The sequence below is a fragment of the Gastrolobium bilobum genome, unplaced genomic scaffold, assembly GCF_033153095.1.
Source record: "Gastrolobium bilobum isolate Gb01-03AN ecotype WA unplaced genomic scaffold, APGP_CSIRO_Gbil_v1 utg73902, whole genome shotgun sequence".
Lineage (NCBI taxonomy): Eukaryota > Viridiplantae > Streptophyta > Magnoliopsida > Fabales > Fabaceae > Gastrolobium > Gastrolobium bilobum.
In genome coordinates, this window is record NW_026899376.1 from 14529 (window position 1) to 80430 (window position 65902).

General features: G+C 36.6%; 3 protein-coding genes across 4 annotated transcripts; all 3 read right to left on the reverse strand.

Annotated features, from left to right (window-relative positions):
- Positions 1-3493: 3493 nt before the first annotated feature.
- LOC133290014 (probable isoprenylcysteine alpha-carbonyl methylesterase ICMEL1) lies at positions 3494-17132 on the reverse strand. 2 transcript variants are annotated; one of them, XM_061488057.1, is made up of 8 exons: positions 16546-17132; positions 15357-15433; positions 15155-15224; positions 14990-15070; positions 14376-14450; positions 4471-4572; positions 4216-4356; positions 3494-3633 (listed from the first exon to the last, which is right to left on the reverse strand). In XM_061488057.1, exons 1-8 carry the CDS (start codon positions 16959-16961, stop codon positions 3612-3614), a joined length of 984 nt encoding a protein of 327 aa, XP_061344041.1. In that variant the 5' UTR covers positions 16962-17132; the 3' UTR covers positions 3494-3611. The 2 variants fall into 2 exon arrangements, with proteins under 2 accessions (XP_061344041.1, XP_061344042.1); XM_061488058.1 differs by lacking the exon at positions 3494-3633 and having other exon boundaries at positions 4212-4356.
- Positions 17133-19869: 2737 nt separating this feature from the next.
- On the reverse strand, positions 19870-32771 carry LOC133290016 (vegetative cell wall protein gp1-like). Its single transcript, XM_061488061.1, has 4 exons — positions 31569-32771; positions 29576-29875; positions 20025-20089; positions 19870-19894 (listed from the first exon to the last, which is right to left on the reverse strand). Exons 1-4 carry the CDS (start codon positions 32769-32771, stop codon positions 19870-19872), a joined length of 1593 nt encoding a protein of 530 aa, XP_061344045.1.
- Positions 32772-45101: 12330 nt separating this feature from the next.
- Positions 45102-45992, reverse strand: LOC133290015 (probable calcium-binding protein CML16). The gene has a single exon (XM_061488060.1). The coding sequence runs from the start codon at positions 45766-45768 to the stop codon at positions 45286-45288; it is 483 nt and encodes a 160-aa protein (XP_061344044.1). The 5' UTR covers positions 45769-45992; the 3' UTR covers positions 45102-45285.
- Between the last annotated feature and the right edge of the window lie 19910 nt (positions 45993-65902).

Genomic DNA, 65902 nt, shown 5'->3' on the forward strand with positions numbered 1-65902 from the left:
ACATCCTTTACAGATCTCTTTTGAAAGTTCCTAGAGTGGTAAATCTTCCCTTGGAAACAGCCCTTTCAGATCTCTTAGTGGTAAAAACCTAAGAGAAATAGCCTTGTGTGGATCTCTCTTGGAAGTTCCATGGAATTTTTTAAAGAATGTGTGGTATTATGGACTTCCCTTGGAAACAGCCCTTGCGAATCTCCAAGTGGTAAGAACCTAAGAGAAACAACCCTTGCGGATCTCTCTTGGGAGTTCCATAGAGTATGAAATAATGTATGTTATGCTATACTATTATTATTATGTATGCATAGGAAGTGAACCTAAGGGTAGAGTAATCCTCCAAGGGCCCTTGGTTTACTGAGATTTTTATCTCACCCAATGTTTTGAGAATATCATTTCAAGTACTCTCACAGCAGGAGAGGGACCGTCCCAGAGACCAGTTTAGATGTCTTGATATAGCATATATCATTTGGACTACTTTTTGTGCACATGTAATTGTAATCCTATTTTGATAAGAACATGTATGAAGTAATAGGGGACTTAGGTCATGATCTTGTTATTTTGTACCATTCATGAGATATGATGATGTATAGAATCAAGATCATGATTATGTATAGCCTAAGTTCCAAGTTATGTAATAAATTGTAATCCTTTGAGAGATTGAGGATATGTACATGTACATGAACATCTTGCGGATTTTATAGCTTTGATGATGATGTTGATTCCAAGATGGACAATTGGTAAAGTAAAAGGCCTTTCATGCCTAGACATGGAAATGAAATCATGTAATGGACCATATGTTGAGATTACATTTTGATATATGATATGTATGATTATGTCTTTGGAAATAGTTCTAATGGATCATTGTATTATTCCTTGGAATTGGCTAGGATTCAAGTATGATAATATTGTTAAATGTCAATTAGGTGAAAGTAAAATAATTGGTTTGGGAATCAATCCAAATATAAGAATACCCTAGTCTTATGGTCCATTTTTCATATCCTATATGATAGATTTGGATCTCTTGGTCTTCATGGAAGTTATAGATCTTTTTCTTATCTTTCCAACGAGACCAAGACGGTATCAAGACAAGTATAACTCAATTTATAGCTGAAACACCAAAGTATATTTATGTCCCCTATTCGTGGCGCTCTAGGCGCCATAATGGCGATGTCAAGGCCACAAAACAGTGGCAGAATGAACCTTGGCACTGCTAGCGTCGTCGTGGCGCTCCTAGCGAACATTAGCAAATTCATCTCGTGGCACTCCTAGCGCTGGGTTGACGCTAGCAGCGCCAGCCCATGGTTGTTTTCAGCAACTTTTCGTAGAAATTTCATAACTTGAGCTAGCGAGCTTCAGATCGAGTGCGGTTTAGACCTACGCGAAGCTAACTTAAAAGATCTACAACATAGTAAAAGATTAGAATCATTGGGTAAGTAGATCAATCCCAGTTTAGATTTAAATCTGATGCTTTATTTCCAGAAGTTCGTTTGAAGCATTTACCATGCAAGTTTCATACCTGCAGTTATACTTAACCAAATTGTAAATTTTATACCTTTCCGGATAGCCCAAAAGGTCTAGTTTGACATACTAAAATATTGGGACTAGTAGTGGATTCAAAGAATATTAGTGTTGAGAATTGTATTGATTGTTCAGTGTTAAGTATGAATAAAGTGAGTTTTGTGTCATGTTAGTTTATGGGGACTATATAGTAATGAGTTATAAGTAGTTGTATGTTAATTTTATAAGTGTTGATAACATGCATACCCCTTTTTCGGGAGCGTAACTAAGGAAGACACGCTTAAGAGCTCGAGGGTCCAATTTACCCCTGTGCTGTTTATGAATATGGGCATAGGTAAAACACCCAAAGATCCAATATTCAAGGCTTTGTATAACTAGAATAGAGGGAAAGAAGGATGTTACGGGATGAACAAGACTTACATGACCAAGCACCCGCGAAGGTAAGTAGTTGATCAAATAGGCTGCAGCTTACATGGCTTCTCCCCAATAAGAGTTGGGAACAGATGTTTGAAAAAGTAATATCTTGGTTACTTCAATCATGCCCTTATCTGAAAAGAATTGTGACAAACGCTAGTTGATGTACTGCATACCATTATCAAATTTTACTCGATTAGTACTTTTACCAAAATGTGTCCCGATTATGTGATAAAATTGAATAAACAATTATAGTACTTCTAACTTGTCTTTCATCAAGAATATCCATGTTGCCTGAATATAATCATGAATATAAGAAAACAAAACACTTAGCACTAGAAACACTATGCACTATAAAAGAGCCCTAAACATCATAATAAATAAGGGTAAGGGGTTCAATATGTTTTATTACACTTGAAGGAAACGACACACGGTGGTGTTTTGCGAGCTCACAAAAATCACAATGGAATGAGTCAATGGACTGATGCAGAAACAAAGGAGGAGAAATTGACTTCGGTAGGCTACGGGTGCCCTAGGTGCTTGTGATAAAGGCAAATCAGAGATACTGGAGTAGACGGGTGACGACTATTCAATAATTCAATAATTGATTGTACAACCCACCTTGTTTCTAAGCAACTCCAATTGTCCTTCCCGTGGTGAGATCCTAAATAACACAATGAGTAGGAAAAAAAGGTGATAGAAAATTCAAGTCAATTATAACCTTATAAGTGGAGATAAGATTGGTGGAGATCTAAGGAACACCAAGAATATTATTTAGAAACAAGGAAAGTTGAATTTGAACGTTACTAGAACCCACAATTGATTTATGGGATTCATCAACTACAACTATAGTATGGATACCACTAGTAGGGTGATATGAAAGAAATAGTTCAGCAATACAAGTAATATGATCAATTGCACCAGAATCGATAATCTATGAATTTTTCAAATCAGTGCAAGAAGCAACGAGATGTAGGGTGTGTGTGATCTTACCAGACATAGCTAAAGAACAAGTACCAGAAAGCTTACTAAAAGTATTAGCAATGATCTTAAGTTGCGCCAACTCTCCTTGTTGAAAAGTCACATACGAGGATGCTTTATCAAACTTCTCTAGAACATGTCGCTTCCCAAGAAAGCGAAAGCACGTCTTTTGTGTGTCCAGACTGCTTACAGTGGGTGCACTAATGTCCTATGGATGAAAAAGGAAAGGGCAGCATAAAAAAATGGTGGGTGATTAACACGGAAGTCTATAAATATATCAAAAACGGTAAAAAATGTCAAATCTGAGCAAAGGAGGCTTGAATGAACCAAAAAGATCCAAATTTTATGGCTAGATCAAAGACCCACGGCCCAAATATTTGATCAAGGACGTGAGGATAGATCTGGACTCGAGACGGCGAAGAGACCACAACCACGGTGGTTCGAGGTTGAACTGCGACATCACACACCGGTGAGATGGCGACGTGTGAGTCCCATGTGCAAAGAAGCTTGGTCGCACGTGGACGCTCCGGCAGCGGTGGGCTTTTGGGGCACAATGGTTTTGGATGGTGCGACCCCTTCTGTGGGTGGGCGGAGGTGAAAATTTGTCAAAAAAAGCAATTAGCCGTAATCTCAACAATCATAAAAAACGTGTACACATGATTGGAGGCGCATGGGTCTTCTTCCGGTCATGAAATTGTTGTAGATCAATAGATCTTCTTGGTCCAACTAGAAAAGGAATCAGAAATATTATTGCTAATCTAATGTGATCATGTACAGAAGGGTACAATATATATAAATAGACTAATGGGCCTAAAGGAATCAACCCAAATCATAAAGATAAGGAAACACATAATTACAGAAAAGAAAAGAAATAATTACAAATTATTTCCATATTTACAACTTTCTACGTAAAACTCAAGATAATTCACAGTTTGGTGGACCATTCAAGGTAGACCTTTTGAACATCAATTGTTGATAAACTTCCATGTGACTCGTATGTTAGATTAGCAGAGTCCAAATGGCAGGACATCTTAACAATGGAATCAAAAAGGAAGTACACTAATAACTTCATATCATATTTTTATCCAAAACTTGAAGACATAAGGTCTATGGGGCTTTTCTACTTATATGATCCTTATTTGGCCCATTCTTTTCAAATGTTGGACTCATTTACTCATACTTGAATTTCCAACGTTATTGTCTCATCGACGGATGCATTTCCAATGATGTTGTAATTTTTCAGAAGTTCTAGTATTTTTTTAACACAAGAAATATCAAGGTTGGAAGGAACTATGTGCAAGTACTTACCCTCCAGATAAACCAAAATAAGCCTTGATTTGGGAGAGACTCCAAGAAGTACTCTCTCCTTCACCTGCCTCTTTGATGGCCTGCTCCACGATTGCGCAAGCAGCAATATGTGCCCCAGCCGACTGCCCCATTAGGTAAATCCTAAAAAGGCATCATCAGTCAGTGATCGTGAGAATCGACTAGCCCTTAGAGAAAGGACAAAAAAAAAAGGACCGGTAATGAGAAAACTTAAGCGTTGAGAGATCGATTATTTACCTATTTGGGTCACCTCCATATTCTTGAATATTGTTGCATACAAATGAGATGCCTTGAGAAGCATCAGTAACCATATCACTGATGGTACCCTGAGGAAAATTCCTGCAAGAAAAGATATGTCAAATAACACTACACCAGGAAGAATACACTCACAGCAGTCATGATGTTGTGGATATAGTGTTTGTGTTTATAAATCATGGTTTTAGATTGCAATTACCTTGCCCTTGCATTGTGATTGCCGAAATTGTAGAAATTTGCGGACAAATTGGTCATACCCTAACTCTCTCTTTTTAAAATAATATGCAACAAGCAGTAATTCACTTAAATGTCCTTTAAAATTTATATTTTCTTTTTATCCCTTACAATTTCTAGGAAATTTCATTGTGATAATCAAATGCTCACTATCCATTGATGTACATTGCATCAAATATCATTTGTTTACATGCTTACTTATATACGAAATACACATAAAAACTGAAACGCGTTCATTTAGTAAGGCAAAGTTACAACGTAAGGACTACTTCAATTTCCCTCTTTCCTACGTGACCATATATTAATCACAACAACAGTCTAGCTACTCGGTCTATCTCTGGAAACACCACACTCAAAGGGGTGAGAATTCTCATATTCTCGATAGGACAAGAAGCAATTAAAAAAAATACATAGAAAGCCATGGTGCTTGTCAAGCAACAGAAAACAATTCGAATCATGACTCTAGTTTATAAAATGGATTTAGTAGCAAAACAAATATAAATGAATTTTGTTCAAACAATAAAATAATAGAAGTCCAAAAAAATTTCATTCTATTTCAGACTATCAAAGTCAAACAGAGCCATAACCTAGTCAAGTTCATTCTAAACAATACAAATAACATCACCAAAAAATTTTCAAGTCGATTCAATAACCATAACACCCTTCAAGGTTTGAGCAGATACATCAATTACCAAATAAAATAGAAACAAATTTCCCAAAACCTCTCCTCTTGCCAAAAAGGACCAAGGAACTTTAATGCAACATGTTTGGATCTTTTAAACTAGAATCTTTCCCAAATCAGTTCACAATTGTGCAACTAGCATTAACAACATTATCAAACTCGAACCGGTCATCAATTCGGTCAAAGTATTAGGTCAATGGGGTCACCGATTCAACCAGTAGGTCATTGGTTCAACCGCATGAATAAAATATTTATAAATAAAATATAATAAATATAAAAATAGAAGTATTTTAGCTAATAATTAGAGTTAGTTTAGTGCTAAGCGTTGTAAGTTTTAATCTATATAGTCTTATGTTTGAATCTTATTAACAGTATTTTTCAAGCATTTTGTCCTAAATTTCACAAAACTAGTTTTTTATTAAAAAACCAATACCAGATGAACCTTGTTTAGGATCGGTTCTCAGGTTTCACATTAGGTCAAATGCATTACCGGTCCAATACCCAAACTGGACTGGTTGGTCATTCGGTCAAACAAACCGGGTTGGGTCGGTTATTATAACACTGAGAATTAATATCAAAATTAACTACAGGTAGATTTCCTACTTTCTTGGCTGAATCATGCCCCATATAAAACCAAGAGAAAATTTTATTCTTAATCAACCAAACCAAAGTTACTTTTTCCGAAATCCAAACATCAGCATAATCAGATCAGAGTGGACATGAATGGTAGTTTAGAATAACCATACCCTAAAATTGGAATAAATAATTGAATTGAAAGCCTATCGAAAAATCATGCAATTCATAGTGAAGAGTGATTAACCATAAATCCGTACCCCAAGACTTTTATTTATCATTTTATCTTTTCTAAGGGAGAACTGGAGAAGGGAAGCGTAGCCTTCAAAGTCCATTGTTAAAATGCATGGTTCTTTTTCTTTTCTTTTTTCTCGGTCTTACGAAGTTTCCTCTGACCATTTAGGTCTCGTATGTGTTCACATGCCTGAGCAAGGTCATGAATTCATTATCCAAGATAGTACCACTGTACCAATAATCTCATTGTATAAACAAAACTCCTTGCATAACATTTTACAGTTCAGCTAAATCGATATCTCACTCTATTCCTTTTTTATATAAGTATAAATATGTGTTGCATGGATCGTTGAGTTTTTAAATAACCTCTTAACCTGTCGGCTAACTGGAATCTATATTTGCCTATAATTTTGAAGGAAAGATGACCACATTAGCATAGTAGTTAATTGCGCCGCAATAGCCTCGCGAGCCGCGCCGTATAGGCGTTGCGGTGCCTTGCCGCAAGAAACTGCACCACGCCGCACCGGAACACAATAGCGACCATTGCGATCGCATTTGCGGCCATATTGCTGTCATAAGGCAAAATGTCAAATTTGTCCTAAATTTAAATATGTAACAGAAAAAATTTAAGTGTTTTTTAGTCTATCTGCGTCTCTCTATCACTTCTGCTATCTTTGCCTTTAAAAAATGTTTATTTCTGTCATATATCTATTTCGCTATTTCCGCAACCCGCTATAACGCTATAGCGTTTTTCGGGGTTGGGCGCGACATGCTGCAATCCACATTTGATAACTATGCACATTAGACAAAGTAGGTATTGCAACTTTTCCACTTGGAATTTCTAGAGTTGGGACAAGGGCAGAGAATCAAAGTGTATGCATAAAAAAAAATATTAAAGTAATTTTTCAAAAAAAATAAACAATTTTAAAGTGGAAGAGTTGAAGGGTTAGAACAGAGAAAGAAGATAAGTAAATGATAGAAGTGAAGAAAGTAGAGTGAAAAACATGGACAATTATCTAAAACATAATTTATATCTCTTATTAATTTACTTAGCTATTCCAATGAATATGGTGAAGTTTTCTTGCAATGAAATGATGTTATTATGGCATTGTTGTGCAAACATGACCCAATAAACTTACAGATTCAACAATTCTAGTCCTACTTATGATTTTGGATTCTCAAATTCTCAAGGGTTTTGAAATCAGAAAAGTTGATGAATAACCAGAATGTAGATGAGGAACTCTAATGATGATGAAAAATAAAAAACTTTAAATGATCAACTCTAACTTAGAAACATGAACAGTAGAAAAAGTCGATACACAAAGGAATTTCATATGCCAGGAACCTATGTTGCACCGACACCGACACAAAGGAATTTCTTCGTCTACTGGAGACAACCCTGCTATGCAAATTACCAATCACCGTTTAAACGGTAAGAATTATGTGCAATGGTTAACTAATTCCATGGAATCCAATATTAGTCAAACATACATGTTTCTTGATACAGCTAAGGAAATTTGGAATGTTGTTATAGAATATTACTCTGACTGTCACTAAATACTTCCTTTCTCTAAAAACTCTGCGGCAGGAGTTGGACCTTTATGATACAGCAGACCTTCTAGGTTTGGAAGCTGATGCAAGGTTTAAAAAATACTTAGAATAGAGACGTCTCTATGATTTTCTTGCTGGCCTTGATCGTGATCTTGATGATGTTCGTGGAAGAATATTGGGGCAAAACCCGTTACCTTCCCTTGCTGCTGCCTTTTCTGAGGTGCAACGGGAGGAGTTTCGTCGAAAGGTGATGTTGGGTGACAAGGACTCTAAGTCCTCTGATCTGCCATTGTAGCAAAAAATACTGCTCGTCCCTCAGGAGATTCAAAACGTACTGACCGTTGGTGCTCTTATTGCAATAAGGGTTCAAACTCGTGAAAAATGTTGGGAAATTCATGGAAAACCACCAAACAGGAAACAAAAGGGGCAGAACAAGAGTCGTTCTTATCAAGTCTCTTCTGAAGATAAGGATGAGGAGTCTCGTGTCTCTCCAAATTCTGACGGTGTTTTCATCTCTAAGGCTCAATACGAGCAATTTCAAAAGGTGATGTCTCAATCTGCTGAGGCAACTAGTCATGTTGCTCAACAAGGTATGGCATTCTATGTTGATTGTAGTAGTCATTGGATTCTTGATTCAGAGGCTTCTGATCATATGACAGGTAATGCAACCTTGTTTTGTTCTATACCCCTTATTATCACCCGTCACGAATAAGAACAGCTTATGGCAGTTTCTCTACTATTGCGGGAAAGGGATCCGTTAAAATTTCTGAACATATTACTTTGAACTCAGTCCTTCATGTTCCCTCTCTTACTTGTAACCTCATCTCTATTAGCAAACTTACCTCTGAGTTACATTGTGTTGCTAAGTTCTCTGCCAATGCTTGAGTTTTTGACGAACAGGACTCGGAAGTGATGATTGGCAGTACTAGATAGGAAGAAGGACTCTACATTTTGAAGAGGATCATTATGAAGAGAAAATTTTGCAAATCACTCTTTATGTTTGTCTGATGATTGTAATGATGTTTTGTTGTAGCATCGTCGGTTGGGACACCCGAATTTCTTCTATCTTCAGAAGTTGTTCCCAAACTTATTTATCAATAAAAAGACAAGTTCCTTTTTATGTGATATTTGCCAGTTTGCAAAACATTCTCGTGTTTCTTATTCCCCTAGAGGTTATCATGATTCTTCTCCATTTACCTTGATTCATAGTGATATATGGGGACCTGCTCGTGAAAAAAATCTTTAGTGCTCGTTGGTTTATTACTTTTATTGATGTTCATTCTTGGGTATGTTGGGTATATCTCTTAAAGGATAAGTCTAACGCAGCATCCACTTTTAAAAGATTTCATGTTATGGTTCAAACCCAATTTCAGACCTCTATTAAGATTCTGCAAACTGACAATGGTACTAAATATTTTAATTTTGTTCTTGGAGATTACCTAACCCAGAATGATATTATTCATCAAAGCTCTTGTCCTAACACCCCTCAACAAAATGGGGTGGCTGAAAGGAAAAATAGACCTCTCATTGAGGTTGCTCGATCGCTCTTGTTTACGATGCATGTCCCTAAATATTTGTGGGGGGAAGTTGTCTTCACTGCCTCCTATCTCATTAATCGAATGTCTTCTCATGTCATGAATTTTCATTCTCCTTTATCTGATCTTACCCACTCCTTTCCCTCTTTCCAGGCTCTCTTTTCCCTTCCTCCCAAGTTGTTTGGCTGTGTGATTTTTGTTCATATTTCTCCCCATCAAAGGTTTAAACTTGACCCTAAGTCTATTAGATGTGTCTTCATAGGATATCCTCCTAACCAAGAAGGTTACAAGTGTTACTTACCTTCTCTCTGTAAGGTTTTTGTTTCTATGGATGTCACCTTTTATGAGGCTCAATCCTTTTTTCCCTCGACTTCTCTTCAGGGGAAGCATATTGGTATGGACGGAGATAAGTCTTGGAAACCAAATGATTCTACTATCTTACCTTTGCCTTTGGAGACAGGGAAGTTATTGTGCAGGAAACAGGGGGAGCAACTGTACCTACGACTGGAGATTCTCTCGGTAAATGGGAAAAAATTTACAACAGACGTAAGTCACCTCGGGACCCTCTAGACTGCCAGGATTCTAACTCGAGTCCTTGAGGTGCCCATTGCTCTTCGAAAAGGTACTAGATCTTGCACTGCTCATCCTATTTCTCATTATATCTCTCATATGAAAAGTTATCTCCATGTTTTCATACTTTCAACACTATGTTAGACAGTACAATGATACCAAAAAAATCCAAGAAGCCCTTGATGACACAAAATGGAGGAATGTAGTCTTTGAAGAAATGGATGCACTTAAAAAAAATGGAACTTGGGAGTCCGTGGCATTACCCAAAGGAAAGAACATTGTAGGTTGCAAGTGGGTGTTCACAATAAAATTTAATGCAGATAATAGCATCAACTAGTATAAGGCCAAATTGGTTGCTAAAAGATTCACTCAGACTCATGGGATAGATTATCAGGAGATGTTTGCTCCTGTTACCAAGCTTAACATTATCCAAGTTCTACTATCTCTTACTGCCAACCTTGATTGTCCCTTGCAACAATTAGATGTAAAGAATGTCTTCTTAAATGGTGATTTACATGAGGAAGTTTACATGGATCCACCGCCTAGTTTTGAAAAAGGAGATGGTTCAGTATGCAAGTTGAAAAAGTCTCTATATGGGCTTAAACAATCTCCTGGAGAGTGGTTTGAAAAATTTACTCAAGCTATTAAGGGAAGAGGATTCGCCCAAACTCAAATTGATCACACTTTATTTTTAAACACTCTGACAAGGTAAAATTGCTATTCTCATTGTTTGTGTTGATGACATAATAGTCACAAGTAATGATTGTGAGGAGATAAGCTCTTTGAAAAAGTGTTTAGTTGACCAGTTCGAACTGAAGGATCTTGGATCTTTCAAATATTTCCTTGGCATAGAGGTTGCTCGTAATAAAGAAGAAATTTCTTTGACTCAAAAAAAATATATTCTAGACCTGTTACAAGAAACAGGTATGCTTGGGTGCAAGCCAGCAGAGACTCCATTGAACCCAATATTAAATTGGGAATTGGAGGCGAGGAAGATGTTGACAAGGAGCAGTACCAGAGGCTGGTGGGGAAGTTAATCTACTTATCTCACACTCGGCCTTATATTGCATTTGGTGTTAGCATGGTTAGCCAATTCATGCATTCTCCTAAGGAAAAACACCTGAGTGATATTTATAGAATTTTCAAGTACCTCAAAAACACCCCTGGTCGAGGAATATTCTTTAAAAGGGGACACAAGAGGATGATTGAAATCTATACAGATGCAGATTAGGCTGGCTCTACAATGGATCGAAGATCCACTTTAGGATATTGTACTTATGTCTATGGAAATCTTGTAACCTGGATAAGTAAGAAGCAAACTATTGTTGCCAGAAGCAGTGCAGAAGCAGAATTTTGGACTCTAGCCCATGGTATTTGTGAAGGAATTTGGTTAAGAAGACTTCTTGAGGAATTGATGATCTCTTATTCCTTACCTGTCAGAATGTATTGTGATAATAAGGTTGCTGTCAGTATTGCTCAAAATCATGTTCATCATGACAAAACAAAACATGTGGAGGTTGGTCGTTACTTTATCAAAGAAAAATTGGATGATGGTAGTGTATGTTTGTCATATATACCTACCAAGGAGCAGACGACGGATATTCTCACCAAAGGATTACACAAGCCCACCTTTGAGGATTTGATCAGCGAGTTGGGAATGATCAATATATATCTCCCAACTTGAGGGGGAGTGTAGAATATTATTAGTTTTTTTGTTAGCTACTAGCTGTTAGTCTCTTTGATTTATGTGAAGTCTCTTCGTTTACTGTGTTCTCTTTATTACTCTTAATTACTCTTTATTTCTGTAACCCTTGAACCACTTGTTGTATTCTATATATAAGGAACCCTTTGGGTCTTAATCAATATATGAGAAAATATTCAGAATTACTATTTCATCAAATTTCATACATTTTTCGCCTCTTATGGCATTCTCCACCAAACATCATGTTCCCATACACTCCAACAAAACGGAGTGGCTGAACGCAAAAATCACCACCGCAATGAAACTACTCGAGCCATTTTATTCCATGGCCATATCCATTTATACTTTTGCGGTGATGTTGCTCTTACTAGGTATTATCTTATTAAACACATGCCATCCTTTGTTCTTGATAATCAAGTACCCTGCTTGATTTTATTTCCCCACCATTTGTTACATTTGATGGCCCCTTGCATTTTAAGTGCTAGTTTTGTTCATGAACTCAACCATGGTTTTGATAAGTTATCTGCTAAGTCCCACAAATGTGTGTTCCTTGGTTATACTCAGTAACAAAAGGGTTATCATTGTTACTCTCCTAGTCTTCGTCGTTACTTTGTCTCAGCGGATGTTACCTTCTTTAAGTTTGTTCAATACTTTGACTTCGTCTCCTTTCTAAATGACTCTCTCTCCCCTCCATCACCTTTGTCTCCTGTCTCAGTTGAGTATATACCACCACTGCCACCATTATCCCTTCCTGCTCTAGATGTCTCAACCACTAACCAACCCTCGGGTTTTCGCCATCGGCCACGTCCACCTACTCGAGATTCAATTGTTGATGAGGTTCCCACGGTCTATTCTTCCAACACCATCTCTACTTCTTGTTCCCACGGACTCTCATAATCGCTCACCTCATTATGTTACGAGTTATCGTCACCTATCTCCATTGCATTTTGCTTGTCTATCTTCTTTGTCTTCTATGTTTATTCCTAAGACTACAAGTGAGGCTTTATCGCTTTCCAGATGGCGACCGGCTATGCTTGGCGAGATGTGTGCCCTTCAGAGCAATGATACTTAGGATTTGGTTCTTCCTCCCTTTGGGAAATCTATTATTGATTGCAAGTGGATCTATACTGTCAAGATTGGTCCTGAAGGTCAAGTGGACCATCCCAAGGCTAGACTAGTGACTAAAGGATACACTCAGGTGTTTGGCATAAATTATGGAAACACATTCTCCCTTATGGAAAAAACCACCTTCATTTGCCTTTTCCTCAGTATGGTCGTCATCCATCACTAGCCTCTTTATCAGCTGGATATTAAAAATGATTTCTTTCATGGCAATCTTGCGAAAGAAGTCTATATGAAGCAACCTTATGGGTTTGTTGCTCAGGGGGAGTCTGACTTAGTTTGTCGCCTCTGCATGTCTCTATATGGTTTTTGTTGAGATATATAGTCCCACATTGGTTGTATGAGCAATTAATGTGGAGTTTATAAGGCCTTGGGCACTCCCACCCTTTGAGCTAGCTTTTGGGGTGGTGTATCCCAAGGTTCTTAACATGGTATCAGAGCCTCGCCGCCCCCCCCCCCCACTTTCTCTTGTGGCGTTTCTTAGCACAGGTAGGCTGGGCCTGTTGCATTGTCCACTTTTCAAGCCCAGTGGGCTCTCGTGTGAGGGGGCGTGTTGAGATATATAATCCCACATTGGTTGTATGAGCAACTAATGTGGAGTTTATAAGGCCTTGGGCACTCCCACCCTTTGAGCTAGCTTTTGGGGTGGTGTATCCCAAGGTTCTTTACAGTTTCTACAGAAAATCTGAAGATTATTTCCACAAATATTAAGAGATTTTGCCAAATTCCTAATTGATGGGATTCAATCAATTAGGATCAGTTTTATTTCCGTTTTTATTTAGGATTGATTAGTTTCTTTTTTTCATTTTATTTCTTTTTCCAATCACACATGGTGTGTGTGCGTGTGTGTATATATATATATAACCTCTCCATATTGCAATAACAATTTTAATGAAACCTTTTTCTTAGTATTCTCACAGTCTCAACAAATCTTTACATGCTTGGCTTGGGAGATTTAGCACTGTTATTAAACAGTTTGTCTTGACTCAAAAGTGAAGCTAACCACTCAGTGTTTTATCGCCACTCAGTTTCAAGATTCATTTATTTGGTTGTGTATGTTGACAACATTTTCATTACAATTAATGATCATCATGGCATTAATCGTAAAACACCATTTCAGCCATCATTTTCAAACGAAGGATCTTGGTAAATTTCGATATTTCTTAGGGATAGAGGAGGCCCAGTCCAAGGATGATATTGTGATATCCTAGAAAAAGTATGCTATGTCACAAGCCTCCACCAGCTTAAACTTTTGAGATAGTTTGTCATTGACAAGGTATACTACAAGCAATGGTTGCCTAACGAATAAGACTTTCCTAATTATATAACACTACTTTATATTTCTCAACAGAATTCTTAAAACAAAAAAGAGAAGGTAGTAAACTATCATAGAGTTCTCCTCATTTTTATTTATTTTTTTAATAAAAAGAAGAAACCAATAAGAGAGATTACCAACTAAAAACAGGGTTTGGTGGATATGACTAAAGCACAAATGAAAATTTTGAAAAAGATTGAGAAATGATAATACAGGTAAAATAGAACCCATGAGCAGTAGGATCGAAGAGTTTTCTTTATTAGTAGTAAAGAAAAGGATTTGTCTCCACAACAACTTTAAATACTACCAGATTGCATTTATTGGCTAGAGCAAAATACAGTTGCAAGAATGGGAGAAGAAAAAGATCACCTGTAATCTATGCATGCCACAATGATATCTCTCTCTGATAACTGTTGACCTAAAAGAGAACCCCACGCTTTGTAACTGCACAAATACAAATACTTCAAAACTTGTAAAAACTGAATTGACATATGGTGATGGTGAATGTGTATGTGTGCATGTGCGTGTGTTTCAACATGCACACACAAACACGTGAATCCCTTCAAAAATGAAATTATAGAGCATCTGATTGCACAAAGTATGATAAATATCAAAAAAGAAAAACATGGTATATAATTATAAACTCCTACTCAGGTTTAATACTATCAACTTAATCAAACACTATACAGTTCAGCCAATTTCCTGAAGCTCCTCAATGAATTGAAAACTTCTTACCACCATCATGATGAGGTGGAACATCAACAACGTGTCATCTTTAACAAAGGTTAATGGTTAGCAACTTAGCATCAATCGAAATGAACTTCTCTTTTTGAAATGAGACTAAAATAAGAAATGAAGCTCATATATCAAGAGATAACTCCATGAATAAGGAATATCCTCTCAATCGAAAAACAAAATCAGTGCCTCCTAACACGTATTTCCATCAAATCACAAATTTGAAATGAAGCATGGACATCACATACCCGATAATCCAGGCTCCACCAGTGACAAAACCAACGACTGGTTTCAGGCCATTGTTACTTTTAGGTAAATACAAGTCAAGCCTGCAAGTAAAATAAGCAATTAATCAAAATTAAAGCAGCTGGAGGAACTTATAAATGCAGAGAAACAATATAATTAAAGCATACCTATTTCGTGGTTTATCTCCATAAACTATGCTTCTTCGTATCTGACTGGAGAAGAAATAGTAATATCCAACTAGAAAACAGAAGGAAAATACTTATGCTCTGATGATGACCATTGATGTGTGTTACTAACACATTCAAATCAGAATCTGGACAAATATGATTATATGCATGAGAATTATGCCATAGATCCCTGAATTCAGACCTTGAAGAAAGCCTGGTAAAAGCAGTACTGCATAACAACCAAGGGCAAGAAATCTTGTAATCCATTTATAGCCTACCCTGAAGAGAGATAAATGATCAGAAAGCATACAAAACTGGGATATGTGAAGATATTCATTAAAACAAACAAACATTACAAAACTGTTAGTTAATTAAACTTTCTGGTATCTTTAAACCATAATATTGTATCATTGAGCTTTTACATTAGATTGGCATAGAAAGACAAAGTGAAGCCATCAGTTGTTAACAGGTTAATTTGCACATTTGAAGACGATGTCTTGTATGCAAAATCTAAAACCGTGAGTTCTTAAGCTATCTCTAGAATACCTCAGGCTTTCTCAATGTTTCTACATTTCCTCTATTCCCTTCACTCTATATCATTTTTTGGATATAATTCATCAGTTCATCAATTACTCGATTAGTCAAAATTCGAGCCAGGTAGGATCACATAGACAGCAAAGCTCTCCCTACCAAGTTTTAACACAGCTGCGTTTCCTGGGACTTGAACTCGAGACCACTGGTTAAGCTGGAACAATACCTTACCAGTTGATCCACGTGTTTGGTGGAACAACCCCTCACTCTCTTTGAATCTCCTCTCACAAAAAGCATTTATGACTATTTATTCCCCGTATGATGCCTCAATGTCCTAGTTGCTCCTGTATCACATTTACTTTTCCAAACAATTAATTAAGAAGGGGACGAGACAATAACATAGCATGTAAATGCTAAAAATGTAAAGAGGCTAACTGATACTACGGTTCTGCTTTGCTACTACATATATTAAATGTGTCTCAAATGTTAAGTTCACTATAGTTTTACAATCCAAAATCCCATGACACCTACGTATACGAAATTGATAACAAATCAAAGCTTTCCATTTAGACCACCAACATAATTGCAAAGGAGAATCTCCTAGTAGACAAACACACAATTGCAAAATGCTTAAACAACTGGTCCAAGTTTTACTCCGATACAAATGAACCAGTTTGAAATCATGGACATGTAATATATAAATGTCATACCTGACAACACCAGAGAAATAACAAGATTGCCAGTATAGATGAATTGCATTAACAATTCGAATCAGAAGGATCAATTTTTAGTGATAAAATCTCAGACCCATTAAGGAAACAGCAAATATTAGATATAACAAAAAGATGACAGAATAATACCCAAGGTATGTTAACATCTTCAAGCCGAGGCGAGTCAAGAGAAAGGTCTCAGAAGCAACATGCCTAACATCATGGCCAAAGGAAGACCTGCGATCAGTGCCATTGGAGATGGAGGGCAAGGAATCTTCACTGGCAGCACGCCTGCGCCTCTTCTGGTAGAAATAAGGAGCACACATCGAGCTGTTGTTGTTGGTTGTAGTGAAGCTAGAGGCCCTTGAGAGGAGGGGCTTGATGGGCATGATCTTGTTGTCTTCGAAAGAGGAAGAGACAAGGAGGCTTTTTGATGGGTCGTCATCATCCTTCACTTTGAGCAACATTGTGGCATCACCAGAAGCAGAAGGAGGAGGACTGGGAATACCACCAGAAAGGGATGCATCCAATGCACGATTGCCTATGTGGAGGATGTGAGATGGCATTTTTTTTTATTTTTTTGTTTTTTGGGTAAAGGAAGCAAAAAGGGTGGGACAATTGGCACTCTGACAGGAAATCTGATCTTGATGCGGATTTGGTCTCAAGCTTTGTGGGTTTTTTTTTTTTTTTTTTTTTTTTGAGGAGGGGTTTGTTGAGGCGTATACAAGCGTGGAAGATAGCTGAACAGCGCATGAAAGAGAGAGAGAGTAAGAGGGGAAAATGTGCCAAATTGGGTTCAAAAATAAAATCAAGAGAGAGATTGGCTTTGATTGGTTGAATGTGGGGCCAGTTGGGTTTTGAGTTTGACAAATGCTGTATGGGTAACGGATAAGTACAGTTAAGTTTTGCCTCAGAGCTGTCCATGGATCCCAAGGTTAGAACTGGTCATTTGCTTTCTTGCTCTTATCATCATCATTGCTTTCGTGTGTCAGTATATTTATTTATTTAATATTTTTATAATTGATTCTTGCATTTAATTTCAGTCTTTGCTGTTTGAACACATGGTTTAAGTAAATTTGTCGAAAAGACAGATGTAAATAGTAGGCTAAATTATATTTTGTCTTAAATAGGTCAGTTGCATTTAATCTCAGTTTTTGCTGTTTGAACACATGGTTTAAGTAAATTTGTCGAAAAGACAAATTATATTTTTTCTTAAATAAGTCAGATTTGTTTAAATAAATATTAGATCTTGTATGACTTGTTAGTCTGTATAGGTTCCAAATTACAAGTTTGACCTATATGTAAAAAATAAAAATCTTAACCTAGGTCTGTTTAAGCTTACTAAATATTTAACTATTAAAAAATAACTAAAATAATATTACTTTATTATTCAAAATTATTAAAATAATAATTTTTATTTTTTTAAATAAATAATATGATATAGGCTGGCTTATAGGCCCGACATGTATAAAAAAATTCTATAGCCTATTTTCTAAATAGATTTTTTTTAAAGCTTAGGCCTGTTCTATTTTACTATTTCTAATAGGCCAAGTCTGGCCAAATATAAACTGGACCATAGGCCCCTGTAAGTTGGCTTAACCCATTTATGTAACAGCCTGTTATATATCTGTATTGTTAACATTAATTATGATATTAAGCGCAGTTACAATCACAGCAATTCATTTATAAAAAATGCGAGTAAACTTTTTTCGTTTTATTACGCGAGCATTTAACACAATAAGTCAATAATAAAGCGTAATAAATAAAAGCTGTCACTGTAATTGTAAACTCTTTGCGGAATAATTATTTAAACCATCTATATATCATAAAATACCTCTCTCAAGTCACTAAGGGGTTCCCATAAATCCACTTAGTTAAAATCTCTCTTTTACGTTTTCTACCTATCCGAACATGGTTCGGTCTTTTAATTTCTGCAACAAAAACGCATGTCGCGAACCTCTCATCTTTTAGTATGTTATTCTAGACTTAATTACCTTTCTAGGAAGCTATCACACGAGTCATAAAGTTCTAGTTTTCTCCGGATATCGCCGTTTGAAGTCGGACAAGCAAATCTGCTAGCCAACCTCAAACCGGCTCCAAACAACCTTCACTCTATCACTGATTCTGGAAAATTCACTCAACTAATTGCTCTCACATTTTTATACAGTAAACTATACACCTCAAGCTTCAATTTGACATATCATACACTTAAATTGACCAATAAACGAAGCGGGAATAAAATTCCCAAAAACTGCCAGAAACAGCCCCTGCACAGGTGCGTTATGGACAGTCCATCTTCAATGGCTTCTACAGGGCTGCGTGCAACCCAGAAAATTCCCAAATTTTAACACCAGATAGAGGACATCCCAAGCTTTAAAATGGAGTATCGAACGTCCCTATCGAACCTATGATGAGGGAGATATGCCCTCCCAAAGTTCACCTAAATTCTGCCAATTTCTAGAACTTTCGCCAGAGTTTCCTTTGTTTTTCCAATAATTCCCATATTTGAAAATGTGTTATCTAACCTCAATTTTGTACCTAATAATCATGGGTGGCACACAAGGACCAGCAATGCCTTGGTACTCTTACAACCCTTCCTAATTTATATCATATTTGATCCATAATCATAATCTATGCTTACTTTCTCCAAGTTAAACTAATTTCAATCACCATTTTCCTTTGCATGCATCATGAACATAAAACATAAATCAATCCTAGAATAGGCCTATTGCCCTTCCATCATACATATACTTCTATGTTACATCAAGTCTCCATAATACACTTTACATCATCTCCAATGAACATATTACAAATTACATTTAATTACAAATATTACAACATAAATCCTCCAAAATAAACGCGGTAATCATAAGCTAAACTTAGAAAAAACATGGCATGAACATCAATGATACAATGCATAAATTCTAACTCAAGGCGATGTTCATGATAAGTCTAACCTAGGCCCAATGGCCCCAAAATGCAAAATAAGTATAAGTCCTCTTGCTCAATCTACGGGCCTCTTGCCCGCCGCTCCAGCTCCACTGGCACTACCTGAAACAAAGTTCCCAAAGCGGGGTGAGACATACGGATATATCTCAGTAATTCAGATGTTTTGGAGAATACTTCACCCCATGGCTCACTTCGATGCATATAAACAATATTACATAACATTTAAAACAGGATAGAGCAAGGGATTTAGTGAAGTAGGGAAGCATAGGAAATCAAAATACGACGAAGCTAGAATGGTCAATGTCAAAGCCACGCAGCGTCTAGCCTATTGGCCTCGGCAAATAGCCTACGGGTTTCAAACCAAGGAGTGTTCCCAGAACATCAACCAAGGCACCCTCCATCCATAACCACCCGAGACTTCCTAGTGTGCTCCTCTACGGATCACACACCACGACCCCAGGTCAACTGGAACTCCTTCACGGAGACCTATCCAGTGGAAGTCCGTAACGCCTGAAGGCAAACAGTCTACTGGCCAGAGACACTGTACATTCTATGTACCACAACACATACATTATCCATGAACATGTTATCCTATATTATTCACATACATTTCCTACCATTACCCTCAACGGGCATGGTGGAGCACACACAGGGATCAAACCCCAGTACCAAGGGATTACCTGAATAATCTCCTCTCCCACAGCTCCAATGCAATACTTCCCAAGCTAGGTACAAACAGAAATGCCTGCACACAGGACATTTCCAATTAAATTTCCATTTACCCAACATGTAACATCACACGTAATTAGGAGAATACACAAAATACCTTAAGAATAAGAATGCACGTGTGAAAAATTAAACTTGATATATATATATATGTATTGTTTGTTGGCTTTCGAATTTATTGAGAACTAGCATAGGATTAAAACTAAGTTAGGAAATTATTGAAGTATAGTATTAAATGAAGATTTATTTTAGACGTATGAAACTTTAATTTTAAGTATAAGGATGTGTATATAAATTGTAACATAGGAAAGAAAAGAAAATATGGTGTTACTAGGGCTATGTTGGATTGAAAATCTCATGGGTTAGTGTCTAAGTTAAAAGGGATTTTGGGCTGCACATGTTAGCTCTTTTCCCTTGTTTTGGCCGAAGCTAGGAGGCCTTAGGAGGCACAATTTGATCAGCCCAAAGCCCCTACAAGCTGTCCCAAACTTTTATCTTATCTTAGTAATTCCACAAGGTCACTTTCTATTGGGTAGTATCTACAAATGGCAACAAAGCTTTATCCTCTGATTTGTGCGCCTTGAAGATCGGTTTTGATCAGAAAATTCTAATCAAAGTGTCATTGTTATGACACAAGGCTGCACACTCTCTTACATCCTCTCCCTTACGCATAGCCTTTGCAAAAGCAACCATGTTGCTTGTTAGACTAACTTTGAAACCTCACTTTATCTTATGCAACCAATGGCTGAAGGAAGGTCAGCCTTGCATGTAATGTTATTGGACCAAAAACATCTCACCTTGTCTCATTTGTACGCCCCATGTGAGGAGAGTCTTCAGTAAATTTTCTGATGGCTTAGCACCATTTAAAACAACACTTAAACCCCATTCCCTCATCCTCCAAAACGCTAAACAAAGAACAAAGTGTCCCAATCCCTCAACCTACCAAAACTGTGACCTTATGCCTTCAAGAGAAGAAGTGTAGCTATCATCTAGTTCTCCTTTCCTTTTCTTCTTGAAACCGTAAGCCCTTGAAGGAGGAGCAATGATAGAACTCATCCTATTCCTTTCATCTTCTGGTTTAAAGCTCCTAAGTAAGGGGTTAACTTTTCCTCTCATTTCCTTCGTCTCACACAAGACTCTCATGAGACTATTCTTTGTTGCATGCGTGGACCTTATTTTGGTGAAGCCTATCCTTCCTTTGAGCGTTGCTAGGTGGACGCTGGAGCAGTAGGAAGTGGAAGCTCCTTCTATTTTCTTTTACAAGTCGAACCCTAGGTGGTGAACAAGAAACCGTAAGTGATCTTCTATTCTTTTGGGTAGCTTTGTCTTCGGTTTTAGAGCATCAATGGAGGGCTGGTTATTTTTATGTTTAGTTCACCTTGTTGTACCTTGAACTTAACTCAAAAAGCTCTAGATATAAACCTAAGAATGATCATACAAATTAATAAGTGGTACTGTTTACATGTTATATATATATATATATACCTAGACTTTTTATGAAGCTAAGTATGTGGACAACACCTTATCCCCTCTTACATCGCATCAAGTAGGGTTAGTAAGTCTTAAAATAATTTATATTCTTGAGAAAAGGTTGCTGTATACTTTTGTTTTGCTCACTGTTTTGCGATGAAATGAATTAGACCACAAATATATTTATTTTGTGAGAAGATGTTGCCGTACGAGGATCTTTTGCTCACTGTTTTATTATAAAGTTGTCACTGTTTTGCTGAAGAAATACACACTGTTTTGCTTAAAATCCCTCACTATTTCGCTGTAAAAATTATGGACAGCATGTTTCTTTTATTTTTCTTGAAAACGTTGCTGAAGAATGGTTTTTATGCTCACTGTTTGCTGGAAAATTTGGTAGCACAGCTCACTGTTTTCAGCGCACTGTATGGAGTATAGGTGTGTGAAAAACACTCACTGCTTTATTAGAAAAATGTCCACTGTTTTGTTAGAAAGAGGTCCACTGTTTTATTAGAAAATGTTCACTGTTTTATTGGAAAAATGGTTACTATTTGCTCACTGTTTTACATAAAAAAAAACGTTCACTGTTTTTACTGAAACACGCTACTGTATTTTATGCAATTCAAGTTAGAAATCTTCTGTAAGAGAAACATGAAAACTGGTTCTGCCTTAGAGGAATTATTAAAAGAATTCCCTACTGTTTAAAATGAACAAAGGTTAATTGAGAGTTAAAAAATAATTTTTAGAAAAAGAACCTTAGGGCCGAATGCTATAGGAATTTTTAAGCTTGGGAATTTGATGAATAAATTGAATGTACACTGATTGATTATACTGTAAATTAGGTACGAAAAATCCTTGAGAAGTTGGACTATATCACTGTTTGTTGGTAACTTAAATTTCGACGTACGAGGTATGTGTAGGCGGTATTACCTAATGTGACTATTGGCTAGTGTATGGAATTGTGATGTGTTGCTCACATTTGTTCTATGTATGTTATGATGATGATGAGCCAATGGTAAGAATATGAAAGGATGATATGATATATGCATGCATTTTACATCATAATACATTTTTCTGTTGGGTGCGATTGCATAACATGGCATCTATACTTGATTCATGACATCTTGAATATATATATATTTGTATTGAGGACATGTGACTGAGCATGCATCATATAGGCATGCCTGGTACCAGGAGAGGGGACACTTGGCTTCAGTCCGCATAGGTTCCACAGTGGGATTCACCTTCATGGGAGCCATTAGGAATACCCACTGTGATGCTACGCGCACGACGGTGCTATGAGCGTAAAGGAAAAAGGGCGTTATATACGCGTTATGATATATAATGAAAAGGATTAAATGTTTGAAGTGACTATTTATGATTTTGTGCCTAGTTAATATTGTTGCATTATGGTTTTGTTGCCACACTACTGGGATTTTCTCTCACCCCTTTGGGGCTGCTATTTTTACAAAATGGCAGGAGGACGTAAAAGCTTTTGAGGACTTGGATATTTGTTGTTGGCTTCTATTGTTTGGGCATGCTGCTATTGATGTGATATTTTATGGATGACTGTATGAAATTGAGAAGCTTGTATTACTGTGAACTATGATTTTATTATTGCTTTACGATTTTATGGCCAGCAAGTATTTTGGAAACAGATGTTGAAACGTTTGCGAAAAGGATTTTGACATGTTATCTAAATGCTGAGTTTTGAAAAGTCTTTGCGAGCACTTTGTAAGTTGTCGTACTGGGGCTACGGACCTCCGATTTTCTTATAATTTATATGCACGCGTAGCCCCAGGTGTCTAGTTTCATTATATAAACCTTGCAAAGAAATTCTGAAAGATCGATTTATTATGAATTTTACCAGCCAGGACACTTGTGATATTTCCCCTATTTTCTCTCTTATTTTGCGAGTTATGTTTCGAGGGGCAAACGAACTCCAAATCACTATTATTTTATATGAACGTGAAGCCCCAGATGTCTAGTTTCCAGATTACAAAGAATATATTTTTGAATCGTTGAACTGGATTTTATACGAATTTTTAAAGACAGCAAGGTCTATCAGGAAATTTATATTTTTAACGAGTTTAAGAAATTTTGTGTACTCTGATTTTTGTAATTAACCAGATCCCCTCTTTAGTTTTAATTGGCAATGTAAAAGCGAAATTTTTTTCAGTCTCTAAAATACTATTAAAGAACTCTAATTCCGCTTAGCAAACAACTCTCTTGGAGGCCTACAAGAGAGGGTGTTACACAACACATGCAAGTTATCAAGCATACAAGCATGGTTCAAGAGTACTTACCACAATCTCTTTGGTCCGAGACCAAGGGCAACCCACCGAGCTCACGGTTCAGTGTTCAAATTCGCGGAAGGCAACTTACAATGATCATACGCAGCGCTGACGAGGGCGAGGAGTGATCGCCGGTGAAAAAGGGCATGGACAAGGAGTGGCTCCTGACAGGCTTCCAGCCAGGGGTTACACGAACGAATGAATCGAATCGACACCCGAAAGAGAGGGATTCCAAAGACTGTGCAGGTATGAGAGACTACACAGTTTGGGATGCTTATAAGAATTAATTGGTACTACTATACTAACAAGATGCATCTATTTTTTGGTAGCCTAGAACGGAAGAACTTCATAGTTAAGCGTGGTTGACTTGGAGCAATTCTGGGATGGGTGACCTTCTGGGAAATTTTCCCAGGAAGTGTGCGAGTGAGAAAAAAGCACACTGAAAAGTTTCGTGTTAGTATGTGGGGATAGTCATTGATTCTTGAAGCGGCCGGGCGTTACAAGTGGTATCAGAGCAGGGCCTCTCTCCCAGTACGGTGTGGTTCGAGGACGAACCAGGCGGAAGCTGGTGGGCATGTAACATCCCGAGCGCTGACGAGGGAGGGGAGTGATCGTCGGTGCGAAAGGGCATGGACAAGGAGCAGCTCCTGCCAGGCTTCCAGCAGGGGGTTACATGAACGAATGAATCGAATCGACACCCGAAATAAAGGGATTCCAAAGACTGTGCAGGTATGAAAGACTGCACAGTTTCGGATGCTTATAAGAATTAATTGGTACTACCTATACTAACAAGATGCATCTACTTTTCAGTAGCCTGGAACGCAAGAACTTCATAGTTAAACGTGCTTGACATGGAGCAATTCTGGGATGGGTGACCTCGGGGGAAGTTTTCCCAGGAAGTGTGCGAGTGAGGAAAAAGCACACTGAAAAGTCTCGTCTTAATATGTGGGGATAGTCATTGATTCTTGAAGCGGTCGGGCGTTACAAGTGGTATCAAAGCGGGGCCTCTCTCCCAGTATGGTGTGGTTCGAGGACGAACCAAGCGGAAGCTGGTGGGCATGTAACATCCCGAGCGCTGACGAGGGCGGGGAGTGATCGCCGGTGCGAAAGGGCATTGTAACAGCCCGTTGTACACCGGTATTGTTAACATTTATTTATGATATTAAGCGCAGTTACGGTCACAGCTTTTAATTATTACGCTTTTTATTGTTTTAAATGCTCGCGTAATAATCGGAAAAAGTTTATTCGCATTTTTATAAATGAACTGCTGTGATTGTAACTGCGCATGGACAAGGAGCGGCTCCTGACAGGCTTCCAGTGGGGGGTTACATGAACGAATGAATCGAATCGTAACCCGAAAGAGAGGGATTCCAAAGACTGTGCAGGTTTGAGAGACTGCACAGTTTGGGATGCTTGTAAGAATTAATTGATACTACCTATACTAACAAGATGCATCTACTTTTCAGTAGCCTGGAACGGAAAAACTCCATAGTTAAGCATGCTTGACTTGGAGCAATTATGGGATGGGTGACCTTCGGGGAAGTTTTCCCAGGAAGTGTGCGAGTGAGGAAAAAGCACACGGAAAAGTCTCATGTTAGTATGTGGGGATAGTCATTGATTCTTGAAGCGGTCGGGCGTTACAAGTGGTATCACAGCAGGGCCTCTCTCCCAGTACGGTGTGGTTCGAGGACGAACCAAGCGGAAGCTGGTGGGCATGTAACATCCCGAGCGCTGACGAGGGCGGGGAGTGATCGCCGGTGCAAAAGGGCATGGACAAGGAGCGGCTTTTGACAGGCTTCCAGTGGGGGGTTACATGAACGAATGAATCGAATCGACACCCGAAAGATAGGGATTCCAAAGACTGTGCAGGTTTGAGAGACTGCACAGTTTGGGATGCTTGTAAGAATTAATTGATACTACCTATACTAACAAGATGCATCTACTTTTCAGTAGCCTGAAACGGAAAAACTCCATAGTTAAGCATGCTTGACTTAGAGCAATTCTGGGATAGGTGACCTCCTGGGAAGTTTTCCCAGGAAGTGTGCGAGTGAGGAAAAAGCACACTGAAAAGTCTCGTGTTAGTTTGTGGGGATAGTCATTGATTCTTGAAGCGGTCGGGCGTTTCATAAAATGTTTTAAGTGTTTGGGAAGTGGTCATATTGCTTCTCAATGTCCAAACAACAAAGTCATGATTTTGGAAGATAATGGTGATATTGAAAGTGAAGGTGAATCTGGTAATGAATCCATGCCTTCTTTATAAGATGCAAGTGATATTGAATTACCAGTTGAAAGAGAGCTTTTAGTGGCTAGAAGAGCTCTTAGTGTGCAAGTTAAAGAAGATAAGGAGTTGCAATGAGAAAATATTATTCATACTAAATGCGATGTAAAGGACAAGGTGTGTTCCATGATTATTGATGAAGGAAGTTGTACAAATGTTGCTAGTACTAGTTTGGCGGAGAAGTTAAATTTAGCAACTCTAAAGCAACCTAGACCTTATAAACTACAATGTTTGAATGATTGTGGAGAAATCAAGGTGAACAAGCAAGTGGTAGTTCCTTTTTCAATTGGAAGGTATAAGAATGAGGTGTTATGTGATGTTGTGCCAATGCAAGCTGGGCATATTCTCTTAGGGTGTCCATGGCAGTTTAATAGACGCATAATGCATGATGGGTACACCAATAGATACTCATTGGTTATGAATAACAAAACCATTTCTTGCTCCTTTAAGTTCAATGCAAGTGTATGAAGATCAAGTAAGGTTGAAAAAAAAGAGTGACCAAAAAAAAGAAAGAGAAAATCTGAGAGAAAAAGAGAGTGAAAAATAAGTTTCAGGTAGTGAGAAAAGAAAAGAAATAATACGCTAAATAGATTCCTTGTGAACTAAGCTTTCTTTTCCACCAAATCACTTGTCAAAATCCTAACTATCTCTCTCTAGATGAATAATACTAACTCTCTTTGGATGAAGATTTCTCTCATTATAAAGCTCTTCAAGTAGAAAAGAAAAGAGATTTAGGATCACAAGACCTAAAGCTATCACTTTTGTGTAATAGGATCGTTTCTACAATCAGGAATTAAAAAAAAAAAAAAAAACCTTGACCCGTTATCTATATGAAAGATAAGAACCAAAGGTATAAGAAGCATAAGACACCACACTCAAGAAAGAAGAAGGTGAGTGATAAGTCTGGTTTGAACGCCACAAGAACAAGCTTCTTGATAAGTTTAGAGTTCTATATAAGAACCAAAGAGAAGAAATCTCTCTATTATATTATAACTTCAAAATCTGATTACAAGAGTTATTTTAAGGCACTTTTGGAGAAAACAAAGAAACTGTAGATTTGTGGCATAAAGTTATCAGATAACTACACAGGTTGCAAGAATTCGTGGCTTTTAGCATTGTCCTAGGTAGCGCTAGATCTGATTTCAAAGATCTTTTGTTGGAAAGATTGTCCATCAATTTCTGCTAAGGATGGCTTTTGTTGTACCCTTTGAAGTTTTTTCTAATTTGACACTAAAACTAAGCAAAGTTAGGTCTTTGTTTCGGCTTTTGGAAATTTAGTGAGATATATGGATTGTCGTTGATATATTGTTTTTCTTCTCTGATCGTGTGGGCATGAAAAGACTGCTTGAGAAGCTCTTTCCTAACTTTCTCCACACTTGGATGTGAATAGAAATTCACCTTTCCGACAAATAGAGTCAATGAATTGTTGTGGATTTGGAGCTTGGTTTGTGTCCTGCAATGGGCAATGTATATCTTTGTGTGGGTGCTCGAAGTAATAGTGATATGAACCAAAGCTCCATGAGAGATACCATAGGTGCAATCTCAGGTGAGGCTGATAAAGGGAGAATGTGTATTGACATGGTGACTCTAAGTTTTGGTAGAGTAGCAACTCATGAATATGGTGATTTTCAGATGCCTCCTTGAAGAAAAGTAGAAGTGTTTTGTCTGAATAACACTTTCTTTTTTCATTGAGAGACCCAATGGGTCCTTTTTATTTTGAGTGCATCCAACTACCTCAACTACTTTAATAAATATACAACCACCAACTACATCAATAAATATACAACTACCAACTACATCAATAAATACTATCTAGAATATTCTACATATTCTACACTCCCCCTCAAGTTGGGAGATATATATTGATCATTCCCAACTTGCTGATCAAATTCTCAAAGGTCGGCTTAAGTAATCCTTTGGTGAGGATATCCGCCGTCTATTCCTTGGTAGGTATATATGTCAAGCATACACTACCGTCTTCTAATTTCTCTTTGATAAAGTGACGATCAACTTCCACATGTTTTATTCTGTCATGATGAACAGGATTTTGAGCAATGCTGACAGCAGCCTTATTATCACAATATAATCTACTAGGTAGGGAGTAAGAGATCTTCAACTCCTCCAGAAGCCTTCGTAACCAAATTCCTTCACAAATACCATGGGCTAGAGCCCGAAATTCTGCTTCTTGCAACAACAGTTTGTTTCTTACTTCTCCAGGTCACAAGGTTTCCCCAGACATAAGTACAATATCCTGAAGTAGATCTTGGGTCCATTGCAGAGCCAGCCCAGTCTGCATCTGTATAGATTTCAATCATCCTTTTGTGCCCTTTTTTAAAGAACATTCCTCGACCAGGGGTATTTTGGAGGTATTTGAGAATTCTATAAACAGCACTAAGGTGTTTTTCCTTAGGAGAATGCATGAATTGGCTAACCATGCTCACAGCAAAAGCAATATCAGGACGAGTGTGAGACAAATAGATTAATTTCCCCACTAGTCTCTGGTATTGCTCCCTATCAACATCTTCCCTGTCCTCAACTCCCATCTTGATATTAGCTTCAATTGGAGTCTCTGCCGGCTTGCACCCAAGCATACCTGTTTCTTGCAACAGGTCTAGAATATATATTTTTTGAGTTAAAGAAATTCTTTCCTTACTCCGAGCAATTTCCATGCCAAGGAAATATTTGAGAGATCCAAGATCTTTTAGTTCAAACTGGTCAGCTAAACATTTTTTTAAATAGGTTATCTCCTCGCTATCATTACCAGTGACAATTATGTCATCAACATAAACGATCAGAATAGCAATTCTTCCTTTGTCGGAGTGTTTAAAAAATAAAGTGTGATCAGTCTGAGCTTGGGTGAACCCTCTTCCCTTAACAGCTTGAGTAAATTTCCCAAACCATTCTCTGGGAGATTGTTTAAGTCCATAGAGAGACTTCTGCAACTTGCACACATAACCATCCCCTTTTTCAAAACCAGGAGGTGGATCCATGTAAACTTCCTCATGGAGATCACCATTCAAGAAGGCATTCTTAACATCTAACTATTGCAATGGCCAATCAAGGTTGGCGGCAAGAGATAGCAGAACGCGGATAGTGTTAAGTTTGGCAACAGGAGCAAATGTCTCCTGATAATCTATCCCATGAGTCTGAGTAAATCCCTTAGCAACTAATCTGGCCTTATACCTATTGATGCTATTGTCTGCATTGAATTTTATTGTGAACACCCACTTGCAACCAACAATTTTCTTTCCTTTAGGTAATGTCACAAACTCCCATGTTCCATTTTTTGTAAGTGCATCCATTTCTTCTAATACTGCATTCCTCCATTTTGGGTCATCAAGTGCTTCTTGGATATTTTTGGGTATCCTGGTACTATCTAACATAGTGTTGAAAGCACGAAAACCTGGAGACAACTTTTTATATGAGATATAATGGGAAATAGGATGAGCAGTGCAAGATCTAGTACCTTTCCGAAGAGCAATAGGCATATCAACGTTGGCTGTACTAGTACATTCAAGTGGGTTGCTGGAACTAGGACTCGAGTCAGGGTCCTGCAGTCTAGAGTATCTTCATATGTTTTGCGCCTACTGTAAAATTTTCCCCATTTACCAGGAGGATCACAAGGAGGATCATTAGATTCAGGTATAGTTGCTCCTCCTGTTTCCATCCCAATAACTCCACCTGTTTCCAAAGGCCAAGGTAAGACAACAACATCATTTGCTTTCCCAGGCTTATCTTCATCCATACCAATACCAATAGACTCCCCCTAAAGAGAAGTCGGGGAAAAAAAGGATTGTGTCTCATAAAAGGTAACATCCATGGAAACAAAAACCTTACGGAGAGAAGGTGAGTAACACTTATAACCTTTTTGATTAGGGGAATATCCTATGAAGACACATCTGATAGATTTAGGCTCAAGTTTGGACCTTTGATGTGAAGGAATATGCCCAAAAACTACACAGCCAAATATTTTGGGAGGAAGAGAAGAAAGAACACTGAAAGAGGGAAAAGATTTAATAAGACAGGATAAAGGAGAATGAAAATTTAGTACCTGAGAAGGCATTCGATTAATGAGATAACAGGCTGTCAAGACGGCTCTGATACCATGTTAAGAACCTTGAGGTCACCACTCCAAAAGCTAGCTCAAAGGGTGGGAGTGCCCAAGGCCTTATAAACTCCACATTAGTTGCACATACAACCAATGTGGGACTATATATCTCAACACTTCTCAATGAAAGAAGATGGTTTTATGTAGGTGGGGAATCTTATCCCTACAGAGATAGGGGAGCATAACCGTTTTTACCCACTCCTCACTACTTTTAGTGAGGAATTGTTCCACTATCATGTACAATAGGTGAGCTGTGCATGGAGTGAGAGATCCTCAAAGGTGTTCAGATTGTCTCCTTGGATAGTTACTAAATTCGCTCCATCAACATAATTTGCCAGCAGATGCCTGAAAGCTGGGAGGCCAGCGCATATAGACCTTTTCATAAAGGTCACCATGAACAAACGCATTGTAAGTTAGGTACTCTTGATGGTCATATTTGTAACCCAATTATTATGAAAGTACTAGTACGTACGTACGTACTTATTCTATTTCAAGAAATTGGGTATTCATGATCTCATTAGTGTGAAGGGTATCTTAAGCTTGGGCTTCACAAATTAGTTGACAATCTCGGACTTGTCACGAAGTATAACAACCAGGAGATAATAAAACATAGAGTCAGATATTGATCAGGGTTAATGCTATACCTGAAGATTCTTTTGCATTCTGCTTAGTATTTCATGATTATTTCAATAATTCAAAAACTCATATCCATTAATATTTCTGAGCGAAGAACACAATACAAAGAAAGAACGAAAAAAATAAAATAAAATAAAATAATTAACTGGTATAATTTTTCATTATTCAGTTTCATACATATGAAATGATTTTATATTTTTGCAAACCAAATAACCGCTCAGTGCTTAGAGTGAATCCATGGTCACAGCTATAGCAGCTGTTGCAAGTGTCAAGTGACTGATAACAAAATGGCTATAGCAAGTCCGATAGTTGCCCAAAATTTTCTCCCTTGCCTTTGGTATGATGGTGCACCATTCTGAGGAAAAAAAAAAAAAAAGATTTGGTAAAAGCTGTTAAGGATTGATTCCCCTAAAATTCAAGCTCCTGTTAGGTTGGGTTATGAATGGATTTATATTAAGAAGCTCCCTCTTGCAAAAATTGTTTAGATTCAAAGCGTCGATAATATACAGACTCATTGTGACTTGTGTTGAAAATTTAGCTTTGGTTAGATGATTCGAGGCAGAGGAGGGCGAGGAATCAAATTTATGACCACCTGATTTAAAAGGCTTTGATATAACGTATCAAGGATTATAAATATCATCTTCTATAAGTAGAGTTTTGTATGACGTTTATGGATATTATTGTGATTTGAAATTTAACAGGTTAAAGACATTACCGCATTGGGACTTGGTGCTGGTGCCTCTTCTGAATCTGCTGTAGTAGTAGTAGTGTCGTCAGTTAGTGGTGCTGGGGGACTCTTCCGAATAATGGTTGGTGCTGGAGCTAGAGATAGTGCGTGATGTCTCTTGTGCTTGTGCTTGTGTCTTCTTCTCTTGTGCTTGTGGGGAGGCGGCTCTGGCGTGTCATCTTCAGGTGCTGGTGATGGTGTGTCTATTGCAGGCGTTGGTGCAGGCGTTGGTGGGTTACTTAATGGCGAAGGAACAGGTGATGATATTGGTGCTTTCTTTTTGTGTGCAGGTGATGGTGCTTTGGCTGGTGTTGGGGATACCTTTGGATGTGGCAATGGTGGTGGTAATGTTGGCGGAGAAACGGATGGTGGTACTGGTAATGGTGGAAGGGAAACAGGTGCCTTTTTGGGTGGCTGTGGTGGTGGAATTTTAGGGGATGGGGCTTTTGGGCTTATCGCTGGTGTAACCTTGGGAACTGGTAGTTTCACAGGAGCAAGTTTTGGAGGTGTAACTTTGGGGACTGGTGACTTCACAGGAGCAGATCTTGGAGTTGTAACCTTGGGAACTGGTGGTTTCACAGGAGCAGATGTTGGTGGTAAAACCTTGGGAGCTGGTAATTCCACAGGAGCAGATGTTGGAGTTGTAACCTTGGGAACTGGTGGTTTCACTGGAGCAGATGTTGGTGGTAAAATCTTGGGAGCTGGTAATTTCACAGGAGCAGATGTTGGAGTTGTAACCTTGGGAACTGGTGATTTCACAGGAGCAGATGTTGGAGTTGCTGCCGCAGTTGCAGGCGGCTGAGTGGTGGTTGGTGGTAGTTTGCTAAGAGTTGGAGAGGTTGCTACTGGTGGTTTCCTTGAGCTAATAGGGGTTGCTGCTACAATGGGTGGTTTTGTGGCAGCTGATGGTGTGCCAGAAGTGGGGGAAGCTGCAGTCGGTAATTTGCTAGAAGTGGGAGAAGTTGCTGCTGGTGGTTTTCTTGAGGTACCGGGAGTTGCAGCCACCACGGGAGATCGTTTCGGTGCTGATGGTGTGCTAGAAGAGGGGGAAGTTACAGTTGGCAATTTAGAGGGAGCAGCTGGGGTTGAAGTTGGCAATTTTGATGGTGCACCTGCTGGTTCTTTGGCATTGATTGAAGCTAGGGGGTAGCAGAGGCTCGCTAAAATCAATGCCCAGAACATTGCAGCCATTGTAGGATCTGAATTGGTGGAGTGAGTTAGCTTCTTATTTATGGGCTTATGGTATGTGGAATTGTGGATTATGGTAAGCTTAGAAGGTTGAGACGTAGTGCTAAGATGTACATGATATGATTGCAAGGGGAGATGTAGCCTTCGTGTGATTTCTACATCACCACTTATGATCCAACAAAATGTTAACAACGGAAAAAACATAGCTTCCCTAACATCAAGTGACCTCTGAAATCAGAGCTCTTTCTTTTTGGACTTTACTTACGCCCATGGTTGCATGTTAGTGAGAACACAATTTTACCTATTATATTTACATTTGACCTATATGTAAGTGCGAAGTCATTATGTTCTGTTAATATCTGATGATCCGAGATACCAATGTGATTGAGATGTTCTCTCTTCTCTGATGGTGAACTCAATAATACCCCTCAACTTTGCCCCTTCAAGGAAATGAAAAGAAGCAAAATAAACTATACTGTATTATATCATTACATTCTTGGCAACACCTCCGCAAAAAGGCCCAGACTTTAGATCTTAAATTGAGAATAAAAATTAGCAACTCTGTGATTTGTCGACATCAGAAAATTGAATACGTACTTATGACTAATATAGTCATCATGTTTAACAATTTTATTATCTATAGATCCTCATTTAAAAGACGAAGGCATATACTTGTTTGCTATTACAAACAGAACATCTTGGTTGATGTCTCGCATTTTGTTAAAAAATTTGGAAGGGTGGTGTGTAGTTACTGGAGAGGGGCTTGGCTTCTATTGGTGGTGGTTCTTTATTCTCTTTCCTTCTCAGCTGAAAGAATTGCTGCATTACATCTGTGTGCACAATGTGGCCAAGACGTCTTATCTTCATATATGGATGTAATTGCTGAACAGGGGCAGGTGGCTTATCTTTTGGCTGACATTTTCTACATTTTGTAAAAAGCCTGCAAAAAAGTCCAGTTACTATTTTTTGTAACCATCTATGACCTCTATGTATTGCATATGACATCTTTAAAATCTGCGTTGTCAATATTTGATTTATTGAGCTTTCAAGCAATCCCGAACAGAAGTTTATATTAACAAGAGGAAACCCATCACCTATTTTTAATTCCAGTATATTTCAATAATGCGCGCTATCTTGGTTGGACAAAGAAAGAAGATTAGAAGCCTTAAAAAGCAAATTAGCAACAACATTCACGTGAAAGCATGTGGACAATTGGTTTGTATCCAGAAGTGCTATGTATACAACATCATAAGCAGAAACCATGTTTTGTAAGCGTAATAACGACATCAACTTCTGCGTAATAAATAAGGAGTTTCATTTCTCTAAAGAGAAATCCAACCACTATTTAGTTGAAATTTTAAAGAGTTCTAAAATGTGGTTTCTTAAGATAAAACTAATTAAACTATAGTTGTAAGACCTTTTAATATTACCATTAGTAACATACAATACGTTTATTTTGTGCTACCTATAGTTAAGTAAAGGCATATAAATGATGGGATATCATCTTCTCATTCAACAGCTAAAGAGAACTCTCTGGTTGCTAAGAGAAAATTCTAGCGGGCCCCACTTACAAAACAAAACCAAAAAAACAAAGGGTTTGACACGGCTTTCGAAGAGTCAGCGGGAAGCTTTTCTGTTCTCCAATTGCTGAAGAATTATAAAACCCATAAATGATAAGGAAAATATGAGACATTTTATTTTAATCATACACATCTACTTTGTGCAAATACAAGGATAAAAATACTTATAAAGATTTCCCTTTTCCCTACACTAGCAAGTTTAAAATTTTATATGTTGATTTATACACATCTACTTTCATTCAACATACATAATATAATCAGTAATATAATATTGTATCACAACATTTTGTTTCATATTATATTTCTCTTCTTAATACATGTAAATAGATAAAGGCTCAATGATGGTGTCGTCCTGAACCTGGTCGGTTGAAGATTAACACAGATGGTGCTTCTTCCCTATCTAGGCAGCATGCTAGCTGTGGAGGCCTTGCTAGAGATCACAATGGTGCTTTTCTGGGTGGTTTCTCTTTCAGATTAGGTTTCTGTAATCCTCTTGATGCAGAACTCTGGGGTATCCTCAAAGGGTTAGAGCTGGCCTGGGGTACTGGTGCTAGGAGAGTGGAGTTGGAATGTGACTCAGAAATTTCTCTTAGCACTATTCAAGAAGGGAGCAACAATCACAGAAACTCTCAGGTTGTTTCCCGTATTCACAAATGGCTTGCTGAAGATTGGGATGTTCGTTGGGTCCACACCTTTCGAGAAAATAACAGATGTGCTCACTGGTTTGCTTCGAGGCATTTTGAGGATGATAATAATCTTATTGTTTATCATTCTCCTCCTTCTCCTTTGTTAGAGCTCCTTCTTCAGGATGCTTCTGTAGATCTTTTAAGTTCTCGCGTCGTGTAATTTTTGTTTTGTTTGGGGCTTTTGCCCCTCTTTATTACAAAAAAAAAAAAGGCTCAATGATGAGATCATGATCATTAGACCATTCTCTATAATTGTTCCTGGTCTAGAGTCATTACTAAAGTGTTAGTATTAGTAGGTGTCCGAGAGGCAATCTGATAGTCGAATGACACTGACTGTGCTATTGAGCATTTATTATTATTATTCTTTATTTATTTCATATTACATGTCTCTTCTATAATATGTGTAATGGATAAAGTCCCTTAGGATAGTAGGGTTGTGCCTTAAGGATTATGATGAGATCATGATCATGAGGACTCAAGCTCATTACATGATTATGCCCTAAAATCGTTCCTAGTTTAGAGTCACCAATGAAGGGTGTAGTTCATCTCGATTAGACTAGTATGACAACAAATTACTTACATGGAGATGTAAGGTACAAACCTCATGTGTGCAGGCATGGAGATATCTTAACCTATGTCATAGGTGGATTCATAATGGACTGAGTTACATCTAACAAACCCATCGAGAGACTACACAAGGAATCTTATAGAAGTATCATTGGATCAATAATGTTTTTCTTCATTTAGTTGTGTGGATCATCCTCAGACTTGAGGTTGTTATTAGGCACTATCACTACAAAAATATATGCTTTTAGCGATGGACAAAATATGTCGCCCGAAAGATAGAATTCGTCACAAATCTGATATGCGACAGATTTTACAGGGGAATGACCTTCGTCGCAAATTGAAGATACACATTAGTCCTTTAAAAGGACTAACATGGGTCTATTTTAATTTTCAAAGGAACCACAAGTCAATTTTTTTCTAAAGGATTAAATTGGGTCTCATAATATTTGTTGAGAACCTAAAAGTTACTTTACTATTTAAAATAAGTTTTTTGTTTATTATGTCTTTTTTATATTGGGTTCGACTTTTTTTTTTTGAAAATATAAATATTCTATATTTATCTAAAAAATTATTTAAAAGACATACAGTACATGAGTGCCCTTTTTTTTTGGTAAACAATACATAAGTGTCTTTGAATATGCTAAGTGTAACACCCCGTGTATACTCGGTTTGTTAACATGTCATCGTATTAAGCCACACTTAATATAAAATGCGGAAAAACTTTTTACTTTCAATTATGACGTCATTATCATTACCAAGTTGAATTACTTAATTCATTTCCAAAACATTGCCTGTATGTGATTGCAAAAGACAGCTAACTGAAATACCTCAATATATATAAATAACTGTGAGTATCTAAAATCACGGAACTACAACACGTAGTCCGGACATAATCCTGATACATTATTACAACTCGAATCTAAAATAAGACATAGTCAAACCATGTGGCATGGACAATCCCCATGCTCACCAAATAAGGCAACAAGCCCAACATAGTCTCAACAACAGCAACATAATAATACAGCTAACAGCAAAATAGCAACAGACATATCCAGCATCCAAGCATAATCATCATAAAGCAGAAATATCAGCTAAGCTCCAGCCTCCTGCCGCTGGAGGTCTCAACCCCCGCATTACCTGAACCTGAAATGGTGCCCAAAACGTGGGATGAGATCTCTAAATAGAAATCTCAGTAAGACAAGGGGTCCTCAAGGATTTTCCACCCCAAACTCACTTACATGTGCAATATAAGTTCAAAAACAGTTTAACAATATAAGTTTCAAAACTCAATGCAGTGCAACAGATATTCATGCCATGCGTGTTATAATTATTCTACTGGCCAGAGAAGTGCAGGAATACGTCTATTACCCACACAGTATACGCCCATGTCGTACCTGCCCACAGGATCTCACCCCGTCTAGGCGAACACCACATGCATATCATAAAGGCACTCGCATACAACAGGTCAAAAGAATTTATCAAACAATAGATGAAAACAACATCATGCATATAAACCATCCCCCCATGGGACATGGTGGAACCAACAATGGCAAAACCGAGGACACGAAAGCTTACCTTGCAAGCTAACTATCCAAGCCAAGAGTCCACACTAGCTCAATGTCATCACACAGCACAATCACAGTCTGTTATACCAGAAATATCATCAATAATCATGCTCTATAATTTCCTGTCAAAAGGAATACATTTTCTTTCTCATTTTCGCTTACTGCAAGCTTTCTCAAAGCCTTAAGCATTAAACTGCGTTTACTCTTTTTAAAGCTTTAATTGCAGCTCTTTACCGAAAATTCTAAGATTTTAATATGTAAAACTAGACATCTCCAGCTTTACAACGACATATTATATGTCTCAATCGGAGTTGTATAACTCCGGTTATATTTTACGCAAGGTGACTGCTGCAAACAGAATTTCCAGCAACCAAAACGCTTCGGCCATTGAAGGGAAATAAGGAAAAGATGATGTAAAATCATGTAATTGGTGTTGTGTGGTTATGAATTATGTTTAAATGAGTTGTATGTTGGTTTGATGCGTGTGGATTGGAAGTGGAACCATTGGATATGTCTAAGTCTAGAAATTGGCCTAAAGGAGGATAATTGGGGAAAATGGTGTTGAGGGGTAATTGAATGGAATTAAGGACTTGAAATGACGTTGTGGTAAGCTTAGGAAGCTAATGGAACCTTGAAATAAAATAAAGAACATGATTTGGTATTTATAGGCCATTTGGCCGAACCTATGCATGTGTGGGGGGGAATGCGGTGCTTTGCATTTTGACTTGGTTGCACCATGGTGTTGATGATCCTTGTGTGATCATTGTAGGTTGCCTCCCACGGACGTGAACTTGGAACGGTGAGTTTGGTGGGTTGCTTTTGGTCCTTGACCAAAAGGATTGTGGAATTTCTTGTTAGACCAAGCTCGGTGGTGTTTTGCTTTGGAGCTACATAGAGAGGAAGCTTCCATCAGGTAATCTTTTGGTACTGGGGTTAGTCCCCGTGTGTGCTGCACCATGCCCCTTGGGGGTAGTGGTTGGAGGTGTATGTTGATAATGTATTATAACATGCTCATGCATATATTTATGTATAGTGGGTACATAGGATGTACCGTGTCTCTGGCCAGTAAACGGTTGCCTTCGGGCGTTACAGACTTCCACTGGATAGGTCTCTTTGAGGGAGTTCCAGTTGACCTGGGGTCATGGTGTGTCATCCGTTGAGGAGCACATTAGGAAAGTCTCGGGTGTATATGGACTGAGGGTACCTTGGCTGATGTTTTGGGAACACTTCCTTGGATGAGAACCCGTAGGCTATATGCCGAGGCCAATAGGCCAGATGTTGCGTGGTATTGACATCGACCATTCCAGCCTCATCGTATTTTATTCCCTATGCTTCCCTATTTCACTAAATCCCTTGCTTTATCCTATTTTGAATGTTGTATTATATTATTGATATGCATCGAAGTGAGCCATTGGGCGGCTCCAGAACCTTTAGGTTACTGAGATATATTCGTATATCTCACCCCGTTTTGAGGACCTTATTTCAGGTAGTGGCAGTGGTACCGGAGCGGCAGGCAAGAGGCCCGTAGGATGAGCTTGGACATAGAGTCTATTTTACATTTTGTGGCCATTAGGTCTAGGCTAGACTTAGGACATGAACATTGCATGTGATCTAGGATTTATTATTTTCATCTTTGTTCATGTCACATTTTGTCTAAGTTTAGTCATTATTGCTCATGATTTATTTTGAGGACTTATTATGTATATTTGAAGGATTATTGTAATTGTTGTAAAGAAGCATTATAATTTGTAATATTGAGACCTTGTGTAACATTGAAGCATGCTATATGATGAAAGGGCAATAGGCCTATTCTAGGATATGATTTATGTTTTATGCCAAAAGAATACATGCAAAGGAATTAATGTGATTGAAAGGGTTTAAGATTTGATAATGTAATTGATGAGTTGTAAAGTAAGCTATTTGATATAAATTGTGAAGGGCTGAAAGAGCATCAAGGCATTGCTGGTCCTTGAGTGCCACCCATGTTTATTAGGTACCATTTGAGGCTAGATAACACACTTTTAAAAGTGGGATATGTTGGAAAAACAAAGGAGACTCTGGCGAAATTTCTATAAATTGGCAGATTTTGAGTGAACTTTGGGAGAACATATCTTCCTCCACAAAGGTCCAATATAGACGCGACATACACCATTGTTAATCTTGAAATGTCAGCTACATTGTGTCAAAAATTGAGAACCATAAGAGTAGCACGCTACCCTATAGAAGCCAGTGAACACAGACTGCCCAAAACTCCCCTGCACATGGGGCTGTCACTATTTGTTTTTGGGAAAATTATTCCTGCTTCGTTTATTGGTCAAATTAGGTTCATGATATGCCAAATTGAAGCTTGAGGTGTCTAGTTTTTTGTATAAAAATTTGAGAGCAGTTGGTGGAGTGGTTTGTCCGAAATCGTTCAAAGAGTTAGGGCTGTTTGGAGCCCTGTTTGAGGTTGGCTGGCAGATTTGCTTGTCCAACTTCAAACGGTGATATCCGGAGCAAACGAGAACTTTTTGGAGCTTGTGATATCTTGTTGGAAATATAATTAAGCCTAGAATAACATACTAAAATATGGGAGGTTCGTGACATGTTTATTTTCTGCAGTAATTAAATAACTGAACCATGTTCGGATAGGTAGAAACCGAAAAAGTGAGATTTATGCTAAGTGGATTTATGGGAACCCCTTAGTGAATTGAGAGAAATATTATAAGATATTTAGACACTTGTTTTAATTATTCTGTAATTAGTTTTCAGTTACGGTCACAACTTTTATTTATTACGCTTTATTATTGTTTTAAATACTCGCGTAATAAAAAGGAAAAAATTTACTCGCACTTTTATAAATGAATTGTTGTGATTGTAACTAAGCTTAATATCATAATCAATGTTAACAATACTAGTATACAACGAGATGTTACAGGGCTGACAGCATTTTCAATGTTATTAATGCTTAGTGGAGTTGTTTCACATTTCCAATGTCCTTAATGTTTAGTGGGCTGATTAGAGTCTTTTCCTTTTTCCAAATTGTCAACTTTAACTTACTTTCCTTTCATTTGTTAGTCTTTTCCTACTCTTGGAGGGATGTTCCAAGTATAAATAAGGGAGGATACAACTCTTGTAATCAAATTTTTGTATAATATAATAGAGAAGTTTCTTCTCTTTGGTTCTTATGTAGAACTCTGAACGTATCAAGTAGCTTATTCTTGTGGCATTTAAACCAGACTTATCACTCACCTTCTTCTTTCTTGAGTGTGGCATCTTTATCCTTCTTATACCTTTGATTCTTATCTTCCATAGATAACGGGTCAAGGTTCTTTATTTCTTGTTTTATATTCCTTATTGTAGAAACGATCCTAACTAAATTTATCTTGGGTCTCACTATTCTTGGTAAGGTTCATATCACTACGTTTATGAAGTTTTGATGAAAACAAAGCACCAACAAGTACCAAGATAGATCAACATGAAAGCTCTCAATGAAAGGTATGACAATAAGTTCTAAATGACACAAGAAACCTATAACAAAGTGCAAACATAAAGAGAAGACTCAAATATACAAAATCAAAGCTCAAGTCAAAGATTTCAAGCTAAAAAGAGTATTAGAAGACTCAAACTATGAAGAAGAAAATAAGACAATGAAGACTCAAGCACTTATTGGTTATACTTTAAGAGTGTTAGAACTTATTAAGATTGAGTTTATTGAGTTTTTAACTTGGGAAGTGCAAAAATAAACCATAAACTCATATAGGTGACTCATATTCACTTTGATAATTTATACAATGTTCACACACATCAAGAGTTGTAATGCAAGTGTGAAACATGATCATACATATGTTAGAAGTCACTTAGAATCATTTAGAAGTCACTGGAAATTATTAGAATGCATTAAAATTCAAAAACCAGCATGAAAACTAATTTCTGCATAAAAGTAATCGAATACTTTTCTGGGTAGAAAAGTAATCGAATACTTTTTGGGTTTAAAGAAGTATTCGAATACTCTCCGAAAAGTAATGAAATACTTTCAATTATTAGTAACTTAAACTCGAAGAAATTCAAAATTTTTGATGCCCAAAGCTATAAACGACTAATAATTCATTGGGCACCTATAAATACATATCATTAGGGTTTTGCACACAAGAATTAACACTGAAAAACTCAGAATCAAAGAAATTTCAGAATTGAACCCATATTGGCTTACTTTTGCACATCCTTGAGAAAAATGTCAATTACTCTCTCATCTCTCAATCTTTTTCTGTTCTTTCTTTTTTGTTAGAACGTAGAGAGGTGAATCTACATCTGTTTAGCAAGAGTGAATTGCTGTAATTGTTGGAAAGACAATTGGAGTGACCCTAAAGGCTTAGGTTAAGTGTGATCATAGACTTGTAAATTCCAGCTGTAAAAAGGTTTCTTCAAGCACCCTATCTCTTTTGATTTCTATCAATTGAATTTCTATCAATTGAATTTCGTTTTGATTCTTGATATATGTTATATTGAATCTGTTTTAAGGATTATAATCATTACTTTTATGTTTTAATTCGTTCTTGCATGAATTCTTGAGAATGATAGGCATAAATATTGAAATTCTTTTATTTTCCCTTTCAAATTTGATTCGCTGCATATTGCTTCTAAATTGATGTTATAAGAATTATTTTAATTCTAATTTTGTATTGGGAAAAAGGTTTATGATCAATAAATTTTGTCTTAATTGAAGTTGTATGTTAAAAAATTGATTTTTGAATTGTTTCTTAAATTTCAAGTAACACACAATTCATCCCTCTTGTGTGATTGTGTAGTCGTTTTTTTTTCCTTGGGTGACTGGGGTGTTACACTCAACAAAGAGAATGTAAGAATATATTTTACGCTTTTGACGTTGTCGAACCTTTTGGTTCATAAAATGGTTGACGAATAGCGTGGCCTGAGCCCCGTTGAATAATGTGGTAATTCATTAATGCAATGTTAAGCTTATCCTTAATTAAAAGAATGTGACTGGATTTGTCATAAGGCTCATTCTGTCCAAGCAAGTAATATCCAATGTGTAAAGATATAAGGATTTAAATTCCAATCATAGCTTCAAGTGGTATTTATAATATTACGGTAAATTTTTGTTCTTCATCTAGGTATTTATGATATAATTAACAGAAATAACTATTAGATAAACATCACAAATAATTGTGATCATTAACCTTGAAGCCCTACTTGCATTAAGAAAAGAAAATAAACCTTACCTGGATTCCCCAAATCTAAAGAACCATTTGTGACATTTAGGGGTGTTAACGGGACGAGCCGAGCTTTGGTCTTAAAAGGCTAAGCTTGTGTTTAAATGTGTTAGCCAGACCAAGCCTGTTACCTGTTATAAATATTACTATCGGCATGTTGCCTGACTTATTTACAAAAAATAAAAGCCTTGTTTAGCCTGTTTAAAAAAAAAATAAGACAACAAAAATTTATCCAAACAGAATATTCAATCAACAAAACTAGTAATTCCATGAATATTCATCAATTCAATTTATATCCAAACAACATAATATAAAACAAAATCATTCAAAAAGTCATTTTAACCAATAAAATGGAGTGAAATGGATTGAGGAGAAAAAGAGGGCCATTACAAGTAGTATAAAAAATATAAAATATAAATAAAAAATAATATACTAGGCCAGCCTAAGAGGCTTTAAGACCGAGCTTTTAAATTGGAGCCTGAGGCCTTTTTATTAAACAAACTTTTATGTTATCAAAAAAAAAAAAACTTTTATACAAGTCCAAATCTGGTGCCAATAACTAATTTTAGACGTGTAAGCTCAGGCCTTCACGAGTCGAGCCAAAGGCCCCTGATTTGTTTAGCACCTCTAATGGCATTGGTTCTGTTGCTTGCTAAACATGCGCGTCTGTAATTCATCTCAAAGAAATGCCCTTCTCAAGTTTCTTAAGTTTCATCTTCTTCGGGCAATCAATTTTGAAGATCTTACACAATTTAATAGCCAGAACGAACCTTGGGTATAAAAGTGCTTTACGGTTTACTGGATAAATTAAAGCCATCACATTCATGAACGTTCAAGGGAGATTTAATCAACATTATCAATTGCAAGTACTAAATATTATGCAACTTTAAAAGATTCTAATATATATATACATATAGATATATATATATATATATATATATATATATACGAGAAAAATATTTCTCCGCTAACTTGAGATAAGTTTATCTCCGGCTACTTCAAAACTACGTCATTTTGTTTATTTATTTCCTTATATTAATTGATTCACCTTTGAATGGTTATGATTCCTTTTTTGTCTCTCTTCCTTTATCACCATTGATCCATCTTTGTACGGTAATGATTTAGTAGCCGGAGATAAAGTTATCTCCGGCAGCTTCAGAAATGATAAGCCATACATGGGCTTATCATTTCTCAAGCTGCTTGAGACAATGTTATCTCCGGCTACTAAATCATAACCATACAAAGATGAATCAATGGTGATAAATGAAGAGAGAAAAAAAGGAAATCATAACCATTCAAAGGTGAATCAATTAATATAAGAAAATAAATAAACAAACGACGTAGTTTTGGGGTGGCCGGAGATAACATTGTCTCAAGCAACTTGAGAAATATACTAAATCATAACCGTACAAAAATGGATCAATGGTGATAAAGGAAGAGAGAGAAAAAAGGAATCATAACCATTCAAAGATGAATCAATTAATATAAAAAAATAAATAAACAAAATGACGTAGTTTTGAAGTAGCCGGAGATAAAGTTATCTCCGGCAGCTTGAGAAATGAAAAACCATATATATATATATATATATATATATATATATATATATATATATATATATATATATATATATATATATATATATATATATAGGGTCAAGATCATTTTACACTAGTGTAACTTACACTCTCAATCTTATCCGTTGATTCCATTTATATCTAACGGCTCAAATTTCTTAGTAATGTGAGTGATTGGATACAAGTGGATCAACGATCAAGATTGAGTGTAAGACTTTTAACTCTTACACCGGTGTAAGAATATCCTACCCTATTTATATATATATATATATATATATATATATATATATATATGGGAAAAACATTTCTCAAGTTGCTTGAGACAATGTTATCTCCGGCCACTCCAAAACTACGTCGTTTTGTTTATTTATTTTCTTATATTAATTGATTCACCTTTGAATAGTTATGATTTCCTTTTTCTCTCTCTTCATTTATCACCATTGATCCATCTTTGTATGGTTATGATTTAGTAGCCGGAGATAACATTGTCTCAAGCAGCTTGAGAAATGATAAGCCCTATATATATATATATATATATATATATATATGAAAAAATATTTTTTCGGCAACTTGAGATAAGTTTATCTCCGGCCACCCTAAAATTACGTCGTTTTGTTTATTTATTTTCTTATATTAATTGATTCACCTTTGAATGGTTATGATTCCCTTATTCTCTCCCTTCCTTCATCACCATTGATCCATTTTTGTACGGTTATGATTTATTAGTCAGAGATAAAATTATCTCCGACAGCTTGATAAATAAACCTATATATATATATATATATATATATATATATATATATATATATATATAAAAGAAAAGGTACAAAAGAAATCAATTATCTCTTCTCATTTCCAAAATTTCAAGTCCCCATTGTCCAAAAAAAAAAAAAACAAGCAAACAAGAATAGCACCAAATCATTGACGTTATCTGATCCTCCTATTGTAAATCATTTATTAATTATTTATGAGTTTCACACTTTCACCCTACGGTTTACGGTGTGCAGAAAAGTCTTCAAGGTTCTAGCAAGTGAAAATGTTAACGGAAAAAAACCAGATTCTTTACTAATGAAAATACCAATAACAACTACATTGAAAAAGGAAAAAAAAAAACGGATTTATGTATTTACATGTTACATTTACAACATTTAGTCAATCTTTCAACTCAAAGAGAAAATCAATTATTCTTGTTTTCAATTCCCCTTTTGTGGTTGAACAATTATTTCTCTTTCTTCTCCTCCTTTAGCACCAATACCCTAAAGAAAATGAAAAAGGAAAAGCAGAGAAAGGTTTCACAAATCAAACCCCATGATTTTGATGAACCTTGATCTATATCTATGCCACCTTAAGGCCAAGAAAATCAGCGGCGGACTTGGCCATGATGGTGGCAAACTCGTTGAAGCTGATAACACCGTCGCCGTTGCTATCAGCTTCTGACATCATGTTGGCGAGCTCGTGGTACGTGAGAGGGTGACCCATCTTAGCCATGGATCCTGCGAGCTCCGATGCGGTGATGTAGCCATTGCCGTCACGGTCGAAGGAACGGAACACCTGCAAGAGCTGTTCTTGGTTGATTAGAACGTTCTCGTTGATATCTGGCATAATTGCATGGACAAGCTCATCAAACTCGATGTATCCATTGCCATTGTGGTCCATGTTGGAGAGTAGAGCGTGGAGTTCGTCGCCGGTGGGCTTTATGCCGAGGGACCGGAGGAGGGCAGCGAGCTCCAGGTGGGTGAGGCTGCCATCGGAGTCCATGTCAAAGCGGTTGAATATGTCGTTCAGTTGTTTGATCTGATCGGTTTGGAGCATTGACATGATGGTGAAGGTGGGAGAGGAGAAAGATCCAATTGGTACTTTGGTTTTGGTTTTCAATGGTGGGTTTTTTTTTTTCCCCCTTTTGTTTGGTGTTGGAAGAACGTGAGGTTTGATTTGGGGTCTTGTGATGTGCTATGCCAACGATATGTCGCACTTGCAAATTGGAATGGTTCAAAGGGATGGTGTCAAAGCGCGTCGTGGGTTGAAAGCATTAAATGTAATAAAACCGTGTTTGAGTAAATATGGATTTCAATTTTTCATGGAGAAATTTTAAATTTTCTGATGTTAATAGACTCTTATGGTATTAAATTTTCGTGTAATGTTTTTTTATTTATTTATTTTTTAATAGATTTGGATCCCACGTAAGAGTCTATAAACAAATATGAGAAAATATTTTTTCATAAATATAATACCATATATAACGTCAAGGATGAATGTGTAACTTTTTCTCAGAAACTTCGTGGACACCTTGTGTAGGATAATGGGCTATATTTAGTTAAAATTTTGGATATGGTTAAATTATCTCCATCACCATATCGAGATTTACCTAAATTAAACTAATATGCATAATATGTGAGTTTAGTTTAGATCATGAGCATTGGGATATAAGTTCTAGCTAGGTTTAAGAAAAACTGCAAAGCCCAATTATAGCAGCAAAAGCACGTTTGAAAAGTTTGGCCAGTAGAGCGGTCAAATGCGTCAACTCACATGATGTATTCAATCCCGTCAACAAACATGACGCGACTTATCGGCTCAACCCGACCCAATCTGCGTTCAATTCGAAAAAAACGAGCCGGGTTAGGGTTGACTTGAAAAATAAATGAGCCAGAAAACTCAACCCGATCCAAGTCGAGTTAGGGTTGGCTCGCGGGTTGGCTCGAAAAAATGAAAAAAATAAATAAAATTTCATTGATGCTATAAATTCTAAATTTTTTTCCTAAATTATTAATTCATTCAATACAAAAAGATTATACAGTAAACCATAGAAAGTTTTGTATTTGGACTTGGACTTATTGACAGTTGGCACCACATTCACACTGTCACACATACTACAAAAAAGGTCCTTAATGCACGATTTTGGACTTATTGACAGCTGGAGGGTATTTTTGTTTAGGTCTTTGGAATTGGGATTTTAGATTTTAGCTTTCTATTTTAGCTTCATTAATTTTTATACTTTTATATTAAAAAAAATCATAACCTGCGAGCCAACCCGTTTGACCCGTGAGTTTTTTTTCGAGCTGAAACGAGTCGAGCTGACTCGAGTTATACTAACTCATTTTTCCTAACCCAATCCGACTCATTTTAGCCGGGATTAGCTCATTTTTGCCAAGCCTAGCGACTTGGTTCCACGTCAACAACCTGGAGCAGCTTCACGCTACGTGGCATATTCAGCTTCAAGTAGTATTGTCATATAAATGGGACTCAAGCAAAATATGCATGAAGCTGCTCCAGGTTGCTAACTTGCAACCAAGTCGCATCATGTTTGTTGACGGAGTTGAATGCGTCGTTGACGCGTTTGATTGCTACACTATGTCCAAACTTTTCAGATATGCTTTGAACAGCAGAAATTTTTACAAAAACATAGCAGTACGGTTCTTTTGCCGGCTGATAGCCCAAAAACTGGGGTGAAAGGGCTGTGTATCCGATCGCAGTACAGGACACCCACCTCACCTGTGAGTATTCGGTACAGGTCAGATAATTTTCTAGATGAAAAATTTATAGGCAAAGACGTTATAACGGAACCCACGATGAATAGAATAAACTGATCGGTTTGAGTTTGGTTATAATTTTCATGTAGAATCAAATTAGACCGTAGCCCCAATATATATAACTCTAACCACTATATTATATTATTTTTTTAGATAAGAATGATATTGGAGATAATAGGTTTATGGGAAAATTTAAATACACTTACCAAATACACCATTCTTTCAGTTTTTCTCTATGCTAAAACAGTGTAATTAAATTCATTAAAAATAGGTATGAAATATTTATCCAAGTTATCCCAAAAAAAAGATATATTAATTCAAGAAATTTTAAAATATTTAAAATTTTGAATATAGGTTTTATTAAAAATGTATAATCTCTTTCTTAAAATTCTTTGTTTGGATATTTTTTTATGAAATTGATAAAAAAAGTTGAAACCCTTTTGGTTTTAAGTTTTCAATTTATTTATTTTTTGTGTGTGTAGATCATATTTCGATGAGACTCCACACCAAGCTTCAAACATTTCAAGCCCTTGGATGTATTTTCATGAATGACTAGCTTCAAATCATGGGGCAATCTCATCAGGGGTGGATCTACGGGAGGCGCCCCCGCCCTTCCCTAAAATTTGAAAAAAATAATTATACATACAAAGTTTTATTTTGATAATATTAGTGGATTGTTTGTCTCAAAAATCGATCCCCTCAATTAAAAAATAAAAATCCCTAAAAGAGAACCATATCCCTTAGGCTGCGTGCGTCAATCGGGATGTAAATGGTCACAAATCTATTTTAGCAGGCACCTCTAAGCCCATATCGTATTTCATAATAAATAATATTTATTTTATTTTATTTTTATTTTTTAATAAAATAATATCCTATGATTTTATTTTATTTTTTATTTTTTCATAATATTCCCTTTTCTCACTTGCCAAATACATTTTTTTCTTAATCCTAATTCCTTCTCCGCCACTACTTTTTTCTCCCCCACCATATTTCGCTATTCTTTTGTCCCCTTCTCAACTTCTCATTCATTTCAAATCATTAATTGCTCACCATCGATTCTCAAGGCTTTCGCAGCTGATAGTAAGTCTTTATTCTTTTTATTTGTTTTTTTATTTATTTAATTATTTCTTGTTAGGAAGCAGAGGCCACGCTTTGCTAAATTGATAACAAGAAATAAATATAACAATAATATATATTTTTGTTATTGCAGATACACCTTCGCTCTTGTAACACACTGATATGTAAAAGGAGACAACACCTAGTGATCCATTACAATTGCCAAATCGGCCAATCACAAGATCAAGGGCCAAGAAATTTAAAGAAGTTCTTAGTGAGTTGATCCAGCAAATGTGGGCTAATCATGAAGACATCAAGTTCAAATTTATTCATAATCAGAATTTAGTTAATGTCATTAATGCAATGGAGGTTGAGTGGAATAATTAGCAATTTTCAATGTCATTAATGCTTAGTGGGGTTGATAGCATTTTCAATGTTATTAATGCTTAGTGGGATTGATTCACATTTCCAATGTCATTAATGTTTAGTAGGCTAATTAGAGTCTTTTCCTTTTTCAAAGTTGTCAACTTTAAATTAGTGTCTTTTCATTTGTTAGTCTTTTTCCATTCTTGGAGGGATGTTCCAAGTATAAATAAGGGAGAATAAAACTCTTGTAATCATATTTTAAAGTTATAATATAATAGCGAGGTTTCTTCTCTTTGATTCTTATCTAGAACTCTGAACTTATCAAGAAACTTATTCTTTCAAAATAGACTTATCACTCACATTCTTCTTTCTTGAGTGTGGCGTCTTTATCCTTCTTATACCTTTGGTTCTTATCTTCCATAGATAACGGGTCAAGGTTCTTTACTTCTTGTTTTAAATTTCTGATTGTAGAAACGATCCTAACTAAATTGATCTTGGGTCTCACTATTCTTGGTGAGGTTCATTTCATTTGGTATCAAAGCTAGTATTCTAAATCAGGTTTGATCTAGCCTTATTGTATTGTTAACCCTTCTTGGGCCTTACTAAATTGATTACTGTTTTTAAAAACAGTTTTTTAGTTTTCAGAACAAAAAAACAAAAAAAACTCGTTTGGTAAGGCCTGTTTTGTAAAAAAAGTTTTAAAAACTGCAACTATTTTTTTGTTTTTAGAATCAAATTTAGAGAACATGTCTGAGTTGTTTTTGTTTTTTGTTTTGGTTTTTAATTTTCAAAACAAAAAAAACATAGAAAACAACTGTTTCCATAATTATTCTACAAAACAGTTTTAAGAACAAAAAAACCAAAACACAATCAAACAGGGCCTTAGTTTCTTCTGAAGCAAAAAAAAAGGAAGAAAAAAAAAATAAAATATAAATCTGATCTGAATTCCTTGAGGTAAAATTTGTCTCTTTGAATTCTTTTCAGGTTTTGTTTTTTTCTATTACAGTGTGTACTTCCCTTCTTACTTAATTAGAGTTATTAGTGCTTAAATTTATTGTCATTCAAGCCTTTCTTTACCCCTATTTTTTGACACAAATATATATGTATATATATATATATATATATATATATATATATATATATATATCTTGTTCTTCTTTTCTCTTTGTATTATATCTTGTGATCTGTTTGGATTTTTTTTCAAGAAAACTTCAATTGAGTTTAGCTAAGAACTAAAAGAGAGAATTCAAAAGAGGGAAAAAGGCAGGAGTGTGTGAGCTTATAAGAGGGTACAAGCCCAATTTTGAAACACGAGTGTAAGAGCTATTAATTGGGAGAGAAACACGTGAGGGTGTGTTTGTGAGGATATTTCAACTTTTGTTTTTTGCAGATTAAAAAAAATGTCTCAAGAGGGTGATGCTCAAATTCCTAAAGATTTCAAATTCTACTTTGAAGCCATGACATAGAGATTTGAAAGATTGAACTTCAGGTTCGATGAAATGCAAGATAGAATAGAAAGAGTTGAACAAAGGGAGCAAAAAGCCAGAACTTCAAAACATCAAAATGAAGATGAAACCAATTCTACGGTTGTTATGTGGCAGAATGAGCGTCAAAATAAAGGACGAAGAGTTTGTAATGAAGAAAGGGTTGATAAATAACCTAGGAAGTATCAAGATGAAGATTCCATCCTTCCAAGGCAGGAATGATCCAGAAGCTTGCTTGGAGTGTGAAAGAAAGATGGAGTTGGTGTTTGATTGCCAAAACTACTCAGAATTGAAAAAGGGTAAAATTAGCTGCCATAGAATTTTCTGATTATGCTATTGTTTGGTGGGATCAATTTGTGTCAAACAGGAGAAGACATGGTGAAAAAGCCATTGAAACATGGGAGGAAATGAAAGTTGTCATGAGAAGGCGATTTATTCCAAGTCACTACCATAGGGACTTGTTTTAGAAATTGCAAAGTCTCACACAAGGTTCTAAAAGTGTTGAAGACTATTTCAAGGAGATGGAGACAGCCATGATTCGAGCCAATGTAGATGAAGATCGTGAAGCTACTATGGCCAGATTTCTGCTTGGCTTAAATCGGGACATTGTAAATGTGATAGAATTACAACATTATGTGGAGTTAGAAAACATGATGCACATGGTCATAAAGGTGGAGAGGCAACTCAAAAGGAAGGGTACTATGCGTATAGGGCAAAATTCAACTTCATCTTCAAGACCAACATAGAATAAAAATGAAGAGAAGCCTCATTTCAAATCTCCAGTTTGGTTCCTCTAAAACCAACCAAGTTGTAAACACTTCCAACCAAGGTAAAGTTGAATCTCAATCCTCTAGAAATAGAAACATAAAATGTTTTAAGTGTTTGGGAAGGGGTCATATTGCTTCTCAATGTCCAAACAACAAAGTCATGATTTTGAAAGATAATTGTGATATTGAAAGTGAAGGTGAATCTGATAATGAATCCATACCTTCTTTAGAAGATGCAAGTGATATTGAATTACCAGTTGAAGGAGAGCTTTTAGTGGCTAGAAGAGCTCTTAATGTGCAGGTTAAAGAAGATAAGGAGTTGCAGCAAGAAAATATTTTTCATACTAGATGCAAATTAAAGGACAAGGTGTGTTCCATGATTATTGATAGAGGAAGTTGTACAAAGGTTGCTAGTACTAGTTTGGTGGAGAAGTTAAATTTAGCAACTATGAAGCATCCTAGACCATATAAACTACAATGGTTGAATGATTGTGGAGAAATCAAGGTGAACAAGCAAGTGGTAATTCCATTTTAAATTGGAAAGTATAAGGATGAGGTGTTATGTGATGTTGTGCCAATGCAAGCTGGGCATATTCTCTTAGGGCGTCCATAGCAGTTTGATAGATGTGTAATGCATGATGGGTACACCAATAGATACTCATTGATTATTGTTCTATCTTAGAGACAGAGATGTCTAGTCCAATGGACTAGTACATTGGTCTTGGATCTAGTTCCCTCTCTAAGATATCTATGGAGGAGATACCCTTGAGTTAAGCAGATCATTGTGCACAAGAAAATAGTAACGGTTTTGCCAAAAGGTGTGTGCGCACAGTGACAACATAACAGTAAGAGAGAGAGCGTAACGTACCTGTATGATTTATGTCTTATTTATAGGGTTTACTTGTGGGTAGTAGATTCTGGACCCTTAGTGCCTCTAATGGTGGCCCAAGCCCATCTATCATGCTGTCGTATTAGGATTGGTATCCTTCATGGATATCCTTCCATAGTTATGCTTGATTCAAATCTTAGATTGCCCCTTGTTGGGCTTGTCAATCAATGGGCCCCTTATATGGGTCCATAACAGTTGCCCCTCAGCCAGGCTGCCTGGGTGTCTGGGCTGCCGGTTAAAATTTCTTTTCTCGTGAACTCTTTACGCATATATTCTGAGCTTCGAATCTTCTGGAACGGGGAATAGTACTTCATTTCCCCTTATCTCGTAATTAGGCAAGTAAAGACCCGAACGAGGAATAGTACTTCATTTCCCCTTATCTCGTCAGGTTGAGTATCCACACCCATGTGTTTGAGTAATATTGGTGGTGGGAGGTAATCATGCACTTAATCATTGATTCCTTTAAGGGTTCCTTTTATTTAGGGTTTACTCAGTCTCATCAAACACGTATGTATTATTATCATGCTAGTCGTAACCTATGTCAAACATCTATCGGATTACACTAGTCGTAATTGGACGTGCACGATAATACATACAAACGTGATTTGTCCAATTCATGCATACTAGTCGTTTAAAAACATAAAAGCATAAATCCGTGATACACTATCTCATGCATACTAGTCGTTTAAAAACATACAAGCATATAAAACAATTTTATTTGAGACGGTCATGGTGCTCATGCATTCGTCCATCTTGCTTCTTAAGCCACGGCTCCTTGTCGTCTAAACGCCACTAGCCAAATTCTCTAATTACAAAATAATTAAAGAAACTCCAAAACATCTTTGGAGGGACAAATGAATATACAAAATTTAAAATTCAAATTTACATCTTTAATTTAAAAGGAGCAAAATTACACCTTTAATTTAAAATTTAAAATTTGAAATTAAAACTCGGGCACCATGATCATCCCCTTCCAATTTGCACCTGAAAAGTTAAATAACTTGCAAGCACATAATATCAAATATTACAAAACATGTTCATCCATATGTCTTAACATTTCAACAATTAAAATATCATTACAAGAATCATGATTCAAATTTTCTTAATTTTCTCTTAATGGCCGAATTATATAACAATTAATATAATTCAAATTTTGATGACTCTTTCTCAAAGAACACAAAATTAAACCACACATGCAGACATTACACCTTGTATGGCCGAATCACATATGCATATATATGATAGAATTTTTCACAAAAATTTCATGCTATTCTCATGGAACAATTTATAGAGAAAAATAAGAAAACAATCAAGGTACTCGGAGTACCCCTCATGGTCGAATCATCCCTTTCAAAAAGGTGTTTCTTTTCAAAACTTTCACAAAGAAAAAGAAACAAAACCATGAACACATATAGATATATGAACATAGCAATCACATTAACATGTTCATAAAATAAAAACTTTAACAATTTAAAGCATTATAATTCAAAATTCATATGCTAAGATTCAAGCTTTAATTCTTTAAAGAACTTTTGACCATAAAGAACAAGTTTTTACAAACAAAGTACCATCACCCGTCGATGGTAAAGCAACCGAGCTCTGATACCACTTGAAAGAAAATGGCCTTGAAGGCCGTAGGCATGTGAGGATGAAAACAAAATTTTTCAAGAGCAGAAACACACATGCAAATTAAGATACGTACTTTAGGACGTAATGATACCTTTGTTCGTGATTCAAAACTCCAAAGTGATCAGTGTAAGGTTTGAATGTTCAAACCCTCTAATGTTGATCCACACCACCCTAAGTCAAGATGCAAGAACACTTCTTAAAAGCCACCAATCGAACACCACAAGGAAGGCTAGCTAGGCGTCCAATAGGAGAGAAAAAGGCTTAGGTTTCAAGGTGTTTAGTTGAGTGAATTTTCAGCATGAAGATTCACAAAGTGGCGCATGAAGTTCTATGAGAAGAGGCTAGGTAATTTTTTTAAAAAAAAATCCTTAAGAGAACCTAACAAAAGGATGCACTTTTGGAGATGAGAGATCAAATTGATTTGAATCAGATTTTTCTCCCAAAAATCTGACCTATGTAGCGCCCAATGGTGGAGGAATAAGTGGAGTTGTTGCAATTCAAATCTAGCCAACAACCTCCTATCATATCCTCATGAGACTAAGTCTATACCTAGTCAAAAATCTGACTTAATAACCATCATATGGCCAGCCATTTGGTGCACCCTTATTCAGCCCAAAAACAGTCCAAATACATTGAGTAGTTGCAATTCAAATTGAACCAACTCACTCACTTATACTCTCAACAAACCAAATCTGATTGCAGCTTATTTGGTTGACCATATGACCATCAAAGGATCACCAAATCAGCGCCCCAATCTTGCTAGAAGATGTCTAAAGATCTTCTCTTGATACTTGGGATTTGATCCATCAAGATCTCATCTTATCCTTTTGTTATGAAACAACCTTTCACAGCTAATTCAAATTCAAATTCAAACATTTAAATTCAAACGTTCAAACATTTAAATTCAAAATTCAAATTCTAAATTTAAATATTTGATAATTAATTTAACTAATTAAATTAATTAATAATGTCTTGGACCATCTAAGCCCATTACTACTACCATGCGCCCTTTCCCTCTTAGGTGGGCTTCCAAACTTCTTCTTGGGCTAACAACCATTATTAGGCCCAATAACTTTAATGCTATATTCATCAAGATAATAAGGTGTTAGTGTGTGACTCATTAGGCCCAACATAGCCACTGACATAAATGGGCTTGGGCCCAACAAGCCCACAACTCATTTAATGACAACACAGAGCACTAGCAATGCTTTGTTGCCCCAGAGCTAGTTAGGTTAATGACATGATCATCCTATTACATATATTTGGTTACCGTATGTATTTCCTTTCGTCTCGGTTACCTTCCCTTTAAGCCTAGGGTGAAGAAATGTATCAACCCTTGCGATTTAGGGTAAGCTTTAATTCGAAATAGAGAATCTTCAATTTGCTGACTCTAAAGGCAGATCATCTCATGATCTCTTTTACTAGCATACATTCCCGAGTCCTGTAAATGTCATCCCGATTTCTCCGGTTTACAGATAACCTAATCCCTTACAGAGATTTGACGAATTCCTTCACCTTATCACCCTAGGCATGTGCTCTTTCAGGACATGCCCAAAAGTATACCTATGAGTCTCCATGTTTCAGGAAGATGAGGTATACAATCAAAATATGCCTTCTAGAACACAGTCTAGGTGACAACTTATAGTCTAAGGAAAGACATACTGACACGAGCTGTCGAACTCGCGCAAATTAATTAAATCAGGTTTATTAGAATTTTGTAGTAAAGCGTCAACCTGAGTCGTCTCTCAAGGAGTTTGCAATGGACTTAATCGCTCAGTTATATAAATAAATAAAAAATGGAAACCAAATGAAAATGGAAACTAAATGAAAAGAGAAACGCAATCGCGCGATGGTTATTGGGTTAATTGGGTTAATCAACCTAACCATTAAATCTAATGGTTAATCTCTTTCCTAAGAACACAATCGCGTATCTCAGATTGAACACACACTATCGCGCGATGCCAAACCGAGTTGGAAAGAGAAACGTATTTGGTTCAAAATGAGGCGCAGGTCCTCAACATTCAACCATGGAATCCTCAACCCTTGGGTTGATTAAAGAAAAGAGGAGAGAAAAGAGACGAAAATTATATTAATTTCAAAACTGTATAATTCAAACTCAAACGAAACATGATCTACCAGGTCCCTACTCTCGCCCTTTTAACCCCTAATCAAGCTGGGCTTCGGGCTCTACAAATCCAACCCAAAATAAAAGGAAACAAAACAGAAATATTGGCTCTGGGCCTCATGTACATTGGGTTCAAAATTATAACTTAAGTTCAAACGTAAAAATAAATTTTCAGCAAAACACGTCCATCTTGGGCTCAGGTTTCGACCATCTTTCATTCCTAATTGGACTTCAGTAGCTGAAATAGCAATTGTATCTCTTCCTATTATCTGCAAAACGCAACAAGAATGGAGTTAATCGGACATCTATAGAGTGAGATATGACCAAAATACGAAAGTAGTGTAAATTTGGAAAATTATGACGAAAATCAATTAAACTCAATTAAAATCTAGAATTCTGATTTGACCCAAAAGACCTTTATTTAATTCAAATAAAACCTAAAAATACCAACCAAGAGTAATAAATAAGTGTAACAAAATATGTGTTATCAAATTCCCCCACACTTATCTTTTTGCACTCCTGGGCAAAAACTAAAATAGAAAGTAAAGACTAAGATCAACCAATCCCTTCTAACAATTACCAAGTATATAGAAAATATACATAGATCACAAGTCTTCAACAGATTAACCAATCAGGACAGAAATTCCCTAATCTCAAATCACAAGACCTGCTAATTTCAACTCTACATGCCAATTACCGAAAATGGTTCCTTATAGGATGCTCTCAATATTTTTCTCTCAAATGTATCAAGTAATCAGTGTATCACTCAAATCTACGCAAGAAAATCATTCTACCATAGGCTTGCTCAAATTCTACTTCTCCACTGCTACTAACACATGCATGCACAAATCAAGAGGGCTTTATGCAGGGTAGTAATGAGGCTGAGGTGAAGGTATGTATAAAATATGGAAAAGAAGGTGAAACACCCCAAAAATCTACAAGAGCAAAAGTTAAGAACGACACTAATAAAATAAAACAAAGATAATGAAAAGTATTATTTTTTATTTTTTGCTTTTTCTCTTTTTTTTTGCTTTTTTTTTACTTTTTTTTTTGCTTTTTCTCTCTTTTTTTTTTCTTTTTTTTTAATCAATACAGTAAAAAAAAGACTCAGATGGTCACCCCTCACACTTAAATTTTTGCACGTTTCGAGAAAACCCCCACACTTAAACACAACATCACAGTGAAAACCAATGCTCAGTAAATCTCCAGGGTGTGGAATTAATTGGTTTTTCACTTAGGCTAGTAATGTGGCTTAAGAAACAAAGGATATAAAGGCTCAAAGGGGCTCACCAAGGGATAATAATGTAAGGGATGGCTATCTGGATAAAGGGAAAAATAAAAGAAAAAATGTCTCTATTATATTCATGCATGTAAATGAAAAATGCAGTTTCAAAAAAGAACAAGATCAAGTTCTAGAGAATAAAAATCATGAGCAGAAACACACAAGAAAGAGAGAATGGCAAAAGATGTAATCCATTCCTACAGGCCCAAAATCTCACAAAGGTAAAACCAAATTACGCAATCAGCATAACAATATCAGTCAAGAAGTAATATAATCCAAGAGTCAAGAATTAAGCATGATCCGAATAATCTATCAAAATAAATATGTCCAAGTTCATTCCATGTATAACTCAATAATTATCAGAAAGAAAAGGAAAATCTACTTATTGACAATTAAAGTTGAAATAAATACATAAAAATGCAAAGAAAAAGGAAATAAAGAAAAAGGAAAAGAAGACTCCCTATCCTCCTTAGGGAAGGTAAGTGGCATCAACGAGCCTGATTTGTGCCTCCACAAGTTGTTGCTGGAGTCCCTCATAAAAAGGCTTGAAGCAATATCCATCCACATGTGAAGATCCTCTCAGTCTGCTTCTCACACCACTCCCTATGATTAATTTTCTACATAATAGAAACAAAATGAGGAAGAGGGTAAAGAACGATAGAGAATGATGCAAACTCCCCGGCAACGGCGCCAAATTTGACACGAGCTGTCGAACTCGCGCAAATTAATTAAATCAGGTTTATTAGAATTTAGTAGTAAAGCGTCAACCCGAGTCGTCTCTCAAGGAGTTTGCAATGAACTTAATCGCTCAGTTATATAAAAAAAATGGAAACCAAATGAAAATGGAAACTAAATGAAAAGAGAAAATAAGGAGAAACGGAAATTAAAGAAAAACGGAAACTAAAATAGGGGGTTTTAATATGATTGTAAATTTAAACGGAAATGAAAAATAAAATAAAAAGAAAGAATAATCAAATTAAAAGCAACCAACCCAAGAATTAGGATTCCAAGGATATCCATCATTGGACAAATAATTACCAAATCGTGATTGATCTCAATTGAATCAGAATCCTTATTTCCAATTGAGAACCTTCTCTAAGCGATCGCTTAGCGTTTGGTCGAATACGGCGGCGCGTCTACTCGAGCAATCGCTGAGTATCAACCCGTTCGACTTGAGTTCATTGGGTTAATCAACCTAACCATCAAATCTAATGGTTAATTGATGTGGTTGTAATATATTTGATTTTCCAAGTTAAAATACTAAGCTTTAAGGTCAAAAGAGCATACTTATCAGTACATTTGATGGATTAATTGTTAGTTTTTCATTTTCAATGTTATTTTTCACTCAAGTTTATATTTGGATAGAAATTTAGCATGGAAAATGAGAATTTGTGCAGAAGGAAAATTTGGATCAGATGGGCGGCACTATCAGCACGGAATAAATGCATTTTCAGTGAAAAATCCGGGCCATCAGCGCGGAAGAAGTATGACTGGCGCTGATAGCGTGGATTAATTCAAATTCAGTACAAAAAGGCGCCATCAGCGCCGGTTTTCGAGCAGGAAGACACCGTGTTTTGAACGCGTGCGTGCAAAATTAAAAAAAGGGGGATCAGAAGACAAAAAGGGATAGACGGAGAGCTTGAAAAGAACTTCTGGAGCTTTTTGCGGAGATTGATCTTGGAGATTATTTTCTCTTCCTTTTGAATTCTTATTCTTCTTTTATGAATCATTGTAATTCAGCTATGACCATGTCTGGCTAGTTTCCTTCATTGTGGGTAGGGTCACAAACCCTATGTGAACTTTTTTTTATTTATGGATTGGTTTACTTTTCGCTCTTTAATTTAGTTGATTTATTCCTACTCTATGCGTATTGCTTATCGTTTATATTAAATCTGATCAGTTTAGTATTGAATGATAATATGAGGGTTAGAACCCTAGATAGGAATATTGGGGTTTTGGTCCATAAAGGGGGTAGGATAATAATTAACATGCGTGCTAGGAATAGACGCATTCTTGATTACAAACGTTTAATTTATCTGTGTAATGCTTGATCTCAATTGAAACATTGCAAGGAGTTGGGGTTCTAATTGTGATTAAAGGGCTAAATTTGCAAGGAATTGGGGTTTAGCTAATAATTGTTTGGATGATAAATTGTTTGGTTGTTTATTTTAATTGAGCATTGTCAATCAATCCGTAGTAAAAAGTGGGGATCATAGGGCGAGTGTACTTACCTGCAGTATCTCTCATATTTTTACCAAAATCATTTTGCATCATTCTCTTATTTTAAAATCCAAAAATACGTCTTTGCCTTTAATTTCTATTGTTCTTCAAATCACTTGAGTTTTATATCTTGAGAGGACGTTTATAAGATATTCGCTCACAATCCCTGTGGAGACGATAACTTACTTATCACTTTATTACTTGAACGATCGGTACACTTGCCGGTTTGCATCAAGTTTTTGGCGCCGTTGCCGGGGATTGTGATTTCTTATATCTTATAATCTTGAATTTCAAGATTTTTCTTTCTTTTTGTGATTATTTTATTTTATTTTCTTCTGTTCTTATTTTAATTTGTTTTGAACATTGCTACTAATCTTCTCTTGAAGTTTTATGCGAGGAAAGGTTGATCCTACAGAATTGTTATTTGATCCTGAAATTACAAGGTCTGAAAGGAGAAACAGGAGACTTGCTCGAAAGAAATCAAAAGTGCCAAGTGCTCAATCTGAAGAAGCACCTGAAATCCCAACCATGGCAGCGAATAATGAAGTTGAAAATCCACTCATGGATACCATACTCACTCCAGCCTTCAACAGGCCTAATTCAAGTATTGTCCAACCGAATATTGTTGACAATAATTGGGAGTTGAAGTCTTCCATAATTCAGTTGGTGGAGAGAGTTCAATTTGGAGGAGATGAGCATGAGGATCCTCACAGGTTCATAGACCGGTTCTTAAGGATCTGTGACTCAACCAAGCACCCTCGTGTGTCTGATGATGCTATCCGGTTGAGATTATTCCCTTTTTCTGTAAAGGGAGAAGCACTTAGCTGGCTGGAGAGGCAGCCTGCACGGAGCATAGCTACATGGGATGATTTGTCTACAAAGTTCTTTGCGGAGTTCTTTTCCATGGAGAGATACAATCAAATGGTGAATGATATCACCAACTTCACTCAAACTGAGGGTGAAACATTGTGTGCAGCCTGGAACAGGTTCAAGGACTTGATGAGGAGGTGCTCTCATTATAATTTGACTGTTGGTGATCAAGTCAGAATATTTTTCAATGGCATCACACCTGAAGATAGAATGGTTTTGAATGGTGCAGCTGGTGGTACTACTAAAACCATGAGGGCGAATGAAACTCTGGAGCTGATAGAGAGGATGGCCAGGAATGAAAATCAAGGGGTATCTTCAAAGTCTAAGAAAGGTAGCCTGCATCTAGAAAGTAATGAGTCAGTTCTGGCTGAAAATAAATTTCTAGCTCAACAAATGGCTAGTTTGACTTCCAGGCTTGACAAGATGCAGATCGCTGGAGTTCAAGCTCAGTCTGTTGCCTTTGTCTGTGACTACTGTACGGACAGTCATGCTCCTAATGAATGTCAATCTCTTGCTTCTTCTGATTCACCCCAACAAATACAGGTGAATGGTATATGGTATGACCAGCGCCCTCAGCAGCCAAATCTTCAGAGAAATCAGAATTTTTCTGGTGGTGGTGGTAACAATTTTTAGCGGAGAGCTCAAGGAGTTGGCATGGATTTCAAATCTAATAATTATACTCAGCTTCCACAGAGTCAACAACGAGAGCCTGCTGAGTGGGAAAAAGCCTTTGCACAAATGGCCAAGACTTCTAATGAGATGGCTCAGACCACTAATACCTTTATGGAGGAGACTAGAGCCAACAACAAAAATACAAATGCTTCCATAAAGAACCTGGAGAATCAGATAGGCCAATTGGCAAAGCAAGTTTCAGAAAGAATTCCAGGTACTTTTCCAAGTAATACAGTTACCAATCCGAGGGAAGATTGTATAGCCATCACAATTAGAAGTGGAAAAATACTTCCATCTCCTGAGGTTGAAGAAAAGCTAGACACTGCAGGTGAGCCAGAAAAAGAAAAAGAAATTGAAAAACCTGCTGAAGTGGCGAAGCCAGTGGAAAAGAAGAAGCATGAATTGAGTCCCGAATATGTGAGGGTTATGGCACCGTATCCTGAAAGATTCAAACAGGACATTCAGAAGAAGCATTATGAAAGGTTCTTGGATATTTTCAAAAAACTTCATGTTAATATTCCATTTGCTGAAGCTTTGGTCAATATGCCAAATTATGCTAAATTCATTAAGGATCTTTTATCAAGGAAGCACAAGTTACAAGAGTGCCAAACTGTAGCACTTACTGAGGAGTGCAGTGCTATCATTACAAGGAAATGTCCTCCTAAGCTTCGTGATCCTGGAAGCTTCAACATTCCTATTGAAATTGGTAACACAAAAATCAGCAGGGCATTATGTGATCTTGGGGCTAGCATTAATTTGATGTCTCTTTCTGTTTGCAAATCTTTAGGGATCACAGAACTAAAACCCACTATGGTTTCTCTTCAACTTGCTGATAGATCTTTAAGGAAGCCTAGTGGAATAATTGAAGATGTTCTTGTGAAGGTGGACAAGTTCATCTTCCCTGCTGATTTTGTGGTGCTGGACATGGAAGGGGGAGCTGAGATGCCTTTTTTGCTGGGTAGACCTTTCTTAGCTACATCTCGAGCACTGATTGATGTTGAAAATGGGAAGCTCGAGCTAAGAATGAATGATGAAACTGTTACTATTCATGTATTTGATTCTCTAAAACAGTCTTCTCACAAAGAGGATTGTTTTAGTCTTGAAGTCTTTAAGGAAGAAGAAAAAAATGTAACGGTTGAGGTTCCTGAAAAAGTTGAAGATTACAAAGACGATGGTACCTCAAAACTGGAATTGAAAGAGCTTCCTCAAACTCTAAAAGATGATGTCAAAGAGGTGAAGATGCCTCAAAGGAGGCGTAATCCAACCAAGAAGAAGGCAATGAGAAAGAAGGTGGTGAAACTCTTTGATACGAGTTGGAAGAGACACCAGGAGCTGAAGTTTGACAAGAGACACCGAGACTCTATCTCTCGGAAAAATCAAAGCTTCAAAGAGTTCTTAACATGGCTTCATGGTTTGGAACAAATCTGGGAATGGTGGTCTCATATACCAAAGCATCCCGTACCACCAGATCTTCCATTTGCTGAGTCATCCCACGCTGCTGAGGGGGATGACATAGAGGGTTGATTGATATCTCCTTGCTGAAAGAGATTATGTATATTAGTTTATTTTTCTGTTTCATATTTTTTTTAGTTACTTTGTGTTGGTATATCTCTCTCTGATGTTTTTCTTGTGCGGATTATAGTTTATTCTATATACTGCTGTTTGTTCCATGGTGCAGATATTTCGCTAATCTTTGATTTTAATTATTGCTGGGGACATCAATGTTCTAAATATGGGAATGGAAGGCAAAGCATGCTAATGGATTACAACGTTATCAGGGGAGATATTCTAACCAATTGTTTTAGTTTTATTTTTTTATTTTTTTTAAAGCATGCAAGTTTTGGAAATTTTGGAAAATATGATTCTAAAGCATGCCCAGGTTTAAATGTGTTCCCTATGCAACTTGCATGATTATATTTGAGGAAGCATATTTGTTATAAAAATCTGGCATGATTAGTTTTCATGATTGCTCGTTTCATTGAATTCTGTGCGTTGAAAGATTAATGATGTTTGATGTTCTTGTGATTAAGTCTAGCCTGATAGCTATAGCTAGTGAGGTTTGAGCCTATACAGTTAAATTTTTCTTGAGAGGCCTCACTAGAATAACACTCTAGAACTTGCTCTATTTCTCTGTTATGCATGCATTGATTGAAATGATAAAGGCATTTTATTCTTGTTAGCCTATGGCCAAATAGCTCACCTTATGAATTTTCTATTGTTAGCCCCTTTAAGCCTGAGCCTATTTTTTCATGATACCTGATTGATAGTTTAACCTTGTCCATGCCTACCTTGATTGAGATTGAAATTGATATGTTGAAAAATAAATAAGAAATTGAGGTAAGCTCCACTAAGGTTAAGTAATTAAGGGTCACCCACAAAGAAAAAAACAGAAAACGAGAAAATTCTGGAAAAGAAAGAAAGATGATATGTATGAAGATCTTAAGAATAAATGTGGGTGAAAGGAATTGATTCTCGAAATTATGTGGGAATGTTAGTGGAGCAACACCGTTGAGTTGAAAATGTCTTTGAGTTGTGAATTTATCAGTTTTTCAATCTCATCGTAAATTAGCCACTATCCATATATCCTTACCCCTAGTCAGGCCAAGATACAACCTGTGAAGTCCTTTTGATCAATTGTTGCATGTGTAATATTCCTTATTTTTAGGAATTTTGAGAATATGGTCAAGCTTATGGTAGTGCTATTGTTGTGATGGACTGAGTGATTTCTATTCCCCTAAACACTAAGTGTTGAGTGATACATGTCTATTTTGGTGAGGGGTGATCAAGTTAGATTCTAATGTTCATGAGGGCAGAGAGCATTGTTAAGATTTCTTTGCATTGAATCAGTCATGCTTAGTATAGTGATTTCTTGATTGTCTGAGTAATGGTATGCTGGATTGATGATTGCTTGTTTCTCCATGTGAAATCTAGTTTGTTGCTGGGGACAACAACATTTAAATCTGGGAATGATTTGATGTGGTTGTATTATATTTGATTTTCCAAGTTAAAATACTAAGCTTTAAGGTCAAAAGAGCATACTTATCAATACATTTTATGGATTAATTGTTAGTTTTTCATTTTCAATGTTATTTCTCACTCAAGTTTATATTTGGATAGGAATTTAGCATGGAAAATGAGAATTTGCGCAGAAGGAAAATTTGGATCAGATGGGCGGCGCAATCAGCGCGAAATAAATGCATTTTCAGTGAAAAATTCGCGCCATCAGCGCGGAAGAAGTATGACTGGCGCTGATAGCATGGATTAATTAAAATTCAGTACAAAAATGGCGCCATCAGCGTCGGTTTTCGAGCAGGAAGACACCGTGTTTTGAACGCGTGCGTGCAAAATTAAAAAGGGGGGATCAGAAGACAAAAAGGGATAGACAGAGAGCTTGAAAAGAACTTCTGGAGCTTTTTGCGGAGATTGATCTTGGAGATTATTTTCTCTTCCTTTTGAATTCTTATTCTTCTTTTATAATCATTGTAATTCAGCTATGACCATGTATGGCTAGTTTCCTTCATTGTGGGTAGGGTCACAAACCCTATGTGAACTTTTTATTTATTTATGGATTGGTTTACTTTTCGCTCTTTAATTTAATTGATTTATGCCTACTCTGTGCGTATTGTTTATCGTTTATATTAAATCTGATCAGTTTAGTATTGAATGATAATCTGAGGGTTAGAACCCTAGATAGGAATATTGGGGTTTTGGTCCAGAAAGGGGGTAGGATAATATTAACATGCGTGCTAGGAATAGACGCATTCTTGATTACAAACGTTTAATTTATCTGTGTAATGCTTGATCTCAATTGAAACATTGCAAGGAATTGGGGTTCTAATTGTGATTAAAGGGCTAAATTTGCAAGGAATTGGGGTTTAGCTAATAATTGTTTGGATGATAAATTGTTTGGTTGTTTATTTTAATTGAGCATTGTCAATCAATCCGTAGTAAAAAGTGGGGATCATAGGGCGAGTGTACTTACCTGCAATATCTCTCATATTTTTACCTAAATCATTTTGCATCATTCTCTTATTTTAAAATCCAAAAATACGTCTTTGCCTTTAATATCTATTGTTCTTCAAATCACTTGAGTTTTATATCTTGAGAGGACGTTTATAAGATATTCGCTCACAATCCCTGTGGAGACGATAACTTACTTATCACTTTATTACTTGAACGATCGGTACACTTGCCGGTTTGCATCATTAATCTCTTTCCTAAGAACGCAATCGCGTATCTCAGATTGAACACCCACAATCGCGCGATGCCAAACCGAGTTGGAAAGAGAAACGTATTTGGTTCAAAATGAGGCGCAGGTCCTCAACATTCAACCATGGAATCCTCAACCCTTGGGTTGATTAAAGAAAAGAGGAGAGAAAAGAGACGAAAATTATATTAATTTCAAAACTGTATAATTCAAACTCAAACGAAAGATGATCCACCAGGTCCCTACTCTCTCCCTTTTAACCCCTAATCAAGCTGGGCTTCGGGCTCTACAAATCCAACCCAAAATAAAAGGAAACAAAACAGAAATATTGGCTCTGAGCCTCATGTACATTGGGTTCAAAATTATAACTTAAGTTCAAACGTAAAAATAAATTTTCAGCAAAACACGTCCATCTTGGGCTCAGGTTTCGACCATCTTTCTGTCCTAATTGGGCTTCAGTAGCTGAAATAGCAATTGTATCCCTTCCTATTATCTGCAAAACGCAACAAGAACGGAGTTAATCGGACATCTATAAAGTGAGATATGGCCAAAATACGAAAGTAGTGTAAATCTGGAAAATTATGACGAAAATCAATTAAACCCGATTAAAATCTAGAATTCTGATTTGACCCAAAAGACCTTTATTTAATTCAAATAAGACCTAAAAATACCAACCAAGAGTAATAAATAAGTGTAACAAAATATGTGTTATCACATACCCAAATATTAAGAGACTGCTCTAATGATACTTTTGTAAGATTTCCTCATAGAGTCTCTTTGTGGGTCTGTTCAGTGCGAGCTATACCCTTATAGGTCCACCCACGACTTTAGCTAAGACATCTCCATATTTGTAGCTCA

Bases quoted from the DNA above. Each gene is read 5' to 3' on its own strand.
- LOC133290014 (XM_061488057.1), bottom strand. From the start codon at position 16,961: ATGCCATCTCACATCCTCCACATAGGCAATCGTGCATTGGATGCATCC. The intron at 15,225-15,356 runs GTCTGAATTCAG...TCTGTTTTCTAG, and splicing joins TTTACCAGGCTTTCTTCAAG to TTGGATATTACTATTTCTTC. The intron at 4,357-4,470 runs GTAAATAATCGA...ATGCCTTTTTAG, and splicing joins TATGGAGGTGACCCAAATAG to GATTTACCTAATGGGGCAGT.
- LOC133290016 (XM_061488061.1), bottom strand. From the start codon at position 32,771: ATGGCTGCAATGTTCTGGGCATTGATTTTAGCGAGCCTCTGCTACCCC. The intron at 29,876-31,568 runs GTAATGTCTTTA...ACTTCTCTTTAG, and splicing joins CAGCACCAAGTCCCAATGCG to GGGGAGTCTATTGGTATTGG. The intron at 20,090-29,575 runs GTACTAGATCTT...TCCTGTGTGCAG, and splicing joins GCCTATTGCTCTTCGGAAAG to GCATTTCTGTTTGTACCTAG.
- LOC133290015 (XM_061488060.1), bottom strand. From the start codon at position 45,768: ATGTCAATGCTCCAAACCGATCAGATCAAACAACTGAACGACATATTC.